This window comes from Struthio camelus, chromosome 18, assembly GCF_040807025.1.
Source record: "Struthio camelus isolate bStrCam1 chromosome 18, bStrCam1.hap1, whole genome shotgun sequence".
Lineage (NCBI taxonomy): Eukaryota > Metazoa > Chordata > Aves > Struthioniformes > Struthionidae > Struthio > Struthio camelus.
This window is the reverse complement of record NC_090959.1, coordinates 17290809-17360690: the sequence shown is the minus strand read 5'-3', so window position 1 is coordinate 17360690 and position 69882 is coordinate 17290809. Positions and strand designations below refer to the sequence as shown.

Genomic DNA, 69882 nt, shown 5'->3' with positions numbered 1-69882 from the left:
CATGAAATCATTTCTCTGGTATTTCATCTTCAAGAATAAAAATATGAAGCAGAACTGTGTCCACTTGCATGAAATGCTTAGGAATGAAAGTTTTTAAACTTCATGTTGTTCCTCCTGGGGTTTACGAGACTAGAAATGGGATTATTCCAACTAAGCAGTATGTTTAAATGCTAATTAGGAATCAGGTGGAGCTCTGATCATTGTTCATTCCTACATTTTAGATTCACCAAGATGAAGACAGCGACCAACATTTACATCTTTAACCTCGCTCTGGCTGATACCTTGTGTCTGATGACCTTACCCTTTCAGGGTACAGACACGTTCTTGGGCTTCTGGCCCTTTGGCAATGTCCTCTGCAAAATTGCCATCTCCATAGACTACTACAACATGTTCACAAGCACCTTCACCCTGACAATGATGAGCGTGGACCGCTACATCGCTATCTGCCACCCCATCAAAGCACTGGATATACGCACTCCCCACAAGGCCAAAGTGGTGAACGTGTGCATCTGGGCGCTGGCTTCTGTCTTTGGCATCCCAGCAATGGTGATGGGATCTGCAGAGAATGAAAACAACGGTCAGTAAAAATGCATCCAAGGGGAGGGAGGTGTTGGTGGCCAGAGCAGCCTCTGGGCTGGGGCAGCTGTTGGAGAGAGGTACCAGTTCCCTTAGTGGGTTAAGCTGCCAGCTCTCAAGCTATCTTAACTCCTTGCGCTCTGCCCTTGCCTCTCTGCATTGCTGCCATTGCTTTTCCAGGGGCAAACGTACCTAAATTACACTGAATGTACAGATGCTTTTGCTCTTGGTATAGGTTTGTTGACCTTTCCTCCTCTTTATTTTTTGTTTGCAGAAATTGATTGTCTGATCAAACTCCCATCACCTGTGGATTACTGGGATCCTGTGTTTGGCATATGTGTCTTTCTCTTCTCCTTTATGATCCCTGTGTTGATCATAACCATTTGCTACAGCCTCATGATCAGGCGACTCAAGAACGTCCGTGTCCTCTCAGGCTCCAAGGAGAAGGACCGAAACCTGAGGCGCATCACCCGAATGGTGCTGGTGGTGGTGGCAGTCTTCATTATTTGCTGGACTCCTATCCAGATTTTTGTGCTGGTCCAGTGCTTGGGTGCCAAGGCAGAAAGCGAGCTCGAGTTGGCCATCTCCTGCTTCTGCACCGCGCTGGGGTATGCCAACAGCAGCCTGAACCCAGTGCTGTATGCCTTCTTGGATGAGAACTTCAAGGCGTGCTTCAAGAAGTTCTGCTTCCCCACGGCCTTCAGGACCGAGCTCCAGATGTCCAACAGGATGTGCAGCATTGCCAAGGATGTGGCTTACGCCTGCAAGAACTCGGAGGGGACTAACAATCCGGCCTGACTAGGCATGGAAATTCCCATGGTGGCTGTTGCCCAGCAGAGTCCAACCACCCCCACGTCAGAGCTAACTCAGATTACGGCTCTTTAGCAGGACCTCAAAACTAAGAGGCAAGAAACCTCAGAGGCAATTTTGGGGGTTGGGAAAACTGGATCCTGCAAGAGCATGCAGAAAAAGTGAGCCGATTTGATGCATTTTTAATTCCAGTGCCCTCTGCACTAAATAACGTGTTTGAAGTCAGCCCTTTGATTTCTAAGAACCCGTGGTGGTTTGCAACGTTATCAAGAATTCAGGAATCAAGGAGTTTAAGCCAGGCATTGCTCCTGGGCCTTATGTTCTTGCTGCTGGGAGACAGACAAAATGTAAACTATGCTTTTTCCTCCTTGAGCTGTTTAAGATGCTCTTGGCTCACCAGGCACTTGCGTGTGGATCTTACTCCTGCGGCATTGCTCTGAAATTAGACTTCGCTGAAGCCAACGTGGGGAACAGCCGTCAGACAAAACCCTAGATCATCTCCAGGATGAGTCATCATGCAGGGAAGGGAGTAGGGAAGGAGCAGAGAACAGACTGGCAGAAAGGGAAATCCAAACTGTCCGGAGCCGGGTGAGGTGCCTGACTGCAAGTCTTGGCTCAAAGCCTGGGGACAAGAACAACGCCAGATCCTGCAGCCAGAGCCCTGCAATAAGCCCTCCACCTCAAGGGGAGACGAGGGTGGTGAGAAGGGACTGTCAAAACTGATGAATGTAGCCCGGAAGAGGTGAAGGAAAGACAGACAAAATGAACACAAATCCTTGTTTACATGCTGCTATTGCTTTTTTAACCCTGTATTTTCAGTAAAATAATGGACAATGCGTATCTATATAGACACATACACTTCTCTATATTACTGTAGGTACAGATATATCATAGGATTTCATCTTGCCAAGCATGCCTTGGAGAGCTTTCCTCGTGAGAGGAGAAGGGAAGGAAGTGACCTAAATGAACATGTATTTATGTATAGGGGAAAGTCATTTCAAAAGAGCTGGGATGGCAGCTCCTCCAAAAAGACAACATTTCTGATAGGAGGGATGCAGCCTAGGACGTTCCCACCGGCTCCACGTGAGAAATGGTGTACAAAACATACCAAAAAGGTGGGGGTTGTCTTTCTTTTAAATGAAATGATACATATGAAGTGGAAAGAGCAAGCCCCTTTCCCCTCGAGAGCTTGGGAGATGCTGCTGAGGAGCCACCCCTCCTGCCAGCTGTAGATCCTGCCCTGGTAGGACAGAAATGTATGTAAAATGAAATGCCCTGTTATTTCATTTGAAATGGGAGCATTTCTGGAGAGTTTGGCCTCGGAGTGCCCTCTGCGTGGGCAGGGAGGGCTGGCTTGTATTTCCCCGTCCCGCAGCAGCCCTGCGAACTGTCAGGAGTAGTGGTGAGCGGAGCTGACTGGGAAATAAAGCGATAATCTCCATTTGGAAATGGGTGATCAACTCCAGTGTGAGAGATGGCAGCAGCATCTGAACTGTACAGTTTTCATGTGAATATATTTCTTGTGCTCTGGTCTGAGATTCTGTATTTTTAATGTATTGATTTGCCAATGTTTTAATGCTGTCATGTTCTTTACAAATGCTATATAAAAGAATTCAATGTTATATTTCTAGCTAGAGAGTTTCCCTTATGGTTGGGCTTAAAATATAGATGCAATTCCAGTGTCCCACATAGAGGACCCACATTCCTTGTAAACTGCACAAGCTGGAAGAATTTTCTTGCTGATTAGCATTTGATTGGGAAGCTGGAGGAATACCAGAGACAACTTTACAAATAGCACTTTGCCTGAATAAAGGGGGAGGGAGGGAGAGGAAATCTGGGCACTTTAAGCACTTTGCAGTGGACGTTTACCCCAAGCACTAACTGGGAAATTTCATACAACTACCTAGGCCAAAACCCCAAGCATGCTAAAAAGTATTGCCTGAGAACCTCACTGCGGGCAAGCTGCATCCATGCCCCTGGAAAATTAGTTTAGTGGGCTCTTATGCTCACGGATTCAATAAAAGCGTTGGCCAGTGAACAGCCTCAGTTCTTCTGACCCCATCAGCTGTCATGCAGTTGACAGAGCCGCGAGCGCGTTTGTACATAAAGCTGTGGAATGGCCGTGGGGCTTTTCTTGCAGTGCCCTCAGGGAGCAAGAAAGAGTTTGGTAGTGGCTGGCTAAGGAGCAGCTGCCCTCCCTTTGTCGTTCTCAGTTGGGTTTTTAAATAGATTTATGTCCTCTGAAAATATATCAGTATTTGGCAATTTTTATAATTTTGTTATAATGACAATGCTGCAATGATCTTGCATAATCAAGTACTTGATAAATGTGTTTACTAAGCTTTTGGGTAATTCTGTGGCCCTTGCAGTGAATGTGTTTAGACATTCTGTTCAATGCTCAGTGGAGTTTGTTATAAGAGCAAGAAACCTGAAAGCAAAAGCTTTATTGTACTGTGCCTATGGAATTAAAGGCTCGTGATCAGCTGGCTGGTTGAAATGCAGGCTCTTTAATTCTCTTCTGAAATGGTTGTGTTCATATGATTTTACAGTTACTGCAGTGTACGTGACAATTTCCTAGGTGGCTACTTGTGTGCTTTAATAAAGGAAAAAATAAAACTCCTGTGCTTTGAACACTGTGGAATTTGAAAGGCTTAACAGTGTGGATCAGTGGGTTGTCTTAACAGCAGAGCTGCCAGGATGTTCGCGCACGGGCTTATTCTTCCTGCTGAAACCACGGCTGAATGCATGTAGTAACACTGAAGCAGCCTTTCGTTGAGGTCAGTAGGAACTTTTGTTATGCTGGCTTTGTCTGGAGGCAACCTAGGAACTGAAGATGTGAAAATGATAGAAAACTGGCAGTGGAAGATGACCATGAGTTCCTGGAACCCTGCCAGCTGCCAAAGCTGCTCCGAGTGTCGCAACAGGCAGATCTTGTGCTTGGTTTTGCGAGTGGTGCCCGGCTGCTACTTGCTCTCAGAGGTAGTGTCAGATGCAGGACTGAAATAAGCTCTTCTCAAATATTCCCCTATTCTTCCTAGGCATTGCAGGGTTAGGCATGACCATGCATGGCAATGAATTACAGAAGTGCTCTGAAAATAAAACCAAAACAATACTCTGCAGCCAGGAAAGATGGATAAGCCAGCGAGCTGTGCAATAAGGAAAAGTGTCTGCTCTCTGCACTGAGATCAATATTCTTACTCAGGTAATACCAGGAGGGATTTTTTTATTGGCAGTGGCAATTTTTTTGCAGAAAAGAAAAAGTTGATGAGGAAAAACTCAACATCTTTATTTCTGTTTAGTTCAGCTGATTATAAACACCCAGAGATGAGTTCTTATGGCAAAGCCATAAAACAAAATGCCTTATTCGGCATTATGGAATTTATTCGTGTCCTAAGCGTTCTCCCTCCTAATCCCCAGGAAGAGCTCAAAGCCCTTTGCGCACTCCAAATTCCTGCATTCCCCGCTGAATCTTGACTCCAGTGTTGAAGTCAATTTACCATCTGGAAGGAAGCCTGCCTGTAGGAAGGTAATAGTCGTAGTTTGCCCCACATGGACGCCCATTGGTGCACAATGTTGGGCTTTGCCTTAACAGAGACATCATCTGATGCTGAGAAGATGCTATGCCTGGTTTTCTAAGGCATTTTAGTGAGGAGCTAGACCGTAAATGCCTGGGGTTTTCAGACATTTTTGTTTTCAAAGAGAAGGTTTGTTGACTCCTTAAAGAGCTGTAATTGTGCTCCAGTGTCTCTCTGGTGCTTTGGGATGTCGCTGCTGGTGGGATCAGGTGTGCCCAGAGAGGGATATGGGCCACCCCGAGCTGCTTTATAGGTGTGCAGGCAAGGTGGGCACTCTCAGCAGTGATGGACTCGATGTTTAAGCAAAAAGGACTCTCCAGAAGCTGCTCATGCCAGCACAGCATTTACTACCTGCTCAAAGGAGGGACTCTTACATAGGAAGCAAAGCAGGCTCGGCTAGAAAAACCACTGTTTGCTTTCCCACTTGTTTCCCTCTGCTTTCCTTCAGCTATTTTGGTGGCTATTTATGTATAGGCAAAATTCTCCTTCCCTCAGCCAGGCGACCCTCCTTCTGACAGCTCCCGAGTTGGAGCTGGGACTGCTTATGCATGACTTTCCACCGGTTTTCCGTGCGAACGCGTGGGGCCACAGAGCTTCGCTGCCGTGACTTCGCAGGACCCAGCAGCGCGCCGGCGCGCACCAGGCTGCAGCGCGCGTTCGTCCGTCGGCAGCGACACGTGGCTGCGACCGGCATCTTCCAAACGCGGCTCAGGGCTGCCTGAAGGGCCGGTTCTTGCTCCCTGGCCCTCTCCACAAATGCTGCGCTGAGGAGAGTCGTGCAGCCAAGCAGGGAGGGACGATTCCCGGAAGCAGCTGCTGCATAAGGGAAAAGAGCTCATCTTCCTGGGGAGAAAAGGCTTGTGAGCTGGGGAGGCTGGAAGGTGGGTGGCCGAATAAGGGAGAGAAATGGAAGGAGCGCTTGAGACCTCGGCGTTAGCCAATAACCCAAAAATCTCAAGGTGAGGAAGAGAGGTGCACTATGAGAAAGCAGAGCAAGGTGTGTGATCCTAACTGGCGCTTGGCTTGGGTTTTTGTGGGGGTGGTGAGGTTACAGGAACGGCAGCCCCTCCTCGCCACGGCCGAGCTGATGCACATCGGCGTGAAGCGACCCCGCGCAGGTGCCTGCCCCTGCCCTCTTGCCCTCCGAGACGGGGACAACGTGCCACTTCTGCACAAAACACGTGCTCCGTGCTAAGGCCAGGCTTGGGGCCAGTAACTCATTTTTGGCTTGGCCACCCTGCTGACCCGTTTCAGGAATTTGCCGAGCCACAGGGAGCCCTGAGAAGGGACTGCTGTGGGGGCAGGCGTAATTTAGGCCAAAGAGCCCCACGGCTCATCAGCTCCCTTTGTTCCTCCTTTCAGTGCCCTGCAGCCTAGATAAATTGCATGATAGAATGAAATAATCAATACGCAGAGCAACGTGGTCATGTATCTTGGCAACGATGATGTTAATCAAGCATGTAAACCCACTTTGCTCTCTCCCTGCCTTAATGCACTGAAACGCCAGCTGTCTGGGCGGCGAAGGAGCGGCGCTGGCTCTCGGCAGCGGGGAAGGACGCAGACAGCCCTTTCGCCGCGCCGCGGGGAGAGCGGCTGCTTCCTCGCACAGTGCAACACTTAAGGTTTCTGCTTCAGCACCACAAAAGCTTGTTAAATGCTCCCTAGGACAGAAAGGGCACGATAATGTGCAGAACGAGCCAAGATCACCTTGCCCCCGAGACTGTCTCTTATGTCTTGCTGCCAGGGTGTTTGCTTCTGCTGCGGTGAAGCAGCTCTGAGGGCCTCTGGGAGCAAACCCCATCACTCCACGTTGGCCCACGGTAGCACTGCGGCTCTTCTCCGTCATGTGCAGGTTGGATCATTTACCGCTCCTTGCACCATGGTGTTATGCATGTTCTTGCCTCTTATTCCTGCTTTACTCATATCCCCTTCCCTCCCCAGTCCTTCAATGCCCTCCTATGCTATACTGGGGCCGGATGAGAGATCCCACCTGCAGAGACCAGGCTTGTGGCTCTTACTAGGAAGACCTTAGACCTTAACCTGTGCAAATCATCCCCTCATGCAGCAAAAGGCATTGCTCCAGCAGCACAGGTATTGCTGTGCATGGGAGGTACCTCCCACATGTTCCTGCGGGGTGCAAGGGAAGGCTGTTGGGAATCCTCCCACCTGTCCACAGGGTGGGAAGGGGCTGGGAAGGGAGATCACCCACTGCCCTCCCTCCCTCCCCTCTGAGCCTGCTGCCCAGAGCCCTGGGATGGGCTGGAGCCAAGAGCCCTGCCAAACAGCACGTTTTTACAGCAGCTAAGTGAAGGATGAATTTGCAAGAAACCAAGCGGGAAACTTGATTTTTCCACAGAAACCGCTGGCAGAATCAGTGTGTTCCCACAGTTTGGTTTTTGATTACATCAGGTCACCTTTCCCTCAGCAACAGGGAGAAGAGAAAAAGTTTGAACCCGCTCTATCCATTTCATAAGCACTGATTTTTGTGTGTTTTTAGGCTGCCAGTGCAGCGAGTGCTGTCAAAAGATCATGCCATGCTGATTTACTCAGTGATGGGGAATAAAAACACGAGCTATGTAGACAATATAAAATCAAGATTAATGGCTTTTCAGCTTGCTTTCCTCAGTGTAAAATGAATCCTATGTTGTGATTTGGCTATTTAATGTTTGTTCAATGTTAGGCATTAATAGTAACTTCTCCATGTGCTCAGGTCATTTGTTCACACATTTTAGACTTTCCCTAATCTCAGCACACCACTGTTTTTGCTTTGCTTAACCATGGAGAAAATTCCTGGAGATAATCACTTGCCTCCAGGGATTAAGCATAAAAGAGCAGAAAATGAGCCTGACCTCGGGTGATACTGTTTATCCTCACTCCCTGCATTCTTGTAAGGAGCACGAAAGTGGGTGTTGGAATCCTCTTGGTGACACTCTCCCCACAGTTTGCTTGGGCATCTGCACAAGGGTTTAGCTTGAAAGTGCCCAACCGGAAAACTGCCTTTTGTCTTCTGATTAGTATTTATTAGCAAGGTTATCACGCCCTTCTGCCATGCAGCTATCAGCCAGGTTGGTGCATGGTGATGCCTGGATCCTTATTTGGCTCTGAACTGAGCCCTCATTACCTACAAGAAACAGAAACGTGGGTAACATATGGCCAGCGCAATTTCTTCTTGTGCCGTGACGCTACGCAGTTGGTGACCCAAGTCGGTGGGGACGTTGTCTGTGCAATGACTCCACTTGAAAGTTGTGTGTAGATCCTCCAGGCTCTGCCCTGTCCTCTCCAGCCCCTCCATGACAGAACAGCGGCTACTGATCTTGTCTCGCCTGCTCCCGTTCAGGTGGGAAGGAGCGAGGCAGGAGCTCTGCCGGCAGTGCGGTCCAAGAGCAGCTCACGGCACTGCTGCTGAGAGGAGAAATGTGATTACACCCATATCATTTGCATCAATACAAAGCAGAAGTGGGCTGAGTCTCATGGGATGTTTTTCATTGCATTGAAATCTGCCTTTATTCATTATCAGCCACTGATCTCATTTGAGGGTTAAGTCAGAGAAACCAAATCCTTATTTCTTTGCTTTCCATATTCATCTGCCTTACTGAGTGTTCTCCAGTGGATGTTTTGGGTCTTAGAAACTCCTGAGGTGTCTTGTCCTTCAGATATTAGCTGCGCACAGAAAGAGGCAGAGTAAGGGGAGATGATAGAGCCGTGTGGAAGACCTGGAAAGAAAGGGCCTAGTTGTCAAAGGTCTTACTACCACATATTAGTTTATTTTCCCCTTTCTCTCTCGCCTATCTTCATGCTCTGTTGCTTGCAAGAAGCATCTGTCTGCCCCAGTGGAGCAGAGGTGGGAGAGGGGACCCTGGCCAAGCAACGGATCCTTCTCCCTTACTGAGGGAAGGGGAAAGAAACAGCACTTGGGGCCAAGGGGGCCAGCAGCAGCCCTGGTGAGAGTCAGAAACACGTGCAAAATAAATGAATAAAAAGAACACGTGTCTCCATCCGGGGAGGCCAAAAAACCCAGCTTGCCTTTGTCAAGGGCTGCAGCTTGTTCCTCTGCTACTCCTAAGATTCCTGGATGGGATGTCCCAGTCTTGGTTTGGGAATCCCCATTGTCTGTGTCTGCTGGGGGTGCAATTAGAAGTTAGAGGTTGAAACAAAGCAATGCTCGCCTCTCAGCTAAGATAAAGCCTTCCACCAGAGTGGTCAGGCACCAGCACATAAGGCCCCAGCAAGAAGGCATTGCCAGGGAGTGATTTAGCAGAGCCACAATCAGCTGCAGGTGAGACCAAGGCTGCTTATCTCCTTCCTGAGAGAGCTTTGCAGCCTCTCTCTGTTTATGTAGTGAGCACAGGATTTGGCTTTAGGCACTTAAAGGAGTGTCTATTTTTTATCTAGCCATCAAATTTTTTTTTTAAAGGGAAAATAGCCACTAAACAGCCCTTGAAGCTTCAGGCTAGTGTCTAATTCCACTTGAAAAGCTTTGTTAGATAATTGTAATACTTTTCTGGGAGAAAATAGAGCAACTGAGGCCGGTAATTAAAAGCTATTCAGACAGCTTTGATCTTTGCCTCTGCATCTTTATTTACCAAAAGCAAATGCCAATGAGAAATTCTTGCCAGTATTTGCTGTCCTTATACTTGTCGTTTGGCTTTAAATTAACTCCTCTTCCTGCCTTCCAGAAAAGAAGAGATGGGGGAAGAGAACTGGGGCAGTATGACATTTGGCTTTCCACGCGGGTTTTCTCTGGAAAGCCTTTTTCTGAAGGATTTCTGTGTCACCTCACTTTGTGGTAAAGGCGTGTGTGGAGCTCTTCCAGCTGCCTTGACTTCATGGGATTATTACCCCAAACTCCTGCCCTGCTCCAGGCAGAGCCAGGGCTGCAGTGTTGTTGTGCATGAAGCAAGACTTGACTCTGGCTGTGCAGGTCTTGGGATAGGGAGCTGCCAGTGCTATCTCCTCGTGGATCAAAGAGGGTCCTGAAACGGCCTCCTGACTTGCTGGATGAAAGAGATCCTAGGCTGGCAATTCCCCTTCTCTTCAAAGGCTGGTGGAAAGGTTAAACCCTGCGGTGCTGAGGCCCCCTGAAGGCATCAAACCCTGCTCATATCACCCAGAACTGACAGTAGTAAATGGAGGAGGATCACCAAGGTGTGTTTCCTTGGGTTGGCTGGGCAGTGTTGGGGCTGGTGGCACGTTAGCATCATCCCTCTCCAGTCAAGATGGCACCCTGGGGCTCCCAGCATCTCAGAGGTGACAAGGCATGCCCTGTGGAAAAGAGGGGCAAAGATACGCCTTTTAGATTGTTTTTTAACAATATCTTCTGGAGACCCTTCTGCTTCATAGCTGCAATAGTTCAAGTTTTCACTCATCCAAATCTCTATTTTCAGGGGTTTTTTTGCATCTGAAGACACTTCTGAAAACTGGACCTTTGTGCCTCGGTGCTGTATTATTTCTTTTCTCTCCCAAAATTGTGATCGACACTAGGAGACAGCGTGAGACAGCGTAAGTAACAGAGGATTACGACTTTGCGTGGGAACAAGTCGCAGACTAACTCAGATGAAGACAATTGATTGATACAGTCATTATTCCTTGCTGCAATATAAAGCCTTAAAAAAGCAATAGTAATTTCCGATCCCTGCTTCTTATCTCAGAGGCCTGCATTTAGTGCTGGTGGTGGCAATACGAGCCCTATATGAGCCCTAATTCAAGTTTCTGAGGCAGAAAACAGCTTTTTTTCTCTCCCCTAAGGATGATGAAGCAGCGTCTTTCAGGACTGTATGTCCTCGTGGCTCCGGTCTGAGGGGAAAAAAGGGAGAGGAAAAAAAAAAGACAGAGGGGAAAAAAAAACTCTTGTAAAGGAAGGGCAGGCAAAAGCCTGCTGCCTTCCTCAGCACTGCTTCAGCGAGAAGAAGGTCCTACAGCCTTTAGCTGTTGCAGTAACCAGCAGGGAGTGACAGGGTTACCCAGCACCTTTGCACTTGTTAAGATGTCCCTGGACCATCCAGGAGTGAAGTTCACTCAGTTCTGTTTTGGGGCTGATCTGGCTTCCTGGGTCAGCGCATGATCAGCTTTGAAGGGAGGTTAGGACAGGAGCTGCGCAGGTCACTGATCCAGCCTCCAGAAATTCTGGACAGGATTGTTGGTTTAGAAGAGCAATTGCAGGGAATTTGTTAGGTGAATTGTTAAGGGGATTTATTGCCCCTCTTCCTCCGTGCTGAGGATGCAGCTAATGTGGGCCTGGTGTGATCTGCAGCAAACCAGCTGCAACAGCCTGATGAAATTCAAATGAAAGAACAGATGCACAGGTTTTCCTTAGAGTGAACTTGCGCAAAGCGTGGGCAAATATCTCATCAAAAGTTATTTTTGCTCTCCTGGAAACAACAGCAGTAGTCTGTTCAGGCACTGTGATCAGAGGCTCCTGTGTGAGTGCGTACAGCAGGGAGTTTGCAGGTTTGCTGGCAGAAATGCCGTTTCATCTCGCCCGCGAGGCTCAGCGGCACCGCCGGGAGACGCGGGCAAGGCCGCCTGCGACCGGCAAGGAGAGAGTGCCGCTTAGCGCAGCAGCGCTGAAGCACAGGGCAATGCGAGCGGCGGCCACTGCCGTGGTAATTTGGGCAGGCTCCGTGCACGGGTGGGAACCCGACCCTGAGAGTGCTCAGGCAAACATGGAGCCAGACAGGATCCCGTCGTACGAGGAGAGGCTGAGAGGGCTGGGCTTGTTTTGCCTGGAGAAGAGAAGGCTCAGGGAATATCTTATCAATGTGTATAAAAAAACAGCTAGGAGGGAATAAAGAAGATGGAGCCAGACTCTTCTTAGTGGTGGCCAGTGACAGGACAAGAGGCATTGGGCACAGACTGAATTAAATTCCATTTAAACACATGAAAAAGCTTTTTTCACTGTAAGGGTGATTGAACAGTCGAACAGATTGCCCAGAGAGGCTGGAGTCTCCATCCTTGGAGATAACTGAAATCCGACCGAGGCGGGTCCTGGGCAAGCTGCTGCAGCTGACCCTGCTTGAGCAGAGGTGTTGGACTAGATGATCTCTAGAGGTGCCTTCCAACCTCGGTGACTCTGTGAGTCTGTGAGATGATGGCCATGGGTTCCTGCAGTGTTCTGTGCATCGCCACCCACATGCAGCACATTAATGCATTAGTTATAGTGAAACAGCAAACACAATCCGAAATAATCATCACACTTGATTCAAAGGGGAAGATTGTCAGTGGCACCATCACGTCTGAAAGAGGGTGGCTTACACTTGAAAGGTACTTTGGTTTTCAGCCTAATAAAATACTTCACCTTTCCTACAGACCTAACACCAAAGAATAGTGGCATCCCAGCTGGTTAGACAATTTGTGTATTAGGTGGCATAATTTGCAGCCAGCTTTCAGCAATCAAAGAGCTTTTTTTCATCTGGGAGCTGAGGAGCCCTTTGCCACCAGGTGGCAACCGTGGTAAAGATGTGGGTACCCACGATGTCCCTGCCCAGTGCAGGCTGGCACACTTGCTCCAGCTTTGCTTGGGCCTGAGGTTATGTGGCCACACAAGAGTTCTGCAATCCCTTATCTGCTGCTGGCACTTCCCTCCCTCCGTGTGAAGGTCAGTGAGGGTCAAAGTGCCCTGCCTTCCAGAATGGGCCACCTGTGTCTTCCCAATGCTGATTTGTAAAGAATGAACAACATTACACCTCTCTGTAATGTTATGTGAAGCACCAAAAAAATCACTGGCTAGTTCTCCATCTGCCAGGTCTTCCCCTTCTCCAAATTCTTTGAATTACTTGGTATCACCTGAGAGCCATTGGCACCCTGTGAGCAGAGCTGATCTCTTCTTTAGTTATCTTCCTGCTCCTCCTCTTGTGACTGCAGCTTGTAGTCCTACACACTTGCAGACCAACACACATGCACGTTCAGGACTGGGTTTGAAACATCCTTGTTTTTCTTGGTAAAGAAGACAGCAGCCAGTGGCTATGTGTCCCAGCTGGTTGCGTAGTTGCAAGGTGCAGCTCATGAGAAATGTGAAATGAGAAATAGCTGAACCATGACATTTGGATCTGGAAATCTTATGGGCAATGAAGACTGGGGGTTTAAGATTCAGGAATTAAGGAGCTGTTTCTGTGCTATGTTCCTCATGAGGCTGGCTGAGACTGGGGATTCAACTCTTGATATTTTTGGCAGGTTAATACTAGAGTTAGCATAAAAAAAAAAAAAGTTCTTGGAGAAATTTCACCTTGAAGAATGCCTTGTCTTTTACTATTCTTCCAAAAATTAACATGTTTAATAGTGAGAAGGCAACAAAAGTGATCTTGTATTCACAAATCTCTTTCAGTTTTCTAAAAAGGAAAAATGAAACAGAAAGTGCCATTTTGATGTATTGAGTGTTGCTAATTTTGATGTTAGGATGCTGAGGGCCCTAATGGACCTTAATTGCCCTGACTGGACTCACCTGTGGCCTCCAACCGCACCCTCTGCCCATTGCTCTAGGAGCCCATTTAAGCCCAGCTATGGGCCCTCCCTCCTTCTCTGAGCTCTGCTACAGGTGTAGACACATGTCTGTCTCTAGTTTTGTCTTGAAGCTTGCCTTCTAGATGAACTCTGGACTGATGTTGCAGCCTTGTCTCCAGCCCTACTTCTGGAAGGACACCAGACCTGTCCTGTGGGTAGCTTGTCTCCTAGATGGACTCAGGTGTGTGCATAGTAGCTTGTGTCTGGTCTGGTCTCTGGCCCTATCTTCTTCTGTTCCTGAGTGGACTCCCCAGGTGGTCTTGGGACCTGGTTAATGACTTGTGTCTGGTGCTGCTGATGGGCCTGGTTACCAGCCCTGTTTCTGCTTGCTGTGCTTGGACCCTGTGGGTCTGTGCGTTGTCAGTGTGGGTGCTACTTGTGCTGGGGTCACCCTTGGCTCCTGGCTTGCTTGTTGTTGTTGTACTCTGCTGGGCCTGATCCTTTAGGACGAGGGCTGGTGCTGGTTAATTTTTCAGAGAGGTAGTGTGTCTGTGTGTGTGGAGCGCCTTTGGCACTATCTGGAAAAATGATTATCTGTGTTTAATTAGATGGTTTGGTGGCTAATGTTGAGCCAAAATAATAGAGCTGTGGCATGTGTGATATTTCTGGCTGCGGTAGATCAGCATTAATAGGTTGGTATTAACCTTGAGAATCCCAAGACCTCAGGGTGTTGCAGTAACCTTCCATTCTTGGCTAAGCGCTGTGGCACTGCTCTGCGGGTGAGACCAGGCTGATTTTTGCAGGGTGGCTGTGGGCCCAGCAGTTAGATGCGGCTCACTCCAGAGGCAGAATGGGCTTAGCCAACAAAGGGATGGATGTGGGCCTTGTCCGTTTATGTTAAACCGGTTCAAGCATACTAGGTTCCGTGATACTACCAGTTCAGATCTTCTTGTATCATTGTGCTACTGCTGGTCTCCTTGCTGATTCCAGGGACCAAGGGAGATGATGTAGCTATGTGTGAGTATTAGGAATTGGTCTTACACGTTCAGAAGGTCTGTGCACAAACCAGGGAGTTGGTCTGAGAACCTTACTGGTTAGGGGCATTCTGGGGTAAGTGTAAAATGTTGTGTGGATAGATACGTACCTGGGATAAGGCACACCTTACTTAGAGCAAGAAGAGAAAGACCTTTAAGGAGTGCAGTCATCACCCTTTCCTCCCTGTGAGGATTGCCCTTCTAGGAATGTATCTCTAGGACTGAATGTGGCAATGGGACCTGTTTGTCTCTGTAGGTGTTTGGTGGTGATGAGGTTTTGTCCCAGTTGTGAAAGCTGGGAAGAGGTCTCATTCCCATCTCATTGTTTATTAATGAGGAAGAGATGTTCTCATTACAGCCTGGGCACAGGCTGGGTGAAGTTGACCCAGATTGCGGCTGATGTTCAGAAAAGCCCCTCACCTAACCCTGTCTTGTTGGAGGATGGTCCCACTGCTGATAAGCTGTGATCTCAACTTCAGCTCTCTGGGCATTGCTCACGGGTGGAACCTTTGTAGGGTGGGATTTCAACAGGTTGATAGTAATTTCTGTGGTTTTCAATATGCTGTTTCTGGTTTCCAGATTCTCTTCCTCTCAGGCCCCAGTTATGTTCGAGTACTTAACTTTGCTTTTAAACAAGGACCTTTATCTGTAAGGCTTTTCAGGGCTTTTCTTGTGGCTTACGAAGCCTTAATTGTATTATAAATTGGCAATATCCTATTTTGCAAGAGGTGAAATGTAACATAGAAGGCAATGATGCAATGACATGGGATAACTAGCATAATAGTTTCCTTCAGTAAAAGGAAGAGCAGACTCTTTTTTCCATAAGCTTTATTTCATCAAACATGTTCAAATATTTTTTGACACTTAACAGAAATGATGCTGTTAAAAATTGCTACTAATGCAAAAAAAAAACAACATAGTTGCTGTAGTATCTGCATGGTGTTTGAGATACAAGTTTTGCTTTTGGTTTAAATTTGAGTTTGTATTAACAGTTCAGGAAAGTGGGACATCCCTCATAATCAAAAATACAACCAAAACACATGTGCATATATGAGGACACGAAAATATTTAGTTTTTTTTCTTCCAAATACTCATTTATCTTCCATTTGGTATGTCTGTTTTCTTAATGCACTATGATGAGCAGTAGTTAACCCTACGCCAAGAAACAATCCTCCCAATAAATCTATTAAGAACTGAAGACTGCATCAACCTCCAAATGCTGATCTTTTTCAATAGCAGTATATGGGAAGAAACCCAGCTTTTCTGTACTGTACAGCAGATGGCAATAAAGGACTGTTATGCAGCAGAAGTACACCTTTGAAAAGGTAGTTTTCTGCCTTTAGTGTGCTTCAGGGTGTGACAAAAATGAGTACAAAAATGCAGCTTTGAGAAGCTGGGAGATGCAGAGGAGGAAAATGCAAAACTTGCAAGTAAGCAGTACAAACCATGTGAATGATAACAATAAAATAAAACAAGCACATACATTACATCTTAAATCAAAGAGAAAGAGCACTTGTGCATTCGTTAGCTATCCCCTCAAGAGTTTACGGAGTTGCCCCTATAAAGGTATGGGGGAGGGGAGGGATCTGTGAGCCCCAATCTGCTGTTCTAAGAAGTTCTGCATTCCAGCATCTTTCGGAAACTTTTTCGAAAGCTGTCATCAAGGAAAGCATACAAGAAAGGATTCAGGCATGAATTGGCATAGCTTAGACTTGTAATGAAGTAGGATATACCAATGACCATGGAGGTCTGGGGCAAGTCAGTGGTCAAAGCCACGATGGTGGCCAAGTGGAAGGGGGTCCAACAGAAGAGGCAGACAGCCAGCACTATGAAGACCATGATAGTGACTTTCTTCTTGGCTTTGTCCAGGGCTTTAGCATTAGAGTTCAAGTGCATGTTCCTTAGCTTGTAGAGCATCATGGTATAGAGGATGCAGATGGTGGATACTGGAATGGCAAAGCCAAGGATGAGGGTATAGATCCTGCTGGCTTTGAACCAGAACCTTTCAGGCTTGGGGAAATTTAGGCCACAACTCTTGATCTCCAGGTCATCTACGTAGACGTTGGCAAAGACGATGAAAGGGAGAACTATGATGGTGACTAGGACCCAGATGCACAAACTGACAATCCTGGCCGCTCGATACGTGCGATGTGGCATCCTCTTGGACCTAACTGTAGCGAGCACTACCAGGTACCTGTCTATGCTCATCACTGTTAGGAAATAAATGCTGGAGAAGATATTGTAGTGGTCTATGGACAAGATGACCTTGCAGAGGACTTCTCCAAAGGGCCAGTAGTGAAGGAGGTGTTCAGCAATATTAATGGGCAAGACAAGTGTGAACAGGTCATCGGCTATGGCGAGGTTCAGGATGAACATGTTTGTCACAGTCTTCATCTTGGGGGCCTTGAGGATCACATAGATGACAGCAGTATTGCCTGTGAGCCCAACTGCGCAGATCACAGAGTAAATCACAGGGAGGACAACATAGAAATCAGGTGCCTGTTCTTGGAAGGTGAGGTTGAACTTTGTGATGCTGTCCAGGTAGCAGCTGTTGCCTGCATTGAAACAGGTGCTGTTCCCATCATCCCACAGAGAGCTGTTTCCCATGCCTGCTTGAGCTGATCACAGGCTACCTTCAGGTGTCACTAAGAGCCTCCTTAGCCTGGCAGGGAGCCTTTCGTCTGTGCTGGCAAGGAGCTGTGCTCTCATTTAGAAGTGAGTTATTTTCAGAGAGTGGGTCCTGAGGCAGCATGGACCGTCTAACTTACCTGTCCTGTTTCCCCACCTTTGCACAAGTTACATTTTTTTAAATGAGCAGGAAAAAGAAGATGACACTATAAGGCTCCAAGCACAAAGCAAATTGGATTATATCTCCCTATATGAGCAGAGGCACTCTTCTCTCTCGGAGCATCCCTTGAGCTGTAGCTGTAGCTGTTCTCTGCTAGGGAAGTCAAGTGGCTCCTGTTCAACCAGCTGCAGCAAGAATCTTTGGTGGGGCTGGCAGGAACGGAGAGGGAAGCTTTCTGCCTGGCAGACTATTTACAGCCCTCAGAGGACTTTAGGGAAGTCTGCTGTTTCACTTGCACAGCACTTGCTTTTCCAAATCAGAGCAGAAGCATTGCAGTATTTAATTAGTGCATTTCTTTGGGTCAGGGGACTTCAGACACTTTTCATGGACCAAGATTTCCCAGACAATGCAGTGGAAGTTTCTGACACGGCTACTCCCTGCTCCCTAGCAAAAGAGGAAGGAAAGAAAAAGCAATGAAGTTCAAGGAGTATTTAAAAATATAAATAAGAATTAAAAAGGCTTAACCCACAATTAAAGTAACTTTTTAACCAAAAGTAGGTTGTGATCTGGTCATTAAGCAGACCATTCCCATGGCAGATTGTAGCAGTGCACAAAACTTGGAGGTAGAAACCTATGGTCTCAAGAGTTCAGGGTTATCCAGCAAAGGAGAAAGTGCCCTGAAAGCAAGTCCACCTTAGAATCACAGCAAGAATTATCCCATCTCCTTATATCTTTCTAGCAGTTGCCACATCTGTCGCTGTTGCCTGTCCCACACTTGCAGGAATTCCTCTGCAGGGAAGCAAGCAAACAGCCAACCAAAACCCCCCGTGAAGATGAAAGTCAGCAAGTGGTCCCCAGACTCTGCAAGGAAGTTTCCCTTCTTGCATTTTGTTGTCACACAGCAATAATAAAGGCAAGAAGTCTGGAGTCAGGGGCTGAAGCTGCTCTTACCTGGGAGAGCGACGGCTCGGCTGCGTCCACCGGCACCTGCGGCTGTGTGCTGCTGAGCCTCTGCTCCAGTCGGAGCTGGAGGAGGGTCTCGGATGCTGACGTTGCCAGTCCTTGCAGTCGTATCACCATGGTGGCTCTGTGTGCGCTTTGCGCATCGGAGCAATTAATGTTTGTTCACACCAGAGAGGGAAAGAGTTGTCTACGCTGGGCTAGTGAAGTAGTGGATAAGCCGGATGCTGGTGAGCAGCTGAGGCACCGGGGCTGCTCTCCCCCGGAGCGAGGGAGATGCTGAACGGCACAGGCAGTGCTCAGGGCTGTCAGGCTGAGGCTGCCTGAATGAGGGATGTGTGAGATGGTGGGAAGGGGAGGTTAAAATGTTTCACTAGGGAATATGGGTGGTTTTTAAACAGGGGAAGATGCCCACATATGTGTGGGGAGGGAATGAGAGGCAGGCACATGTTATAGATCTGGAAAGGAGCAAATAAATAGATGTACCTTGCCAGATCTGCACTGGCTTCAGCTGCTCTGGGGGAGCTGATTTTTCCCAAGCTGGGTCTCCGGTCCAGGCTTGGAAATGCAGCTAAAACCTTCAGGTGCTGCCTCGCCAGAAATGGGAGTCTAGGGAGTGGAGCCCAGCAGAAACACACCCCAGATCAAACAAAACCAGTAATGATATAAGAGCACTTTACCTTCATGTGCCTGTAAAAGGGGGGAGGGAGGGGGAAGAAAAAGCAAATCCAAGGTCCTTTGAATCTCCTTTAGTCTCTTAAATGTAGCATGCAGCTGCAGGTCCCCTGACTTTTGTTTTAAAACCCAGAGAGGGGGAGGAAAAAAAATATGCAAGTATCCACCTGAACTATGCCTTGGTTGTGTGAGGCAGCACGTCTGTGGTAGTGTCATTTCTTAACGAAGCAGGTCAGCTCACTTATGTGAGCCATGTAGCTACGAGCTGTGCTTGACTTTGCCGCTCTTCTGAGGATGTTTACCCTTTTCTGGCAAGATTAGTGTGCTCCAGCAACGGAGTGGGAATAAAACACTCCATTGCACCCAGGGAGGTAACTCCTTCAGGCCATTGGTATAATTGACTTTTCAGCAGACAGGCTTTTTTGTGCTCAGTATACAATTATTGCAGGTATTTTCTGTATCTCAACAGAAAACTGAGCAGCCATTCGGCCTAAGCAAAATGAAACAGAAATTGGAGGGGGTCCAAGAAGATCCGTGGGAATGATAATGAATTGGATGATGTTTTCAGACTAAAGACCCCAAGAGTGCTCTTTCCGCTTCTTTTAGGAAAGCTGACACAGTTTGTGAATAGTTGTACAGGATAATGGGTTTTGATGATAAACTCCTTAGTAGGAAGGCACTTTTCCAGGAATTGGTGTTGTCTTGGACAAAGAGAAAGAAATACTGGAAGATGGAAGATTTCAGGAGAATGCAACATTAAGTTTACTATTCTCAGATGTCGTCTGGGGAAAATATGCAGAAGGGTATGAGGCTTTTGGACTTGCCCGGATCATAATTCAATGCATGCAAGTTGGTGAGGGTAAGGCATCCTGCACTACTGTGGGGGTGAGGGGCGGGTGGAAATGCCACCCATCTGGCTGAATGTACCTGTGCTGTGGGGTTGCTTGGGAGAATCCTAGGGGCAAATTTGGTTGGAGACCCCCACTGGAAGAGCAGATCTCCTACTTTTTTTCTGGCAGTGCGTGGGAGGGTGGCTGTGAGAGCCCCAGTTGCTCAACCAGTGTCTTGTGCAGCCAGTGTATCCTGGAGAGTATGCACTTTGCAACAGGCACCTCAAATTTAATGAGCCTAGGAGTTTTGGAGAGCAAGGAGAGTCTCCAGGTGATGGTGATGTGGGGTGGTGATATGCTTCTTTCCAAATGAATTCCCCAAAAGAGGCTGGCAGTATGAACAGACCTTTCCAAGTTAAATTCATGCTGAGGGTCTTCTGTGTGGGTTACAGTTCCTTGACTTTAAAGCAGTCACTTTTAGTGTGGGTGCTCAGGGTGTCCCTTGCATGTCCAACCAGGGAGGGGAAAGTCTTGATTCTTTTATTGTGCAAGCTGTGCTCTAAAGTGATATGGAGAGGTGTGTGGACAGAGGCATTGCCCATTGCTACTGAAAGGCTGAGATGTCGTTACCAGTACCTATTCCCTGGGGCAAAAGGGTCTAAAAGTGTTTGCACTGCAAACCCTTCTGTCTTAGCCTGCCATTTTTCAACATAAAGTACATCTATCAGGTCTGTAAGAGAGCTTAAAAGCTAGCCTTTTGCTTTCCCAAGCGGTATTATCTTGGAAATGGCTTTGATGCCACCTTGGACAGTAGCTGTATGTCCCAGCATGTTTTTCTCTGGTGCTGCTTGTTTCGGGATGTGTTCATAAGCGGATGTAAAGTTTGGAGGTGGGTGGCTGTGCTGCTGTGGGTCCTGCTGGTGATGTGCCTGCCCTGGGTGGACCAGGCTGCATCCCTGGACCTACCTGCTTCCTCCCTGTGTGCTGTGTTAGTTCTCTCCTTCAGTGAGCGCTGTCTCTTGTATGCCTTAGTTCAAATGCATTTGATTGCAACAACCTTGCCAGGAGCGAGGTCATGACTAGCAGTTTCCTCTTACTGTCTAGTGTGGGTAGAGGGACTTTTGTTTCCTTTAAACCCCCAAGAAATATGCACTGGCCCTGCTTTCTCTGAACTCTGTTCCCTGCATATAGCTTCGATAATGCAAATCCACTCAGTTTTGGGAGAGCAATTGCAAATGGATCTAAAGTCAGCCACGGCGTTGCAAGGTGGTAGGAGCAGCTCCATCCCCAGAGAAGGACTTTGACTTGTTCCGGCTCTGGCCAGAGCTGGTGGCTGAGCGCAGCACAGTCAGGCCTTGTCCCCTGTGTGCGTTGGTGTAACAGGAAACAGGAGAGCGTTTGCATCCTGCTTCTGTCTGGGCGTCCCTTCCACTTGATTATAAACGTTACAGTGCCATGAAGTACCTGAAGACCAAGTATAACAGTCTCAAGCTGCTGTCGTGAAGTGTGCGAGCTGCATTTTCCCTCTGAGCCATTCAGACCTACTCTTTCACAGGTGGTACTGTGCACCATCAGCACAGTACAAGGGGACAAAGTTTTATCGCTGGCAAATCCATGTGATGGAGGCAGGATTTGCCTCTCAAAACCCACACTCACGCTGTCCAGCTCGAGTGTGCTGTGTGAGCAGAGAGGAAAGACAGGATCTTAGGGGAGGGGTAATCCCCTGTGATGCTGAATCGATGGTGCTTTATTACCTCCATAAAGCTGATGTGTTGCTGACTCCAGATGAAGGCTATCCATCGTTTTGGAGTGGGCAGGCATGGAGAGCTGTGCTCCCTTGAGTCCTTGGAGGGACTTTGGGGCTGAGCTCCAGCGGAAAGAGACCCCACAAAGGGAGAGGCGGGGGAAAGACCAGGGCAGGACAGAAGCTCTCTTCACCCTTTTTGCTTTTGGAGAGCACTGGGAAATGTCTATTTTTAATTAGGTTCTTGGGTGATAGGATTATTTCCACATCAGCAGTGTGGGCAATGCAATGTGAGCGTTCTGCAATGCTTCAGCCCTGCAGCAAGGGGCCTGGGCAGGGTATGCAGAGGGTGGGGCTCGCTGCTGGTGGTGCTTTTGGCTGCATGATCAAAACCAAGCTTTCTGGGTCAGACACCTGGAAACCAGGCTGAAGAAGACCTGGGACCCATTTGGTCTGGCAAGACTGCTGCCAAAGAGTCAAGCTCCTATCAAGGACGCAAATGTGCAATCAATACTCCCTGCTTGCTGAAACAAAATGTTCTCTGATAACTGTCTTGCAAGTGCTGGTGTAAGGGTGATTTATGTGCATGAGGTGTTCAATGCTTTTCAAAAAGTGTTATAGCACCCACAGGCTAATATTTAGAGCTGGTTACGTCAAACAGTTTACTCCCTAGAAGCCAACGTTTGCAAAAACAGTATGCCTGGCCAGGCTGTTTGTTGTGGAATAACATGTTATCATGTAACCTCTGTCTTGGAACTGAGCCATCCCTAATCTGCTTTGGTCTCTGCCTGGGTATGTGCAAGGGCTGGCCACTGCTGGCCCCTGAAAGCACCTGCACAGCCCTTTGCATGGTGCTGGCTTGGCAAGTGGGGTGGCTGGGCAGGAGCCTGCATGGGTTTTGGGCTTCTTCCCCAGTCACCCAGGCTCGGTTGTCCCCTCCGTGCTGGCTGGTTCTTCCCGTGTCCAAAAGCCAGGACATCATCTGTTCAATAGCTTCCCAACCCTCTTCAGCCAAAATGAGCTGGGCTGGAACAAGTGGGTGATGGTGCATGCCTTGTGGGGCACCTCCTGGGAGCCAGGCAGGGCGTTCAGACAGGGGTGGGGATTTTCCTGAGTGATGGGGATGGAGCAGGCTTATCCTTCACTGGATGAGGTGGTACTGGAGGCACTTTAAAGAAAACTAGAGTAATGAGTTTTATTCGCTTAGAAGCATCCTCATTTATGTCAGGCAAGGAATATATCAATAACTGCCCCTTTGCTGCCTCCACTGAGAAGCAGTGAAGGTAAATGCTGTGTGAGCAACTGCCTCAGCCCAGTGGTGATGGGGATACAAGGTGCATCACAGGGAAGTGGTAGGTGGCTGGAGCTGTCAGCAGCAGCTGTAATGAGTTGGAGCTTGCTCCCTGTAGCTCTGGCCAAGCACTGGCTCCTCTGCAGGGCATCCCTGAGGCACTGGGGCAGCTCTCCTGCTCTCTGGCCTGGGGATGTTTTTGGAGATGTGCTGTGGCTGGCCTGGAGCAAGCTCCTCGTGGGGCTGCAGGAGCTGCCCAGCTCCTTGTGTGGAACTGTGTTGTTGAAGAGGTTCTAGCTCAGGCTGAAAGTGGGGTTGTTAGTGCAGTTCTGGAAGCAGCTAAGGCCTTATTTAAAAAAAAAAAAAAAAAGAAAACCACCCAACAACAGCATGGTGCCAATCTTGCTGCAATGCAAAAATTTGCATGAGGATGTAATGAGTACAGGCAGGATATACACAGGTAGTCTTTAAATACCTTACTTTTTTTCCTTAGTCTGGCTTCAAATAACCTTGTTCTAGAGAAATTTAAACAGGTTTCCATCCTAGGATGTTTTTACTCTTGCATGTTTTTCCTGTTTTTCCCCAGGACTCTCAGGGAACACAAATGGGCCAGAAGAGAGCCAGTACTTCATTTCTTTTTTTTCTGGTCCTGAGGTAGCTGAGTCTATGTAGATCAAAGCCCTTGGGAAGTAAGGGCTTCCAGAAGGGGCCTGTTGCCCCTTCTAGTGCTGGCACACTTGAGCTTTGAGCTGCCAGTGTTGGTTTGCTCATGTTTCTTCCATCAGTCCACATGAGTCAGGGCTTTTGGGTAACCTGGTGACAGGAGCTGTGCCTGAAAGGAAAAAAAAAACACCAGGTATGACCCTACCTTGTGTTGCCTGTGCGGTAGTACTCCAGGCTGCAGTTAACAGCTTGCTTTTTCAACTGATTTGAGATGCTGTTAACCCTTGAACCTATCAATGACCACCAATACATTAACAGGATTATATTTTCCTGCTGGTCCTCTTTAGTAAATGTGTATGGCAAAGGGGGATTCTCCAGTGCAGTTTGGTAGAGGCAATAAGCAGGACATAAGGAGCAATCCAAAATAATAATAATAAAAAATGATTGGAGGAAAGGGGCAAATAAAAGGATGTTGATTGCCCTAATTGTTCCACCCCCACCCTGTCAGAAATGGGAATGTGTCAAAGGGGAAAAGGTAGGTACAGATCTGCTGCCCTTCTCCTAGCTCATTGCTTTTTTTTGGGGGGGGGGGGGGGGGAAGAGGCTGCTGACCCCTAGGGTGCTGTTGTATGGGTCTCTTACAGCAATGTGCTGGGATCCCACACCTGAGCTACCTGTTCTTTAGTTGCTATTAAGCCAGTTGTTATGCAGCTGCTAATAACCCTTGGTGTCCTTGTGCTGCTTTTGAATGATAGGAGTCACTTTTGTGACTTTAACACTGAAAATGTCAGTTCTTAAGTTGCCCCTTCTGTCGCCACCAGCCTCGCTTTGAAAGCCGCATAGCGCGGCTTTGCAATCACCGCTGGAATAAAGCGAATGTATCCACTGATAAACAGCACACAACTCTTCAGGGATGCTTGCCAGAGAGCAGGCTCTGTGCAGTGTATTCAAATATCTCTAAGCAACAGCTCAATGTGTCACCTAGTCTGCCTAAGTGGCACAGCTCGTCTGGCCTGAAAGCCTAATCATGAGAGGGTTGTGGAGAGCAAATTGCTGAAAGAATTTGCTGCTTTGCTCACTCCAATTCCCCCTCCCTCTCTGTGTTATGACAGTGAAATGACTCATCTTCACCTTAATATCATGTTTTAGAAAAATGTTTTAATATTTTGTACAATGTTCATTGCTTTAAAAAAAAAGCATGAAATCTGTCTTCCAGCACAATGTATTCTAGGGCAATTACATAGAGCCTTCTCCATGTGTTCTTCGTGCCAACCGAGACAGCTGATTACAAGGATCTGATTACTTAGTGTTGATTATTGTAAGGAGGAAGGAGAAAAGGAGGAGGCTGGATTTGAGATTAGCCAAGCTCAATCGTACAGCTTTTGACTAGAATCATTAATTACAGCTCAATTTTGCAATTCACGCCTGCCTGACCTATTTAAATAGGTCATCATAATTCATGTGGCCAAAGATCTGCTAATGAAAATTCATTTTGAAGAGCATGATCCTTGTTGAAAGTGTTGATGTGATGGAGCAAGCAAATGCTCAATAATATGGAGGTGAACTTCAGTTGGAAGTGGTATGCTGTGAAATACAGAAATATAGAGCAAAAAAAAAGGAGAAGAGGAGGTATTGCTGCAAACTAAGGTTTTAAACTGGTGGTATCTGCTTACCTCCATCGTGTGGTCATGGGTGTAGCAGGAACATTTGGCTCTGAGCAAGTAGAAAGGATGGATCCAGTATGTGCACCAGAAATAACTGAAAGAGCAGTGAACGTGATTCTTTAGGACCTAATTCTGCTCCCTTGAAAATCTGCTCCCAACCCTAAACCTCAGGTTTGTCCCAGAGGGAACCCTGAAGAACCAAATTCCCAGGGGAAAGGCTCTTGAAGCCTCCAAGTCTCTGCCTAGTGGTTTCAGTGCACAGAGGAAAATTGGGTCCCAGTCAGAAATCCTATAGATGCAGCTCTAATTGCAGGCAGCCTGACCATAGAGGAGGAATTGCAGATGCTTGCAGAGGCAAAGCAGAAAAAAATGATGGCGGGGGGAAAAGGAGGAGGAGGGGAACCCTCTACATTTTCTACTGGGAATTTCCGAAGCATAAAACTTGCTGGACCATGAAAGGCCTCCTATCAGGTGAGTGGTTTCAGGTGAGAGCTGACAAAGCAGGAGAAGGTATTTTGTGTTGGAGGGCTGAGTTATAGCTAAATGACTCTTTCCTGTTCTAATGCTAGTGATTCTAAGTGATATCAGGGTGTTGTTTTATCAATAAGCAGCACATCTGGACTCCATGAGACTGCTTCATTTCTACCGGGTTTTCAGTTTCACTTGAAGGTGGACGAAAATGATTTTCTTGTAAATGGCCCATTTCTGCAGAGTTCTGCAAGCTAACGGTGGCTCCTCGCCGGGAAGTTGATTCTTTTGTAATAAGAATTGCTTTCTTTTGGTAAATGCTAAGTGATATGTTTCTCTGCCTCAGATGTCAGGAGTCGCAGGAGTACATGCTGTACAGAAACACTCCCCAGCTGCAGCAATAACCTTCTTGTGTTGCTTAGTGAGCAGCAGATAACTGTGAAGTAGTTTCATGTCTCTGCAGGTTACTTAGCAATCAGTTACACATCTGTCCTCCGCTACATCCCAATTTAAAAGAAGGCTGTGATGAAGTCCTTGCCCTGCGGTCAGGTTTTGGCAATGCAAGCTCTGTAAGCCCTTTGCCCCGTCTATGGGCTCAGGCGAACAGCAAAGGGTTAGGCAGCTGGGACATGCCAGCTCTACGTAAATAGAGCTAGCTGCAGCCTCTGTTTTTCTGAGACTTTGGATTTTGCTAACATCTGGCCAGGGTGAAGGTGAGGAGATCTTTTGGTCTGTGGTAGCTAATTAGTCTCCCTCATTTTCCCTGTGGGACTTTGCAGCATTCATGCTTGACTTGCTCCACGTTGCATGGAGCAGACTTCTTCCTCCCTGGAGCGTCCAACAGTGGGCTTTCCTGCTTGGAAAGGAAAATGTGCAGGAGGGAGGCAGAATATTGTAAGCTTTTGCAGCTGTGCAGTGGGGTAGACAGCCAAAAGCGGAAAGGCATACCCCAGCTTATCTTGCAGGTGTGTGGCCAGGCTGCGGTGAGCCAGGTGTATCAGCTGTGGCAAGGGAGCTGGGTGTGTGTGTCCCTCCCTTCAGGCGCAAGGGAAGACACAGCCGAAAGGCTCACACTAAGGTCTTTCACCCCACGTTTGCTTGGAGCATGCACTAGACGGCTCTCCCAGCTCGGGCGGCGCAAGGGAGCTCGCTGAGCTGCAGCCCCTGGACTGCGCCTGGCAGACCGCAGCCCCCTGCGGAGCAACTGGGAGAAAAGCCGTGCTGGAAAAAACTCCTCCAAGCAGACTTCTTTCCGCTTTCTTCTCCTCACTTTGTAGCAGGAGCAGTTTTCCAGCACCTGATCTTTGCAGCAGTCTGGCACCCCTCTGGCAGCGCTGCAGCAAGTCAGAGGATGAAAAAGAAATTGAGGGTCGTGTAATGCACTTGAAGGCTGATTTCAAGTAGTGGTAGCATACAGGCTGCTCCACGCAAAGTGTCTGGGGACAGTCACCTAGGCTTTCCTCTGGGTGATTATTCTTCATCTCTTGTATTCAGTGGAAAAATAAAAGCCCTGGCTTCTATCATCATGTGTCTCACAGAGACCTGCTGCCAGCGGCTGGTGCTCCTGTCTCTGCTCTCAATCTTCTTTCCCTGCCCTGGGGCATTTGAATACTGGAGATTTAGTTGTTTGGCTGTATTGAAATCTGTAGAGGAGTTTATGGGCTTGTTTCCCAAAGTGACAACAAGCTCAATTTTGCCCATTATACAGGGGAAAAATGATGGGTGGGAGAAAGGAGGTGGAAGAAAGATAGGTGTTCAGATCTTCATATGGCTGTGGAGAGCAAAAATACATTTGCAGTATTTGAGATCTAAAATTAATGCAAAAGCAACAAAAGTGACGCAAAAGGTGAGCAAACATCAGTGGAGCTCGTGTGGTTGTTGGTAATGGAGTTTCTGCAGTTTATGCCGGCAGGGATCTGCCACTGTTCCCGCTCCTTCCTTTGGCAAGGCACTTTGGGCGCAGCTGACTGCGTCTGCGCTTGCCAGGCTGCCGTTCGCGTTTCGGTCGCGCAGCCAGTTCTTGGAAAACAGGTCTGCTTTCCTAACTCTCTTGAGCGTTGGAGTGAGTCCGGGAGACGTCGTAATGGGTTGATAAGTGGCTCTGTGTTGTCTCGGCTGTTAGATATCGTGCTGGAGTTGCTGCTTCCCGCGGTAGTGCTCTGCGACGGAGCTGTTTACCCTGCTCTGCAGCTTTCCTGGGCACGCTGCTCTTGGAGAAGGTAGAAGGGTTGCAGAGCAGGATGGGCAGGGAAGTTAACCGTTCTGGGGAAATGCAGCTATTCCTGCTAATTGCACTTCTTCCAGGGCCTGCTTTAATGCCTGTTTGAGGGGGAATCCGTCCTCAAGGGTCGCTTCTTGCACAAGTGTGATGCTCTCTGTGCACGTACTGTGTGGACAGGCGTTCCTGAAATGGCTCCCTGGAAGTGGGAAATTTGACATCTCAGCTATGCTACTTGGAGGGGGGAGAAAAAGGAAAAGCAGGGGCAAATTTTCCTTTTCCTCTTCCTTTCTCATCAGGAAACACAGGACATCATCTCATTGCGTTTCACAAGTGGGAAATCAATTGCCGAGGGACTCCCACTGGGAGATTTGAAGTTCCTGCAGGGGGGCAGAGAGGCGGGCTGGGGAGCTGGAGATGATAGCTCCGTGCTCCTTGACTCTGCTGCTTTAATTGTTTGTAATGACTTAATGAGCAGCAATAAACAGAGAAGCTGTTCCTTCCCCACAGCAAGCCCAGGCATGCAGCGTTTTATTAGCTCTTCGAGGGCCTCTGTTTGGACTTTCTTTGCTGTGTTTTCTTCTTTATGTGCTTGATCCAAAGCCTACTGAAATCAGTAGGAAAACTCCCTTTGAGTAGCGAAAAGGCTTTGAGGATCAAGCCAGAAGCAAACCGCTGAATGATCTGGAAAGAAAATAGTATGGAGAAGTGAGACAATTTAAAGTGATGAGAGGCTAGTTGCCTTGGCACTCTATACAAGTGCCATACTAGGGAGAGCGGGATAAGTCCAAACCCAATATTTGCTGAAAAATGAATGGAACTAAATTAGCCGTTTAGGTTAGAAACGCAAAGAAACTTCACGCCTGCGAGAACGGTGCAGATGGAGAATAGCTGTCTAATGAGGCAAGTCGGAGGAGAGAAGCAAAAATCGCAGTGTCGGTGGTTTTCAGGAGGAGTCAGCCGGATGCGAGGGGCTGCGGAGACGGCGCGGCTGCGTGCGGCGTGGCCCCGGCACGCTGGGGCTGGCCCTTTCCAAGAGATGCGGTTTGCTCCACAACAGAAGTTGGAGAAATGCTCTAGACTCTCCTATCGCTTATAGCGGAAAGGTGTTTGGGTTAAATTGTTTCTCTTTGGAAGTTTAGTCTTGCACTTGTTTTTGCTTGAATCGGAGGATATTTCTTCAATCTGGCTGAAGAAATCCCCATAGCAGACTCCCTCTGTCCTCCCATTGGCTTTGCCACTTTTTTGAACCTTAGAGTTTTTTCCCTTAAACTACAATAACTGAAAACTAGGTGTTTCTTGCTGCTAGGGCTTGTTTTGCCTTCCAGAACTGTGCAGCTTGCAGGGAAGAAACTGCCTGTTTCTGTCTTTACTTATTTGCAGCGAAGAATTTTGCTCTCTGAAAGAGGGGGAAGAAATACTTCCTTTACAGCTAACTGAGCCAAATTGAATTCTCTTATCGTTTGGAGCAGAGTAACAAAGTTATTTATATTAAAAATAAGTCCAAATTTTGAAGAGGAGATCTCAGAAAATATTTCTCTTTGCCTGATGTGGGTAGTAGGAAGAAACTTTTTGCCTAGAACCACTCAAAGCTGTAATTTTTTTCCAAAGAGTGGATGTAATTACAGTTTCAGGATAAAAAAAGATGTAGCAGACCAAATAAACTCCCAGCCTATCTTCATTTGTTGTCAATGGTTGAATTACAGTGCACTGTTACTGCTGGTTCCGTTGGACAAAAAACGTTGCCCTTAGGTTATTAGGTGTCCTGATGGAAATCTTTCTAGCATAAATAGTTTATATACCCTTCTATCTATTGGCTTCAGCTGTTCCTGCAGTTCTTCATATCTTTCTATTATAAAGCAGCTCATTTAATTACGCTGTCCTTTAATTCAGACACGTGCAACTTTTTCTACTTCTGGACCTGATTTTCAGTTAGACACGCTCACTTTCCTATTTGTGAGCGTGTTCAGTGACTGTTCCACAGTTAATGACTGAGGTTGCGAATGACTACGCAACTTTCTACGGTGGTCAGAAAAATATAGCCTTTGATTTCCACGTCTTGGAAAATGTCTGTCTTTATTGCCCGTTCTACCTGTTCGGTATGTCTTTGCGCTGGGATCTGTGTGGTGGGTCAGAATATAGGGCTTGGAAGTGCGTCTGTATGGCCCTCAAATGCTTTCATGCAGAAGAATCTTGTAAAAAGAAGTTAAACTTCAGATATTTTGGAGTCAGTTTTAAAATTTTCAGTGTTTTGAGCTTGCCCAGTTCTAACTGGGCAAGCTTTTGGTTCATACTTCATGGCCTTCTTGCCATTCCATTTTTAGAGAGAGGAAAGAAAAAGGCAGATGTGGTGAAGCTGGAAAAGGGGACGAGGGAGAGCCTGAGCCAGGCCCAGCAGACACAGACCTGGGTTGCGATGTCAGACGCAGACCTGTCACCCTTACGAGGTGGTAAACCTTTGCCCTCTAATTTGTTCTTGGGAGCAGACTCGCAGGGCCTGGGAACAAATGGATGCGTTTCTCCTACGTTTATTGCTCGCAAGTTATGCCGTGATGATGATATGCAAGAAAAATATTTAAAACAACTCATTATTTCTCATATTATAGGACCGAAAAGCCAAGCTGTGTTGGCTGTGTCTGATCTCCAAATGTCTTCTATAGCCCAGTAGGCCTGTATGCAAAGCGTAAAGGGAGGTGCAGGGGAATATTAAAGAAGGGAATCCATGTGGGAATAATATTTAAGGGAAGATAATCTGCATCTTGAATGTCCTGCTATGTGAGCTGCTGGAGCAGATGGAAACTAGGTAAACGACTTCTTACTACTTTAAGTTTTCAAACCCTATTGTATGCCATCTCCTTTGGAGAGCTGAGGAAGCTGCCAGATATCTGCATGTCCTGGAGGTGAAACCTGTATGCAGCTGTCTGATGTGCTAAAAGGAAGCTTCCCATGTGTGAAAGCCATCTTGAAAAGAAATAACTTGGCAGCAGAGGAGCAAGATGAAAAATTGCAGAAGCAGTCCCTGCCTGGCTGAAACGACACTCGCTTTCAGTGGCGCTTTGGAGAGCAGCAGGGCTGGCTTTTCTTGCGGAGGCGCTGGGCGGATGTTGGTCCTTCGCCGCCCTAGGAAACGGCTGCTGGTGCCGTGACCCCTTTGCCTGGGAACGGAAATTAGGGTGGTTGGAGAGCTGGGCTGGTTTGCCCCAAGGGCTGAGCTGTGGTAACTGCCTGGGTTTGAGCTGCTAGCTTTGGGGTGACCCCAGCTGAATCACGTCACTTCACTGCAGACCGAATCAGGCTGCTGTGTTTTGCTAAGTGCAGGTGGCTGCCGGAAGCCGGTTGCTGAGCAGTGCTGAAGCCTGAGCAACGGGATAACCCGCTGCAACAGCATCCCCAAAGGGAACACTGGGATCGAAATATGAAGAAATAATTTTTCCAGTCATCTCCTGGCTCCAACATGGGCTAGATGTTGTTGAAGGGATTGCTTTTTAGTGTATTTTGAGGGTATCTGTTTTGCCAGTGAAGTGCAGCTGAGGCAGTAAACACCTCTTGGGCCCTGCAAGAGCCTCTGTCATGTTTTTCCTGGATAAGCTTTCAAAGCTGTGAACCCGTTTCTAAAACACAAAGTAGCACAATAAATGATTAGGAAAGTCTTGTGATACTGATTAACTGAAGGGGAGGGAAGACAATTTTTCTGGCTACTATGATGAAAACACATTAGATGAAAATTGAAATCCCGTGTCTTTAACCGTGCCAAGCATTTCTTCAAATCTTTCTAATAAAATTTTATTAGCATATCCTTTTCCTGAAAACTAGCTGGATTAGAAGCCCAATTTATTTCCTGGTAGTAAGTTTAATTTGAATAATATATAAATTGGTTAGAAAAGAACCACAGAAGGGCTGTAGCACTGAAGGTTTTTGCATTTGCACAGCAATGAAGAGTGTTTTTTAAATGTTCTGCATGAATTTAGGATTGGCAAGGTAGTTCTGCATGATTTTATGGAAGAGGTGATGGGGAAAAGAGTGGCAAAATACTTGATTTCTTGGCATTTTGGAGATGCATGTTGGACGGCTCTGCTGCACACCCGGTCCCGGGCTGCTGCTTTCTGCACTGCCTGGCTTTTCAAAGCTGCCTTCTGCACTTTTATTTGCAAAACAGCTCTCCTACCAGCCCGCACTTTGCTTTAAAAATTCAGCATCACGTTGGCAGCTGAATAAGCCCCAAAACCGGGGAGAAAAATTTGTGATGTGATTTGTACCATAGAATTGTTGAAGCTCAGTAAACACAGTGTTTCCTCCTGCTCCCAGGGCTGTTAATCTCGTTTCACCACTGTGAAAACTTTAACACCTTCTCTTGTTATACCTAAATTTGATTATTGCTTTGACTTGTGAATTTTTTCAACAAAGGAGGTGTGTGGGGGGGAAGCCTATGTGAAAGGGCAGCACTGAGGAGAGGTTTTTCTGATAAAGCTGCTGCTAACTGTCGTAGCATCATAGCATTGCTCACAGTGCTCAGAAATATAGGTGATGGTTAATCCAAAAGCCTCAATACAAGGGGGTGGGAGGGGAAATGCTTCTCTTACGGAAATCTTAAATACAGGAAGAGATGGGATCCAGTTAGTGGGTCTATTCTACCTGCTCTGTGGTGTAAATAAAACAGCTTTCTAGATGAAATAGCTCCCCGCGTGCTCCTGGTGTATTAAGGTCTCCAAGGCTGGGACCAACATTGCGCTCTGCAGCTGGTGCTGTGTGGGACACGTCTGGAGCGATTTCCTCTGCTATGCTTGCAAGTCTTTCCTTGGCCCGGTACCTGCATGGGGAGAATCGGCCTCTTAAACGCAGGGAGAGGTAATACGAGGCCCCTGCCTTTCGTAACTCTCTTTCCTTCTGTATTGCTATCGGTTTGCTCCAGCTGGAGGTTGCTGCAGTCTGTGCTGCTGTGGGAATTCGGAACCAATTAGTGGTTTCGTCTGTAAATTGGCGATTCCTTCTGCAGCTACCTCCATTGCCACTTGCATAGGCATTTCAGGAGGGAGTTAAGGTATTATCAGAGGCAGCTAACTGAATGCAGCAAAGGGCATGGGCAGGGTGCCTGGCAGCCAGGGCCTTGCAGTGAGCTGGGGTCCTGCACCGGGGCCTAAGGGATTCCTTGCTCATGCACATTTGCAGCCAAAAAAGCCCTGCAGAGGGTGGGCTTTCTTATGCTGAACGGTTTCCCCTCTTGTCAGGAGGGGCACAGAGTAATTTCAAGTCAAAGGGCTGTGTGTTTTTTTTTTTGCATGCTTAAAAACAAAACCCCCAAAACACATTTTGCAGTGAGGTCTTGTTCTGTTGGTATCTGATAAAGTCAAAATGTGCCGCTTCGGAGTGTTACCTGAGCTCACTGGGGCACTTCAAGCCTGATTCCTGGTTAACTGCGTATCATTATAACCCTGCCACCGGCTGATATTTAAAACCTGTTGCCTTTGGAGGCAGTGCTGGCTGATGAGACCTCTCTTCAGGGGGGCTGGGCTCCTGGCACAGACTTCCCCATCCCCTGACAGCACACCCCGAGGAGCCACTGAAACCCTGTGCTGCTGCAATGACGTTGCCTAAATGACGCTGAAAAGGTGCATCAAAATCCTCAGAGATGACAATGGGTGAAAGTTGCTGTTAGGGAGTGCGGAGCCAGTTTTGTGTAAGCGAACATGCCTGGCGCAGTAAAACTCCACTTAAGGTAGAGTGGATCCTCAAAGCGTGGTGATTTGACCCATTTCCCTGCAGAGGTTTGGGTCCAGCTCGTGTGGATGGTGCAAGCACGCGTGCTGGGCCGGGTGCTGCGGGGCCTTGCTGCGGACTTATGTCTCTGCTTGGGCAAATAACTCGTGCTGCAAAACAGCTGCAGCTTTGGTCTTTTTTTTTTTACTGGTCCTCAAAGTCCTCACCCATGAACTGGTTTCTGTGCTGCCGCTCGGTGCTATCCGCTGCTGATCGCAGAAATGTGCCTTGTCCAGGGAGCAGCTCCAGGATCGCAGGTGGGAGGAGAGGTGGCAGGAGAGCGAGGAAAACCCTCCTGTCCAAGCAGAGACCCAAGCCAGAGCTCGGCTCCTAAGGGAGGCTCGCTGAGCCACGCGGAGGTGTTTGGAGAAGTAGAAATGGCCTTGGAGTGTAATTCGGTAGTCTGGTACTAATGTTGATTCTGGTTGATTTGTCAAGTCTGATTGTATGAAACAAGCTCTGTTCATGAAGTGAATTGCTTCAGATCTCAGCAGATTCCTCTGCCTCACAAAGCCAGATGAGAAAACCAGATGAACTGGTAATTTGAAACAATCTTTGCCTCTCTGAGGGCAGGGTGGGGACCCAAAAAGCTATTGCTCACATGTTTTTGGATGAGGTTTTTTGTTTGCTGGTGTAAGGGTCTGGTTATTTGGAAACCTCTCCTTTGCCTTGTGGTGCCAGCGCAGCTCGTGGGCAGGGACCCCTCCTGCAGGAACCTGCCTGGTGGTCCTGGCTCATCACTCATCGGCAGTGATGGAAAAACCTAGTGTTTCTGGGTTTTTGATTGTGCTCCAGTTTGTTAGACGAAGCTCTTCTGTTTTCTGCATACTCACCTGCTGGCATAGGCTGCTGGATGTGACGGGGAATATTTGCCAACAGACTGAAAGCATGACTGTTGGACTGTATTAGGGCAAAGAAATTAGGCTAAGCATGCCGCAACCCTCATCCTAGAGGCAACAGCAGTGAAAAAAACAAAACCACATGAAAATACTTGAGAAAACTGCTGAATGAGATGCATCCTGCCAAACTCGAGCAGAGCCTTGCTGTTGTTTGTGGTAGTACCAGTGTTTCCCCTAGGAGAGCCCTAGGTCCTCCACCAGCACTGAACGGTGGGTATGCGAGTTGGTGTAAATAGTTTTTTTCCCCCTGTTCTTGACATGAGGTTATGACATGCAGCTCGGTGTCAGAGTGACGTTTTAATGCCGCTGTTGTCTGCTTGTCAGGCAGTGCCCACCCACGGCGCCTGAAGGCTGCTCGGGAGGGAGAGGCGAAGGGGAAGGAGGGTGAAACTCCATGTCTCACCTAATGCTTGACAGGTAAATGAAGTGACTTGTGAGGAGGGTCGGAAGACAGCTCTGAGAAGCATGTGGCAGGTCAGTAATATATTAATAATCACCTTTATATCAGGGTAAAAAAAGCATCGTTTTGTATGGCCTGAATAACTGGATCTGACACTTCGTGTTTTGTGTTACAAAAGCACGAAAAGCCTTGGTTGCTCTCATCTTGGTCTGAAATATTCTCTGCAGTTTGACTGGGAACAATATTAAAGCCCTGAAAATGCTAATAAAATTGAACATAATCCAGGAGCAAACCCTTGCAACGCATATTTATGGCAGATGAGACCTAAAGCCTCCTTCAGGTTTATCATCCTTGGAGAATGAATTCAGCAGCCTCCTGCATTAGAAAACTCCCTCCTTGCTTTTAGCTGTGTCCCAGACTCCAGATGATTGATTCAAAGTATTTTTTTCCCCCTCCATGCTGTTGCTGGTGGCATATTCCCTGCCCGTAACTATCTGTAAGTCAGCACTAATTAAAGCCATGCCCTAGGATCCATCTGCTTCACTGCCTGAACAGGGACTGCAGAGCTGGGATTTACACCTGGCAGTTTTGGGAGTGCTGATATTTGCTGTGTTTTAAACCCCAAGGAGCAAATTCAGCCCAATTGACTTTTTGCCTTTAACTGGGAGGATTTTTTTGCCTTTAACTGGGAGGATCTTCAGTATCTGCTTGCTTTAGGCTTGCTCCAGGCTGAGCGCGGCAGCTCCCAAAGGAAGTTCAGCCCCTGTGAGCCCTCGCGATGCTCCCTGCTGTCTCGTCTCTGCGGTGGATGCCTATGCGGCCACCGCAGTGGAGGATGCCCAGTGAGGCAGACCCATGTGTCTGGCACGGGGCCATGGCTGGCGTAAAGGCAAGCAATCGCATTTTATGGAACCAGAAAGCAAGCATCTCTGTGCCTGGCAAAGAAAATAAATTTGATCCTCCTCAGGTAGGAAAGCAATGAGTAGGACCAGCAGGAAGCTGAGCTGGAGGACGACAAATGGAATCAGCCGCAAAGCGGAAATTCAACAGAGAAATGGTAGCATTAGCATTGTCTCTGCCCAGACAGCTAAAATTAATAAAAACAGAGTGGTAGCTGTTATGAAGATCTGCCTCTCCTCGTGGAGGAGCTGATTAATATTGTCTCATTTTTCTTCCTGCTTTTTCCTGTCATGTTGACTCCAGTTTTGCCGTTTGAAAAGAAGTGTGCAGTGGCTCCTTCCCTTGCCTTCGCGCAGCACCGTGCACAACGGGAACCTTGATGGTCTGGCACTGCAGAACAAAAATACGTGTAGATTGGAGAGGAGAATGGAGAGGAGAAACGTAAAAAGTGATAAAGAGGGCTCCCACCTCCTACATCTTCTGCTCTCTTCTTTGTGGAAGATTCCCATGACTGTGGGACCTCTCAGCATGCTACAGATCACTCCCACAAAACTTAGGTGAGCTGCTATTATTTCTGGGGGGGGGGGGGATGGTTCAGGCCCAATCCTACCAGCTGCTAAGCACTGTATGAAGACCTGAGCATCTCCACCCCACCTCTCACCCCCAAACCCGTGAAATACCTTCTTCTCTCTGATTCATGTCTTTACTGGAGGTCTCTAGTCTGTGCCAGATTTTTTTTCTCCCTTCAACAACCATGGTTTTATTCATGAACAGTGGAGTGTTTGTATTCCTTCACTTTATTCATGTATGCTGGTATGTAATTATTCATGCATATGGATGATACTGTGCATAGAAAAATGGCAGTCTAGGAATACGTTTTTAATTTGCTGTCACTCAAATGAACATGATTCTCATTTAACCAAGCAAGAGATTTGTAGGGACTTTTGGCTCAACGAGGAGCAGAAGACGCATTTTCTAGACCCAGCTCCCAGCTGATGCGGTTTCTCTGGCACTACAGTGATTCCTGTTGCAGCTCCCTCAGAAAGCTGAGGAAACTGGCTGATTTATGCCGGTGGGTTATTTGGCCTGATGACATCAAAGCTCCCAGTTAGTGAACAATAACCAGATGTTTACAAATGGGAAACAAGCAAGAGAGCAGAGCAGAGGGAGACTTTTTCTTTCATCCCAGAATGTTAATTATTTAACAATGGTTTCCTTGTAAAAGCTTGTGCCTTCTGCAAATGCATACCACAGTGGCAAAGTGCCTTTAGTTTGCTTGTGGCTGCTCGTCTCAACCTCAGCCCTCACTGCTGTGCCCTGATGGCCAGGAATGAGTGAACCAGGCTGGATGCATTCATGTCTTGCCCACGTTTGCCCTAAACTTTAACAGAGCTTTTTTCTGTACCTGCATTAATGCATCCCTAGAAGAGCAGATGCAAGAGCGCAGTACAGAGCTTTGCTTTTGGTCTTGGACAGGGGAAAAAGAACATCTCCATTGGTAAGCAAGAGTTGTCTACAGGTGCTCTTGTTGGAGGTGGTGGGAACACCTGGCATCTCTGGGAGGGCAAGATGTGAGGAAAAGCCATGGCCAGACTTCTTGGTCGTGGTCTGAAAGCTGCCAAAAACCCTGCAGTGCTGTGCTGCTGGGATGCCTCCAGCACTTGTGCCTGCATCGAGTCTCACGCAACCTCTTTAGAAACTGCCCATCTGCAGGTTGCTTCAAAGCTGACCAGCACCTGCTTTCTTCAGTGCCCTTCAAAGTCTGCAATGACAGTTGCTGGAGATGACCTTCTAGCACCACAGCTTTGAAGCTGTCTCTCAGAGCCTGGTTTCCAGAGCAGGCAGGATGAGCACCAAGGTAAAAGCCATGTAGACAGGCTGGAAAATGCAGAATGTGAAATCAGTTTATCTTCCTGGGAGGAATCTGAGGACGCATTCACACATCACAGATTTGGGGCCATGTTTTCAGCTATCTTCTAATTCCATATATCTCGTTTCACACATCCAATTTCAAGGGCCATTAAAACAGGCTTATATTTGCTATGCGGAAGTGCTGTAGTTATTCATGTGAGACCAGTAAGCGACTGTAGCTTGGGATTCTCATACCAGCCTCTTAGACCATCTCACAGACCAAGTAGCTGGGCCTTTCTGGGAACAAATATGACCTGAGCTCACTGTGCATGTCACCCATGGAAATCACAGTGGTTGCATTGCTGCTGCTGAACGACTGAGTTCTGCGAGGTGAGGATTTGGCCTGGTTGTCTTACTGCTTTTTTTTTTTTTTTTTTTTTTTTTGCATGCTCAGGAGAGATAATGCTGGGTTTAGGCAGGAGCTCTAAAAATCTTGCTCTTTGTTTCTGAAGTAGCTTATTTTCAAGCAAACTTTTCTGTGAGCAGCTCAACTTGCTCTTTGGATGCATGCATGGCAACACAGGTAAATCATTATAAATTGCCACCATTGTTTGCTGTGGCTGTTCCCTAGTGACAGGTAGCAGCCCATGATAGCAGCATCTGCTCCAAACCTAGCTTTCAGGCATGCTTACTGCCCTGGAGGTCACAGTTCCCTTTAGGGTGCTAAAGCTCAGCACTGGCTCTTGGATGTGTGTCCAGACCAAAGCATGATGCTGTTACCTTTCCTGCTTTGCAAAATCTGCTGCAGTGGCCACTACTTGCCCTCCCCTTCTGCCATCTCAGATGAATTCCAGTCCCACAAGCTGCAAAGGTCAGGAGGACTTTATGTACAGCTGCACCACAGGGCTGTGCACTTTGCAGTTGATGTTTCCTGGGGTACCTGGCTGTGTGGTGTCCAGCTACTCCAAACAGCTGCACAACAGCAGCCTGTCACACACGACACAGCTTGGTAGCTTCCAACACTGCTCTCCCATCTGCTCCAGTCATTGCTTTTATTGCCCAGCATCAATACAGCAAAAACGCTGTAGAAATAAATTGTCTGGGGTGAGGGGGGAGCAGTGCTCTGGACTAGGTGTTGATAGACTGCTGCTGGGCTTCCCTGCCTGGGCTGCTTTGAAGTCTGCTTGTGGGCTGGGGACTATGACTTTCACATCTAGTTAGAATTAATTGAATTCTTCTCCATCCACTTATGGCAAAACCCAGCCTTTTTAAAGCCGGTAAATGTCTTGCTCTCAACCTCAGAATCCAGATGAGGGCCAAAAAAAAAAGATCCTGGCTAGCACATCAGAAACATCAATGCATTTTCTCATTGTCAGCAGCAAAACCAGCAATTAAATAATTCAGCACTGTTTGTGAATTGTTTTTCTGCTTTATACCCATCAACTAGCATTTTTCCCTGCAGCTATGTGAACAGGAAAGGACAAACATGCTCTTGCAATGCTCTGAGCAAAATGACCTGCAAGGTAGGAGCACCCAAAGTGTGTGTGGCGGGTCCTCCCTGGTGATGGAGTAGAAGTCTACGGCACAGACTGACAAATATTTCAGCAGAGGTTTGAAGGCTGATTTTGACTTTAGATGAGGCTCTGGGAGGCTTTTTGGTTTGAAACTTGGCTGTCATGGTGGAAGTGGGAGTGCAGCTGCTACTGCTGTGGTGGGTGCATTTAGGTGATGGTCCTGCTGTGATTGCTGGGACTCCTCAAGCCAGCAAAGCTGGTGCATTTTGGGGCTGGAGCCTATGGGTGTAACAGCCCATAATGCAGCTGAGTGGTTGGTTGTTGTTATTAGAGGTTTGAAAACACTGTTCCCAAAACATTCTCCCTATGCTGTCTTTCTCCTTAAACTGTGGAACAGGAAAAAAATAGCAGAGGTTTAATTAAATTGGCTTTTTTTCAGTTCTAGAATAGTATCAGCTTGAAAGTTTTCTATTTTAGAAATTGGATTAGTAACATCTATTTCTTCCCACCAGAGGGGTGGGATTTGAGGCCTCCAACAACAGAAACATGGGATGTGTGAGAGCGGAGTTTTCCGTCTATGCCATCCTGGTATCTAGTTGTGCTATTTTAAGCAGCCTCAGCCAGGTATATAAATAAACTATTTCAGACAACAGCACAAAAAACTTTCCACCAGATGCAGATAAATAAGGCAAGGTGTTGGCAGTGCTGTCTGAGCTTGCGTTGATTTTGAAGAGCTGGATGCAAACAAAAAAAGGAGGTTGCTATATTCCTTTCCTTGAAAAATGTGGATGTTTAATAGAAAGATCTCCTTGAGGCTGTTGATAAGTTTGGTATGATTTTTAGGTCTGGGAATAACAAGGAAAAGAGTATCTTTTTTTCTTCATGTGCATACCTTCATAAGGGGAATTACAATTATCCCTTGTAGTTTTGTAATACTGTCATAAATATTGCCCTGCTACACACTGCCCTGAATGGTAAGTGATTTCAATAACTCACATATTATGGGATATTTTCACAAGCTGGTAGAAGAGCAGTCTGTGTGCACTTGATAGGCTTGATTCACACAAGGAAAAAAACTCTACTGATTGCTTGTAACCCAAGGCACTCTGGGGCTCTTGAACTATGTGGCTGTGGAAGTTAATCAGCGTAATTAGTGGAGAATGAATCTGTTCCATTCCCTTTAGCACTGCTGCAATGAGGATTATGTAGCCCTGGGAGTGCTTGCCAAGGGGGAAAGAAAGCTGGCTTGGAGTAACGAAGGTGACTTGGCTTCCCCAGGATGAGGGAAGGAAGTGATTTGCACGTGAGTGTTGTTTGAGATCATTTGCATAATTAGCCCCAGCTTTTGTAAATGAGATTGTACGGTGTGTTCCGGTAGTCCGGGATTGTCCAGACCCCAGTGCTTCAGCCCGCTCGCCCTTTCCCTGCCTTCGGAGCTGGGTCCCTGGATGGGCTGAGCGTGGGGCTTGCAGAGCTGCTCTGTGTTTTCTGAGGTTCTTTTTCCTTGTTTCTTGGCATCTCTGAGATAGTCTGTCTCCCAGGTGTGACCCACCCTGCGGTTGTGTGGTGGCATCCAATCCGCTCTGCAGGAGTATTCCTAATAAGCCACACACCTCCATGCTCTACTCTCATGCTTTCAAATTGCTATCTAATGATGCAAGAAACTACGGATTATAAAAACACAGCAGGCAGGGAATGGATTAAATATTTAGGAAGAATAGTAGAGAGATTTTTTCCCCCTTTCTCCAGTATCTCTCTTCTTTTTATTCCCCTTTAATGTGAGCTCACTTTGGTTCTGCACGGAGTATAGAGCGAGTGTTTAGCTCTTATCTATCTCCGTGGGCTTGTTTCTGCTCCGGCTGTCATGCTCACTATTTGCTACTTGTTTTTTTTCCCCCCAAATTACCTATGTGTTTCTTTAAACTGTTTACCAGCATTTTCCTGCCTGATGGAATGATGGATTTTTCTAACCTTTTATTCCTCACTGTTTTTTCTTTCTAGTAGTCGTTTCTTTCTCTGAATTCAGCTTTTCCCCTGCACATGGCTATTATGTACCAGCTATGTGGGTATTAATTCTCTCACTGCCATTTGTTGAAGCTAGCACCTCTGCTGGGTCAAACTCAAATTGCTTAAATCCATTCTTTGATACTGCCCATGTCCTTGGACAGCTTTAGCAGTATAAAGTCTTGGTGTGGAGATTATAAATGTGAAATGACTCTGCTTGTGAGGGCAGGGCTGTTATTATCCAGCTCTTCAGGAATAAACTGACCAGCTCGTTTTGGGGAGGATGAGTTAGGGGAATGTACTGCAGGGACAGCATGGATATCCTAACTGCCAAATTGAAAGTCTTCAGGGCTTGGGCAGTGGGAACATGATGTGCGCTTGCTCTGCCGTTCCCTGAGACATAAAAAAAAAAAAAAAAGTCACTTGGAGCGAGGCAGCCTCTGATACAGCTGCACCGCCCCGGCGTCAGAGTTGGCATAAACGTTGACAGCACTGTATGCATAGGCACCCCTCTGTGAGATGCATCCTAGCAGGTGTACAGAAACGTGTGCGAAAGAGTCCAAAAAAGGCAGACCTGCTTGGCTTGGACTGCTAAGACTGGCAGAGGAAAAATCATTTTTATTGATATTTCTGAGAATTTGAGACTCCTCTTCGTGTTCTTTGCCTGCACAATTTCCCCTCTTGGTAAGAAGCTGAAAATCCAGAGCTTAAGCGATGAAAATCTGTGGTTCTTCCGGAGGGCAGACGCAACATTTTCATCGCAGCAGGAATCAGGCTAAGAGGATATTTGTAACCCGTGTATCTGTCTGTATGACAGTAATGATGACATGGTGAAGTCAGTTTAGAGGAGTGTCATTGCTCTGTCCTTAATTTTCCTTGCACAACTGATGGTGATTTAATAAATGAGGCACAGCCAAGACCTTTCACTCCTTTTACGCTAATCAAGCAATCATAACCACTTCATGCTTTGGTTTCAAATACCTCATTTGCATGTGGCTGACCTTGACTTTTCTCCATGCACTGGAAGATGAGGAAATGGAAAACGCAGAGGCTATGGGTGAGAGGCTATGGGTCATGCTTTGTGGATGAAGCATGAAACAGTGGCTGGTGAAGGCCTGTGCACAGGAGGTGCTGTGAGCATCTTTGAGCACCATGTGCCGTACCATGAAAGACAATGATAAATGGATCAAGCAGGAGATAAAAGGTGGGGGGAAACTGGTTTAGCTACTGTTGAATATGTGAAGAAAAAATTTTTAGAAATGTCAGGCTGTCATTAACAGCACTACAAGTCCCCAGCTCTTTCAATAATGAGCTACGTAGCGAACGTTAGTGATGATATAAAAAGGCCTTAAGTGAGTGGGGGCTTTTAGTGAATGGTTGGGTGAAACAAAGGAATACTAATTCCTTGCAGAACTTTTATTCTAATTTAAGCAACATCCTTTTTTGAGGCGATAGCTCCATTGCATATACTGAAATATCTTCTCCATTAGCTCCTGCAGAAACTGGATAATGCTCTCATTGAAGTTAACTTTAATCCAGTATGTATCTGCATAGTCATAAGTGAAATGGGAGCCATCAAACTGTTGTAGGAGTAAGGATGGTGCTTAGGGCCTGTATAAATAGTTCTAGTAAGAAAAATAATTTGGGAACGGATGGGCTGTGAGTTTCAGCAGAGCAATGACAGTTTATGTCAGCTTAGGGGAACGTTTAGCTAGACTAAGCTAACGATCTGTCTTTGTTGCAAGCTGAGCTTTAAAACAGACACCTGCTAAACAGGACTTAGTAGACCTGCGTCCAAACAGACATGTAGATCCACGTTTTACTTCAGGTTTGAGAGAACTCAGGGCTCAATCAGGAATTTTATGGCCTTGGGCTTGGGTCTTGGGCTGCTGTAAAATGAATGCAGAGTTTATAATTTCCAGAGGTTTCCTAAGGGCTCCAACTAAGAGAAGACTGACTGAATTTTGGGGGCAGAAGCTCAGTGCAGAACACTTTAAAGTACTGTTGGACTGTCTACTAGCTAAACCTGAGAAAGCCCCAGTGCCTGCATTAAAACACCTTTTGCAGAGGAGTTCATTTCAAATACCAGTCTGTCAACCTGACATGTTCTTGGAGAAGGAATAAACTTTACAAGGCACATTTCAAAGGGTTTTACTGGCTGGCTCCACAGCTGTGAGAACATTAATAAACTGAAATGGCTATTCACTGTGCAGTAGCCACCAAGCAATTATGTTTTGTCTGTAGGCAGCCTAATGAAACCAGCAGTTAATGACCTAATGAGAAGAATTTAAAGCAGCCCGCTGCTCCTCTGAGACATCAGGTTTCTGTCGCTGCTTATCCTGCAATGTGTGTTTTTCAGAGAAGTTTAGTGCTGGCTGATGTACAGATAAAAACTGCCTTATTTTGTGCGTGTGATGATGCACATTTTCTGCTGTTGACGTTCACGCCTGGCAGTGCGACACAGCCGGGATTCAGTCTCAGTCTGTCCCAAAACAGTTGTGACCTGAAAATTCCCTTTTTTCAGGGAGTCTCACAGGGCAGACTACCCTGTCCAGGAAGGTGGAGCCCCTGTGCTTGTACAACCCACCCTCCTGTAACACCTCTCCATAAATCCCTTATTGCAGGCTGCATGTTGGATGGGCTATCAGAGAGGTCCTTTAATGAGAGCACTATTTGGGAGTGGGAACAAAAGTCCTTTATGCAACCTCCTCTGTGAAAAGAGAGTAGGCTTAAATTGCTTCTCGGAAGCAACATGTTGGTGATGGAGACACTTTTTTTCTAATTGATCTATGATAGACTATCCTTTCCTCCTCAGCTCCAGAGGGAAATGCAAAGACGAATGTCTTTCACCTCAGTGCCCAACTCAAGGGAAGAAGATCTTACTGCCTGACCACCTGGCAGCCTGCTGTGCCCTGGCTGTTCCCCAAAGGGCTCTTTGCAAAGTGCCCACCTCCTTTTTTGTGCTGTGGAGGAACCAGAGCCTCTTTTGTTTTGTAAAAGGCAGCCTGAAGGGTCACTCTGCTAACAAGTAACCTTGTACAATCCTTCTCCGGCTCATCAGCGAGGACAGGATAAAGTCATTAGCCATCTGCACAGCAGTAATTAAGCAGCGCATCCTGGCAGCTTGCCATCGTGCAGGCAGCCGAGCGAAAGGGCCAGGGTGGCCCCGCTGCAGGCTGGTTCTCCCCTGCCTGCAGCTTGTGCCTGGGAAGGGCACTGGGGGCCAATGCTGATTTTCTTCCCTGCCATGGCTTGATGGAGCGCTGGAAAAGGGGGTCTGAGCATGAAAAGCTAACAGGCATCCCCTCAGGTGCTGGCATTACCCTCATTTCTCCGAGCCGCTCCAATACAGAAACTCCCAGCTGAGCTGAGAGAGCAGCAAGCACACACAGAGAAGATGCTGGGGGTAAGGGGAGATGGGAACGTGTGTATGTATACCCATGCATACGTTTGTCTGCAAGTATCTACCAGTGCTGGGAGTACTGTGGTTCTTGCTTTTCACAGTAAGAGAGTCTATGGGCCAAAATCCGAATGAGGGGATGCTAATTTCAGCTATATCCAACCTGTGCAGCACTTCAGCCCCAGACCCTGGTCGCTCTGAGAGGGCATGGCCAGCCCACTGCTTTGCTCTGACCCAGCTCCTGCAAGTCACGGCTGCATGCACGATACCGCCTCTGATCCTAACAGGTAAACAAATCGGTGTTTAAGAATAGATGCAACCAGCAATTTTGCCATCCCTTTTGAGCCAGGCATAATCAGAAGTTGAGGAAACATGGCCATGCTGCAACAAACTGGGCATGTAGGCTGCAGCTCCTGCAGGAGTGCTTGCCCTGTCTTATCCTCCTTGCAAAGGAGTCCAAGCTGAACTGGGCATGTGAGACCATGGGGATATCTCAGATTTTCTGTTGTCTCTATCTTACTCAGTTGCTGGTTCCTACAGCCCTGAAGCTGTGGCCTGGCATCCTTTTCTGTCCCAGGTCAATGGGGATATCATACCACCTGTATGAATGTCTAAGCTGTATTGAAAAACTTGGGATCAAAGATGCTCTGAAAGTTACTGCTTCAGTTATAATTGTAGGTTGCTTTCGGTACTGTTTTCTGCTAAGAGTCAATATATTGCCTTTCAGTGTCTTTGAATGATCTGTTATTCTTTTGATAAATAATGAACAGCAGCATCTATTTTGCCTTCATTATACAAATTATTATATGGTGTCTAGCCTTTTTAGCTTCATTCTTCTCCAAGTCTTACCTGCCACAGTCTCTTCCACATGCTTTTAATTATTTCCATTGATTATCACTGCACTTTTCAGTTGTGCCACCCACGTCCTTGAGCCAGGTGTCTGTGACTCACTGCACCATGTGCTAGTCATCAAGTGAGCCTAGCAAATAGCATTAGGATGTATTCAGCCACATTTTCTCTTGCTCCCTCTGTGTACTTGCTAACGTTTTATTATGAACACTCTTGCTTCCTGAGCCCTCCCTCATGGCTTGATCCTTTTTCCTGAATAATCCTAGTTAAGTTAGGACTTAATCCCCTTGCAGCTCTGAGATCTGGGGAAGAGAGTGCTTTGGAAAAACCCCGATTGCATTCTACTCATCTCATTCTGTCCTTGATCAAAATATTAGGCCTTCATAGATCATTTTGCATGCTCAGGCATGCTGGCATAATGTCCTAAGGAAGGTTTCAAAAGATTTTCTGGTGCAAGAATGCTTGATGGTGGTGAGAGTTGCCTGAGTTGTGAAACCTGCTGAAAAAAGCTTCTTCCCTTCCAGGTGACAATTTCACCAGCAGTTTATTAGCTTTTAGAACTTGTTTACTTCTGTATATTTTTCAAAGGGAATTTCAATGAATCCCTATTTTGTGTTTCAGAAGGGAATGGTGGTTTTTCACCATCATCTACATGCAATTCAATTAGCTAACAGCCTTTGGTAATTAACCATAACATATTTCACAAGAATAGAATAACAGAAGGAAAAATTAAGTAGTGACAATTCTCTGGGTGAGAGTCTTGAGTTAGTTTGCACCCGTCCTTTCCTAGGCGCAGGCTCCAACGCAGCCCCACGGCTCACCGCCATGTCCTTTAAACTCTCTGGCACCCAGCATCTCGAAATGCTGGAAAAAAAGAACATCCTGTCCCTGTGCTTCAGGTTCACATGCATAAAAGCCTGTCCTTTGGTGTCATGTGCAGCAACTGATTTTTAGAGGGTGGATTTACCCCTCAGGTGTTGGGCTTACAACATCCTTAAAATCTAGAGTTGATCTCATGTTACCTATCAGGGACTGATCATCTAACCTTTCTTTGAGCTAGGTGAACATGCTATTGCGCGGCTAAATTGTGCACGTTAGTACTAACTTCGTGGGGCTTCACCCCCACGATTACAAACACGAGTGGATGTTTGCATATACCGTTGGTCTCTATCACTGGAAGAGATGTGCTCAAAGCATTGGGTGCCCCGATAGGTATCTATTTGTGTGTTTTCCTCAAAAATCCGGGCTCCGTTGTTGGATGAGGTATGTGAGACTCATTTCTTTGGAAGGATGGGAGAAACAGCTGATGCTCCCTCTGACGGGCCTCCCTACCTAGCAGTCTGGCACAAACAGGCTTCTAAAGAGCTTTATAATTTGCCCTTATTATGTTCTGCGTGCTCTTTAACGAAAGAATTTTTAATGAAAGACCCTTTCTGTGCTGTAATTGAGCTCTTAATCTTATCTGAAAAGCAGAGCACAATGCCTTCAGAAATGGTGGTCTAAGAGTGTATTTGCATTTCCTGCGCCATGATGTCATTCACAGGAGCAGTGCTCTCTTTATTTAAGAGCAGACAATAAACAGATTTCTTTGAGTCACAGATGTATCAGCAATGCATGTGGAGTGGGTTTGAGAAGCAAAGCATCACTTCCAAATTGAGCAAGCAAGACCTCCCCTGGTCCTGAAAAGCAAGGCGTGAGCTCTCTGTTAGCGAGTGCGTCAGTCCTCCTTCGGCTTGGGGCTCAACAAATGGCACATGAAAACGACAGCTGTCAGCAAAATGAGTTAATCTGGGCAGGTAAAAGATAGCAGGAGACAGAAATGGGGACTCTGAAACAACAGGTTGCTGAAATAATTGCGAGAAAGGCACCATGTTCAGTGAAAATCTCTCCTCCATCCTGAATCTTCAAAAAACATCTTACAAAAAATGCACAAGAACATCCTGCTTTTGAACAATTTAACTACCTAAAAAAACTTTTGCAGTCAGAATTATGAGTTAAGAAAGTTTAAAGAAGAAGGTTTAGCATGGGATTTTTCGTAGTCATTCTAGAAGATTTTTTTAACTGGCCATTTGGCTGGTGGGAGGCCGAGAGTCCTCACCCCAGGTTGATGAAGTCCCATTGATTTGAACAATGATGGACACTACCAGAACCTAGTGACTGACTGGCTGAAAACTCCCTCCCAAAATGTGGCTGTGGCTACGTGAAGCACTTAGCACCACAAAATACTTGAAGCGTGGTGGTGATCCACAGATGTCACTCTGAAATCAATGGGCCTTGGATGGGCAGTGCAAATACTGAACAGCTTTACTGCCTGCTTGGTGCAGATGGTCATGAGTGGCAGACGCGTGGGATGAATTGTTTGTTTGTTTGGGTGCAAAAAATCCTGCATTGCTGCTGCTCTGGTCTGCAGAGTGCAGTGCATTTCCCTAGGCAGATGTCTGGTGAGCAAGAGGCAAGCCTTCCCCTGCCACTGGCCATGGGTACTACTGTGCTTGCTGCAAACGCATGAGTTGCATCTTGCCTTGTGGCTGATGAAGTTAACACAGTAAATTTCAGGCTAAGCTCAGACAGGCTATGTCACCTCCCAGACAAGCAAGGGCTAGGCTCTCTGCACTGCACTTTCAAAGCTGGAGTTGAGTGAGTTGAATTGCATCCACTGGCAGGTTGAGAAGTGTGTCATGTTTTGTCTTGCCCTATGAAGCAGATATCCTAATCAAAACCGGTGCTGTCTTCTCAGTCTTTGCTTCTTCAGCTGCCTCCTTGCACTGGTGTGCATCTCTCTAGTGAAAAGATCTGTTTTAGTCTTGTCAGTTGTTTCTCCCACCCATGCTTCCCCTTTTTAGTAAACCACTCATCTCTGAGAAGACCTCCATTACTGGAGTAACAGGCACTATTGAATCAGCCTTTGATGTGATGAGCAGTGATTTTTGCAGTCAATGTGTCAATTTAAACTGTGGCTTTCATGCTAAAAATAAAAGATCAGTTCCTCTTTCCTGGAGAAAAATTAAGAACAAACTTTTTCATGTTATGAAGCGCGTGTACAAGGCTAGAGAGGGGGAATGTGGAGATGAGCTTGTTTCCTGAGAGGAGTAAATTTGTCAGTGAAGCAAACTAGATGGAATACATTTGCACCTTTTAAGTAGTTAGGTACGAAAGTAAGGTCACTGAGTAGACAGGACTGGACTGGGCTGGGAACTGTTCACCCCAGCATGCGGAGCCGTTGATTTGACAGATCTATTCACGCAAGAGCCATTTGCTAGCACTGGCTATACAAAACGGGGCCCAGAGAGAAAGCTGCTCAAGCAGTTTTATTTAACTGATTTTACGGCATGTTGCTACAAGACTGTTTGCCAGTGTTTTGCATTCCCTTTGCATCCCTGTTGCCGGGGTCTTTGGCGGGCGGGAGGAACCGCTCCGTCTACCATGCGCCCGCCCCTGCACAGCAACACTGTCGAGGGCTTGCATGATGCACCCATGAAAACTGCCGAGTGTCAGAAGAGGCTTGCTGTTGTTTCAGTCAAAGCTATGAAAGGTTACAGGGAATTTGATTAATTATTCAGTGTTATGAAGGGCCCTGTGAGAAATAAGTAGCAGATGTGGTGATGAGAGGAGAAAGCGGAGGAGGTGTTTCAGCAGAGGTGCAAGTGCTGCCTGCAGAAGTGGCTGTGGCTCTGCAGAAGCTCACGTGCAGGGTGCAGAGCCCAGGGTCGCAGAGGTGACAGGAGACAGATCCTCTGTGTCTGAACGCACACCAGCGCTGCACCGTGTGCCATTGCACCACCCAAGAGAGGTGGTCTGTCCCAGTGGCATCACCTGATGCGGGTCCCCCTCCAAAATCAGTGTTGCATTAACCCAGATCTGATAACCCCCCATGCAAAGAGCTGTTCTTTGGAGCCCACTTTGGGCTTTCTACCAGAAACAGGAGGAGATGGGGGAAAAACCACAACCGAGTGTTTAACAGCTTGACCACCAGCCTCTTTGCTCCATGTTTCTGAGGGGCAGCTGTGACGCTGGAGCAGGGAGCAGGAGGCAGGATCCCTCCAGGGCTCTGCTCGAGGCTCCCGTGCTCCACCGGCCCATGCAGCCCGGCGAGTCACCTCCACAGGCACTGACGCGTGCCTCATTATACCCTATTAATTAGTGACCGATGGAGATGCTGGAATCAGAATTCCTCTGGCGGTCCAGGCGGAGGGATGTAAGACCGCGTGTTCGCTCGGTGCCTGAGCTCTGTGGTGCTTCTAACGATACCTGCCGCTGTACTCGTCGAGGTGGTAGGGAGGAGATGGCTCGGAAGATGTACGGGGAGCACTTAGCGAAGCGCCGTTTTTATGGAGCCTGAGCACGGCTGGGTTTGGTGCTCCCAGTGCGCAGACTGCCCTGCCTCTCCCAGGGGCGATGCGGGGTCCCTGCAGCCCATCTCCCTGCGGCCGTGGCAGTGTGGGGAAGGGTGCCAGGCCAGGGCAGCGTGGCATCCCGAGGCGGTGACATGAAATGAATGCCTAAGGGGGTGATTTTGCCACATCAGTGCTTTTTTGCAGTGTTATTTCTTCCCCTGCAAGACATTTTGCTGTGATGACTTTCTCCTTTCTGATCCTTCACCACCGCGCTCTGGAAATCTGAACTGAAGCTGCATTCTTGGGCTTATTCTTCTCCTATCTACAGTGACCTGTAAATCAGGATCATCCCTACAGCTTTCAGTAGAGTTTGTTGACACATGAAACTTTGACGCTTTTTCTGCTTTTAATCCTCGATTGTGTGACCAGGCAAGCAAGAGCTTGACCTAAAAAAAATGTGGGAAGTCCTGTCACTGTCTCAGGAACTGCTCAGGTGCCTGCAGTTAGGCAGGTTTGCGTTGCCCAGGGACCTACAACTTTAATTCCAATGTTAAATAATTTCTTCCTCTTCAGTTTCACAAGACTAATCTATTCTTTGGTCTCTGCCGCATCCTTTGTTTGGTTAATTCCTGCTAGTCCCTGTAATGTCCCGGTGAATACTAAAAGGGGCTAAAACTAAATGCCTGAAAGCATCAGAAAAAGGTTTAGGAGGGTATTTAAAATCTGTCAATTTTTTCTGCAGGTTTTTTTTTTTTTGGCTCTCTGCACTTACGCTATCTCTCTGACAAGCTCATAAAAGAAACCCAAGAAACCAGCCAGCCAAGCAGATAAGGAGACAGATGTTGTAGAGCACAAAGGTCAAATAAATACAGACAGTTCAGGAGGCAGGCGTTGCAAAACGGTGGGAAATGGAATAGGTGAAAAGGGAAAGCTTTTTTGAATGGGATTATAAAGGGGAAACTTTTTCTCTGCACGGAAGAAAAAACCCTCCATTTAGTGCCCCTGCCAGATCCCAATGAATTCAAGGCAATAAAAGAGAAGAAATAACAACATGCGTTTTGGTAACTGCCTGCGTTAGCAGCGGATGGGGAAGGCGAGCACCTGCCTGGGATTCCCATGGGTGCAGGCCACAGGTTGCAAAGATCAACACAGCTCGTTTGGCATCTCCTCGTGCCACGGCAGGTGTCCGCTCACACGACCAGCAAAACCGTGCTGTGGCCCGTGCGTTTGCTGCAAGACAGCACGCCTCCTCCGTAACCAGCGTGGGAAAGCCGGTGCCCCATTGCACGTGTATTTTTCCTACGGATGCAACGCTTTGCGTGCCGTATTATGATGTGTGAGTGGATGCTTAAAGAAATAATAAGAAATTGCTGGCTGATGCCACCTATGGTGGTAGATTGATCTGATGGGGGCTGGAAAATGTGAATGGCCGATAGTTTCTGGATCAGAGCCCAAGGGTCACTGGGCAAACTGGTGTACCCTGCAGAAGCCTTGTCCTTCCAGATCCTACCCAGAGCCTTAGACTGTGAGTTAAATGAAGTTGCTGGAAACTTTGTTCTGGCCTTTACCACGAAGCTGGCTGGATGTCTTGTACATCTGGCCTCTGACTTTCTCATTGCTTTATGGGTGCTGCTGCCCAATGCGGAATGGGTCTAGAAAAGCATTTAACAAACTGCAGTCAGCAGGACTTACATGTACAAGTCTGGGCGATGGCTGACCTGGGATTGTTACTTTACTCCCCATTTCCAAGTAATTTAACGTATTTCTAACCTGTTACGGAAAAGAGAAGTCCTTAATTGAAATGCAGTTAATTCCAGCCTCGTTAGCTTGGATCATGTTTTGCTCTTCCTCCTACGGTAAGCAGAGATGGGAATTGTACTTGTTTTCATTAAAAATGCAAAATGCCACCAGGTGGTCGCTCCCTGGTACAAGCAGTGACTTATGCCACAGAGTTTGTCGCACGGACAGCCGCAAAACACTGACCCAGATCCATTCTAATGACTTTGTCAACTGTATCTGCCGTCCCAAATGGGACCTGTGACAATGAGGCATCGCTAACTGCCCAAGTCCCTGTGCTCTTCTTGCAACTTGGCCACGTGTTGAGATGTTGAGGCCTCAGTGGAGACAGCTTTACCTTCCTGAGCCGACCCCAGGCCATTCGGTGCACGCACTCGGTGGCCGCCAGCGCAAGACCCCAGGGAGCCCAGCTCGCTGCTGCCTGGCCTCCGTGTCCCGCAAGGGTGGGCCGGGAGGCAGAGCTGCTCTTGGTCCGCTCCCGCCAAACCAGAGCACTTTAAAGCTAATTTCATAGTGGTAATAAAAATTGATGAGTGATATAGCTCTGGTTTCTCAATGATGGCATTCTGAAACGGCTGCTTTTACCGTGGAGAGGACGTCCAGGCTGCTAAACCTGCACTAAGGGAACAGCAACGTTGCAGGGAGAAAATGCAAAGGGAGACTAAAATCACCTGCATTTTCCATTTAAATTCCTTCAAAGAACAATTATGATTGTCCCAATAAATACAGGGCCAGCATTCAAACAGCCCCTTGTCTTGGTTTTGTAAAATGCTGAGCATGATTTCTTTCAGCGCATCTCTAGGTAAGGTTAAGAAGAAGCTATTGTGCTTCCTTAATCATGGCTGAAATATAAATCTCACCAAGTACAGCCTGAAGGGTGAAAGAGTACTGACCCTGGGGGGTCATGGTATGAGATATGTTTTCAAAGAATCAGGAAAAGCAGGAACTGAGGTTCCTGAGCACTGTTATGCTGTCCTGATACAGCTGGCAATGAGTTATATTGCAAGGCAATTTATGCTCAGAAAAACGAGGGAAGTCTAATGAGGACCTGCTAATTTTCATGAAGTCAGACACTTGGGATCCACATCAGATCTGTATTTTCCTGGAATAATTTGATGCAAAACGGTATATTTATAAAAAGACACTTGGGTTTTGTGTTGTTTGGTGAGACTACACCTTGTCTTTCTCCTGCGGTCATTGTACTCTTTTCTCTCCAGTGGTTTGCTGTTGTGCACATACTCACTCCTGTCCCAGGAATACTCACCCCATGTGTTTTGCATATTGTCGATTTTTCAAAAGAAAGCAAACAATACTTGCTTAAGCAGCACTACTTTTCAAGCAAATTTTATTTGGAGTGGGTCCTGTATAAAACCATAATTCAATCTCATATCTATTGTCATGCATCTCAATTATTTTTTTCTCTCATCATTGCTTTTGTATTTCTTCTTCAGACACAGTTCTTCAGCAGCGTCATTCAAAACCTCATGGAGTTAGGTACTGCTCCTTTTGTACTCATGTCTGCCGGGGTGCCTTTCCTTATCTCAGACAGATCTCTATTTAAAGTCTGTCTTTGCCTGAGTTGACAGATATAGTCTTTGAGCTGTAAATATTGCAAATCTTGGATGCAGACGCTTTCTTAACTTGTGAATCTAATAGAGTTCCTTTTTTACTACCTCATAGAATTTCTAAAGACTCTCTTTCTCCCTACAATCTCAAAAGCTTCTTTCTGCTAAGATAAAATAGAAATCGCTATTTGGATTCTCTCCCTTGCTGTATTCCCATGTCACACCGTGGTGACATCCTTTTGGCAAAGCAGCTCTCATGGCCAGGCCCACCTACGGCCCTAACCCTGGGTTGGGAAGCGTTGCAGGGGTGCAAAGACGGACCGCGCCGGCAGGGGCTCCCGCCGGCCACAGGAGCATCATCCCTCGCGGGCGAGCTGCACTAGCGTCCGCATCCTGCGACTTGTCTCCCAGGTGGGACTCAGTGGCATGGCTGGGTGAGTCCATCATCAAGCTTTTGTGGCTCATTCCTGACCAATGCATGGGGTTGTTTGCCACAGAGCACTGCTGATTTTGGGGAGAAGGAGGAAGCACTCCCCACTATGTTGCTCTGAAGTGCAAGGCTCTCGGTGTCCTAGGAGAGCCAATATGCAGGTAGATATGGCCCCACGGCAGAGGCTCTGGAACAAAATCTTGTTTGTTCACGTGAAATCCCACAAAATTAATTTGAATTGCTGCTGAGGAGCCTTTACTGGAACTCGCTTTTTTTTTATCCAAACATCTATATGACGTTTGAAAACATGCAGGGTAGTAGGACATAAATCGTAGGGGGTCAGCTACCAGGGGAGGTTGACATCCTGAAAAAGGGCTGTGAAATCCAGCCCGTTTTGGCACCGTTGGCACTGGCTGAACCAGCGCTGCTCTCCAACCTGAGAGGGACCCTGAGCCCACCCTGCAGGAGACCTGGGGATAGCAGAGGGGAGCACCCAGGCAGTGTCCAGGTCCCTGGGTGCCCACACCTGCCTGGGGATCACCCTCGATCCGGGAGAACAGAACAGCCACCACCAGGTGCGGGCACCCTGCTTGCACCCCGCTTGCGTTGGCCGCCTTTGTGCATGCACCAGCTGTAGGAAGCTCTGCATAAGCAACCCCGGGAGGTGCAGCAGTGCCCTTTTCGGGACGTGCGTGCAGTGAAAGCTGGGCTGTGCGTGGCCAGCCCAATGAGTTGGCTGGCGCGAGTACCAGGATAAGGCAGTTACCTGCTGGGCCAATTGCCCCCGCCAGTGCTTGCACGGGCTGCGAAAGTTAATGAAGGTGCTTTGCATGTTTGCGCTCACACCGGCAGGGCCAGGCGGGCACAGGGCACCAGAAGCCCCTCTGACTCCTCAGGCGGAGGCCTGCGTGTGTCGGTCTTGTCATTGCGTAGCAAACAAAATATAAAGTGGCCGAGATATATCTTAACCAGGGACAAATTTGGAGGCCGAGGGAGAAGGAAACACACAGCCAGGTCCAAAGATGCTTTGATAGGAAGTGAAACTGGCTGCCAGGCTTCCTTGGGAGAGTGGGTTCACTCTTTCTTTCTCTCTCTTTTTCACTCTTTCCTTCTGTTCTGCGTTATTCCATAGTGGCCAGAAGGCTGCAGGCATTTCAATCCTGTTCAAGCCCGTGTTTCAAAAGGGGCCTGAAGAACGTTTTCTTCTAAGACGCAGCAAATCCAAAGTGCACAAAGCAGGCATCTCTCAGCCTTTCTTCCCCTGTCTCGGAGAGAGGAATCCACCAAGCCCTAGAGCCTGACTCACTCGCTGTGTGAGCATGAATTAACCAGGAATGTTCGAGAATTATTCCTGAATAATTCATGAACCTGAATTAATCATGCATTTTCATGAATTATTCATGAATAACTCATGGAAATGCAAGGTTTATTCATGCTCCAAAAAACCCAAGGCTTTTTCTTTTCTCTTCTGCTCTCTCTTCCTGTAAGAAACAGCCCTGAAACGAGCTAAGGAAAAAAGAATACATACATGTATATGGAAAAAAAGCAGGAATCATAATGCTGAAACAAAACAATCAGGAAAAAAGAAAGCCAAGGGGCTTATTTTTTTTGCAGTGGGGACAGCAGGTGGGAGCTTTCCAAGCCAGACAAAGGAAACCTGAGCAGGAATTGTGGTGAAGGGACAAACCCAAGGCAAGAGGACCGTGCGGTCACCTCCTCCTCTGGAGCAGGCAGCTGGGACCGGGATAGACAGACATTTTGCAAGACTCAACACCTGGAGCAGTGCTAACCAGGCAAGGACTGAGCTCGGTCGCTGTCAGGGTTTTGCTCGCTTTCTCTCTCTCTTTCTTTCTCTCTTTCTCTGACGGTGCGGTTGTGTAGTTTGGGTGCATTCTTTAAAATAAATGAGCAAGCAGTAAGCGGGGCAGGAGGGAGCAGGAGCAGCTATGAAGATTAGTGATTTTTCTTTAAATGTTAAAGAAGGGCAAACACCTCTGAAGTGCTTTCGGGAGGCTTGAACTGCTTGCTGTTTGGAATATGGAGCTCTTTAAAACAGAGCTGGAAACCTCTTTTGTGTTTTGGGGAGGGAGAAGTCTCAGCTACGCGTTTACGCTAGTTTGCCTGGTCTCTCTGCGACGTCCGGGGCTCAGGACGGGGCTGCGGGCAGTCCTGTGCTGCTGGGCACCCAGCCTCTGCAGCGAGGAGGGGGAGTGGGCAGCAAGCTGATTAACGCACAGTTAATTCGTATGCAGCATTGCCTGTTCAAAATGAACCTCGTAGCACGTCTCAGCCAAGAGAAAAGACCTGGAGTGAGTTAGGTGCGAATCTGAGCCGGCCGGGCAGCTGGCAGGTTTGGGGGCCGTTATGGCTTCTGCGGGCAGCTTTTTTTTGGGTGATGCTTGGGGAGCCGGGGTGGGAGGAGGAAAAAGGTCTCCAGGGAGAACTGAACCTCCCAGGGAGAGGAATCGAAATCAGGCTCGGCTTTAATGGGGACCTGGGGCCAAACCCGTGATTGCAATAAACTGGGCTGTTCCTCACTTTTCCGGGCTGTAGCTGCCTTTCCTGCCACCCCTCTCCCCTCCCTGCCGTGAGCTCTCTCCCGTTGGCTTTGGGAAGCACTGCGGTTCCCCAAAGGGTGCCCAGAACAGGGGCTGAGCCCCAGCCCTGTCCCCGAAGCCCTCCTGCCAGTACAGTGGCACAGGGGCGGTCTAGGGTGACGCTCTGCCCTGCGTCTTTCACCACTCTGTGCCTCAGTTTCCCCATGTGTGAAAAGGAGGCCACTTGCTGCCCTCCTTAGCAAAGCACTTTTGACGCTGTAAAGATAAAGGAGTTATCATTTCCTGGAGCACCCCTGGGTCCTTTAGAGCCTCTTTTTTCTGCCACCTTGATACCGTACAGAAGCAATCTTGTACTGAATTGCCATAGTCACAGTGAAGTCAGCAGAGCTGTGCTGATCCACTGGGCAGAGGAACCACCCTGTTTCTGCACAGGGTCTTATCTAGTGTCTGCTAAACACATCCCACGAGAGCTGGTCCTGCCTGCCCCCAGGGGACACGTGTCACGGCTGGAGCTGAGTTCCTTGTTGGATAGAGCTGAGGAGCACTAAAAGCACGTGGGTCTGCGCCCAAAATCAGTGCTAGGACAACCCCCAGGGAAGGCGTTTCATGTAAGTCAGGTGCAGAAGGGCAAGGACAGGAAAGGCGAAACGACTGGTAGAAAAGGTGGAAGAGAACTCGCTGCAGGGACTTGATATCTATGGGCTACGTTGCCTGTAACTGTAATTAACTGTTTGTTAATCCTCCCAACCATGACAGACAGTACTTGAAAGTGTTTTTTTTAACCAAATAGAAATAGCAGAGTTAAAACAACCCAGCACCAGGAGGTGGAGAGAGGTTACACGGGTCGTATTTGTCAATATAGTTGTTTATAGACCTGTCCATAGCTTCTGCTGCTGCAGCTGAAAAAGTCCTTGTTAGCCTCATTATTTCTAGCTGTTTGCATCCTGAGTGCTCGATGCCAGGTGTCCAAAGCCATGCTCCGAGGTGCACAGTCAGGTCCTGCAGTGCGAGGCCTGAGCAGCCATCGTCACGAAGAGCATGGTATGCCGGCGGTGACATTTCGTTCTGCTCTTCCCTGCTCCAGGTGGGGCAGCTCCGATGTCTGCCAAGCTCTACGTCCTCATCAGCTGGCCCGATGGCAGCCGTGTGATCAACATCGAGAACATTAAGGAGCCTCGGAAGCCGTTCCACCTCTATGTGGTGGGCGAGCAGGTGTTGGCCCGCTGCCCTGGCTTTAGTGGGCTGTACTGGGGGATTGTGGAGGGCATAAGTGGTGAGTGATCCTTGCCTGTCCTGGGCTTTGCACCTTGAGGCTGTTCAGGAGCAACCTCCAGGAAACAAGTTCTATGCTGAAAAGTCCTCTTTTCCTACAGAGCATAAAGACATTTTAGAGAAAAGGCTGCTGGAAGATAGACAGCTTCTGGAGAAGTTAAGTGAGTAGCATCTTTGCTTTGGAGCTTTTTATATGGCAGGGAATTGTTTCTGGCAAGAAAGTAATTGAAGGCTGTGCCTTTCTGCCTGTATTGGGCTTTCTAAGTGGGAGGACACTGGATGCTTGGTAGTTCTGTCATGGATTTCACAGCCCTTATCCCTACAATCAGGGTGAAGAGCACCGTGTGGGAGGTGGGGGGTACACAGCACTGATATCCTATTCCACAGCTTGAGTGTTCACCTTGCTTTCAGAAGAAGAACCAGCCATCCATAGCATGATGCCACCCCAGTCAAAAAAATCAAGGAAAACCTTTCCAAAATGGACCCCAGGGAATGCATCCAGGAAATACCATGGTGACAGGACCTGTCCTGCCAAGCCGCTGCTGCGGGCTGCCGAGGCAGGCCTGCCTCGTGACGCTGGCAGCTCCTCTGTCATCAAGGAGAGATGTGCCCTGGGCAGTGCAACGGGAAGTCCCTGCTCGCTGGCGGTGCCCCATCACGCTGCCAGTGCCTTCAACGCACCACCCACCTTTGTGGCCCTGGCTGTGCCGGGGACTTCCCAGAGCGAAGAGGACAGGCCTGGCACAGCCACCAGAGGTACTCATGGCTGGGAGGAGTTAGGCTGAACATTAGAGCATAAGCTTTTAGCTCTCTCCTGCATTGTTCTGACCTACAGAGATTGGGATGGGTACTGACACGGCTGCCATGAAGACTGCTTTGCTCTAGGGCTGTGTGTGCCTTCTCACAGGGCTACAAGGGTCCTTCCCACATGGAAGGTCTTCTCCAGGGAGGCTATTTAAAAGGAGGTGTCTGTGTGGTAGGATACTATATCTGTTTATACCAGGCACCAACTTTTTCCCCTATGCTAGTAGTTCTTTCTCTATAAGTCAAAAAAACCCAATCCAGTCTGCCTGAATAACACTAAAACACCCCAAAGCCTTCTGCCTCAACTAGCCAAACCTTCTAAGATTTGCCTCTTTACTTGCCTGCTTTTCCATCTGCTAGGGCACACACTAAACACAATTATAAAAACATGCTGTTGTATTATCTCCCTGCTAACTAACATACCAGTGTCCAGGGACAAGTTCATTCTTCCTGCCTTACCTACTATGTCTTTTATGATAGAAACAAAAGTAGCTCTTGAGATACCATGTTTTTCTAATAAAATCCCTATTGTTCAATCCTGGAAAGCATGTCTGGATCACTCTGCTTATGTAAAGGCAATAATGTGTTGCCATGTTATCTAGCAGCATTGCTGAGATAAACGTATTCTGGAGATAAAGGGATTCAGGTGATCACCTTTTCAACAGCTGGCTTGCCTAGCTTATCTCCCTATCCTTGTCCCTAGACTACTTGGCCCTGGCAGTGAAGAGGAAATCAGATGGCATCTTGTCTCAGTGCCAGCAGCACATCTGTCTGAACAGGTAATACCTTCAAGCACAGTGAGGACCTGGAATGTTTCATATATTGTCATTTCATACTGCTGAGTCCTGCAGCTAGTTCAGTGCCCTGATGGTGCTTACGTTGAACAGATGTTGCGGTAGAAATAAACCTAAAGCATGGAAGATAACGGGGGTTACTGTGGGTACAACTGTGCTGTGGAGCAGACGGATTCCCTAGTGCTCTGAAGCCCTGGTCCCCTGGTCAGGCGAATGAGAGAGTTATGGAGGGCACTGAGGTCCTCCCCATACCTCTGTGCTGGGGCTTCCTCCCCATAGAAATGGGGTGCATAGGAGATTGCCCACATGCAGAACCACTGACATCTCCTCTCAGTCTGGTTCTTTCTCGCTGTAAGTGAAACCAGAGTTGACTTTGCTATCAGCCTTTGAGTTCCAGATAAATCACAGCAGGAATGAATGTGAATATGAAACTATTTGTTGCGGTGTTTTTTTAGCTTGTTTGTTTGTTCCAGTCGTGAAGAACGAAAGCTGGAAACTTTGCAAGAGGCAGATGACTCTGAGAGAGTTCAGAAAAATTTTGTTCCTGGTGAAACGGAAAGGTAAACAGCAAAAGAAGGCACTTGTTCTTAACAGTATTATCCTCCTTACTACAGAAAAAAAGGGCTGAGACTACAGCTGGGTGACAAAATGCCGTAACTTTAAAACAAGAGCTGCTGAATCTCTACATAATCAGAGACAGCTGTTTCTTTCCAATTGTAGGGCTTGGAGCCTGCAAGCAGGCTCTAAAATAATGCAGAAATCACAAAGCTCATGCCTATAACCATCAAAATGACATCTATAATGTTTGAACATGGATCTGTGCGTCTTCCTTTATTGCTGGTTTCTTAGATAACAAGTACCTAGTAGTGAAGTGGATACTAGGGACAGTTTTATTGCAAAGAAATGGGTGTCAAAAATGATGTTACAGTACTTGCCTTTTGCCACGTGTCCCTTGTTTTGTACCATGAAAATCTGCTTCCCGGTACTTGCAGGGCAGGGTTTATACCTTTCCTTAAAACAGAAGAGAAACCCAGGCATCAAAGTCTCCATAAGTGCATGACAAGGAGGGTTTGAGGGTTGAGCTCTGGCCACTTCTGAGCGTCTAAAAATGTCAGACCGTATCATTCTTCTCCCTTGCCTTGCTCCACACCTGGAAATGGCTGGATGGCCTGGCATTCCAGCAAGGGTTGTCCTGTGCCCACTTGCAGGGGGTGTGAAACGTATTACCTGCATGGATGTGCTACATCCTTTAGTAATGCTTGTTACAAGGCTGTGGTATCCTCTTGTCTCTATGCATGTTGTACCCTGGGTTCAATTTTTCAGGGCAGAGAAGATTGAGCAGCTGGAGAGGATTGTCTTGGACCTCCAACAGGATGTCCTCGCTCTGAAGAAGAAGGTGCAGAGGCTGGAATCCTTGTCCTTCCAGGAGGAACCTCACCGACAGCCATGCGAGGTGGTGGAGCTCTTCAATGGCTACACAAAGGAACAGCTCAAAGAGGCCATCCGCTTTGACCAGAAAATCAGCACAGCCTGCAAGACACTACTCTACAAGCTCTTCACATCCGACTATATCCAGAGCCACTCCATCACGGGGCGGAGGGGCAATACTTTCCGAGAGGCAAAGCCCATGATGGATGAACGATGCATCAAAATCATTCGGGTGCTGTTGAAACAGAAGTTTGGAGATCACCTCAGTGACACAGTGATCACAGAGAAGATACAAAATGTGCAGAAAGCCTTGAGGCAGAAATTTAAGACAGAATGTCTCTGATGCTTGGAGGATTTGGTGTCTCTGCTCCTACCGCCCTCTTCAGTGTACCTGAGCAGCCCTCCAAGAAAAAGGCGAGTCCATACTGCTTCTGTTTTGTAGATTCCTCCCAGGGAACCAGCCCAAGTGAACTGTGCATTAAACATATCACAAACCTTTCACTGCCAACCCTCTGCCTGCAGTAACCCCGCAGGAAGCTTGTCCAGCTTCGCTAGAACTTTGCACATCTTCTGGCACTATACAAGTCATGTCTCCTCTGGTCTGCATGCAGATCTCACTCTGGGATCCGTGTGTTTGGTGAACGCATTCGAACGGCTTGAGAGTTCCTGTTGGATCCGAACATAGGTTGGTAAGCCAGTCTGGTTCCACCTTTCCTTCTGAAACATGATTCTGCAGACATCTTGGCAACCAGAGAGTAAAACTGGGATACAGTCAGGGCTGAGACTCTAGGAAACTTGAGGTCCTCTCTTTTCTTTCCTCTTACGCACTACAGAAAGTCTATATTTCAGCTCCAACTCAAATGGACCCTTTTCACTTATGTGCATTTCCTCCCCTGTCTGACGATCCTGCTTATGAACGAGGAGGGCAGGAGCGGTAAGGGAGAATCACCCCTGAACAAGGAAAAGGTTGTCACCACATTTTTCCCAGGTGGGGAAAAATGAGGACTGAGACACGGATGCTTTGCAGGACTCCCCTTGCAGTAGCTCAGGGAGAAAGATCAGCTTTGGGTGAGCAGTGTGACCTCAAAGAGAGAAGTGACCTCCACCTGCAGATGGACTTTGTGTCACTCAATATAGCTTCTCCCTGCATGGCCAGGGCTGCCAGCTTCTGCCTGTGGGAAAATATTAGCTTCCTTTGCTCCCAGTGAATGCATTTTACAATTTCCTGCAGTAACAGAAAGGCAGACTCAATAAAACAGCTCAATAAAACCTTCAGAGAAGGGAAGGCTGATTATTTCATTTTTTTCCCCTCCTTTGTTTTATATTTAATATTCCTAATGTAGCTGTATAGAAGAGGTGTCTTCACTAAAAGAAAGTCTGCTGAACAAAAGAACAAGAAATCTCCCATGCAAATTACATTATATTAATTTTTCTTTCAAAGCCAGATTGTTTCCATGCAGAAGTCCTAAAATTAATGATGTAAGAGTAAGGAGGAACTTAATTTGGTCCATTACAGATTCACCTCTCATTTGAAGATCAGAAAGATTATGAATGTAGACACTATATTTTAAATATAGGATTTTTATCCCAGCTAAGAAACTCCAAGCACAAATAGGAGTGTTGCCGTGTAAGAGCTGCGCTATGAAGAAGGACTAGAGAGACTTATTTTTTCCTAAATATTTTAAAGCTGGAGTTTGAATGGGTCAGAATTGTTTTTACAAGTCACATTAAAAGAGTAATATGCTGGCACCAATATACCTAACAGAGATACCGCAAAATACTAAATATGCCTTTTTAAAGAGGCTTGTTACATAAGAAATTGTTTTTCTTAAGTTTAACTTTGAAATTATTCAGAAAAGGAAATATCAGCTGTTTTGAGTTAATCAAAACATTTAGTGTAATTTATACGTTTCGTTCTACTTTCAAGTATTTCATTTTTCACAGCTACATGAATATGCAAAATAAATGTGTTGGAAAACAGAGCTGTTTTGAAAGAAAAAAGTGGAAATGTTTCATTTTCAGAATCCCCCTCTTTGTTCCACTTGCAACACAAAATTATTAAAGTAGGATTGATCCTATGAAGCATTTTGACTTTGGTGGGAGATACGCTTGCTGATGTTTTTGGCACTGCTTTGATCAGAAGCTTTTAACAGTTATGCTAAATTGCTGTAGCCAAAAACTAAAGCTATTCCTTCTGTTTCCCCAGTACAAATACCTTTGCCCAAGTCTCTATCCTGCAAACACATCAATATTGTTTTTCTTCATTTGTGTGGACCTTGCCTGGTCCACAGCAGCTGAACCAGGTCTGATCGTATTGCAATCACCCTGTCTGGAGAGGAGAGTGCAGCCAGACCTTGAAAAATATGTGTGCAATGAGCAAAAATGCCCCCAAACCTCCTGAACACAGAAACAGCCCTTAAATTAGGGTTGCCTTTCCAGGGATGTGGTGACTTCCTGCTACAGGTAGACCCTCAGGTTAGCATCGCCACTCAGGGAATTGTCTTTAACGTTAACTTATTGTTAACGTGGTTGTCTAATAGTTTTATCCTGCGTGCACTGGCTTTAGCATCGTCCCTTGGCACTTCTGTAAAGCCGTCCAGGAGATCCTGTCTCAAATGTCACCGGCAAAACAAAGCATCCTGCAGCTACCAGCAACAACAAGGATGGGTACGTTCAACCCACCATGGCAAAGCACCACCATTACCTCCCATGTGGCCTGGGCTGTGCTCCAGACTATTTCCCCAGGCTCTCGTTTAGCCTTAATCCCTCCTCCCGGTGCTTCATCAGATTGCTTGCTGAGCTTCAGCTGTGAAAGCCAGCTCACAAATGGTATTTATTAAAATATGTGCTGTTGCTTTCCTCCCTCACCGAGCTCCCTTTGATAAGCTGCAGATTGTTAGTTAAGAAGGAAGGAGAAAAAAAAGACCAAGGGGATGGATGTGCTGCAGGGAGCAAGAGCTCCCGAAGCAAGTCAGCACTAATAGTGCCTCTAGAAGTCTGTGACCTTTCTGCTTGAAAGGTCCTTTCGTGGCTCCCTTGGAGGTAAACTTCACAGCCTAGTGCACTCACTGATATTCAGCACGTGCTGCTGGAAGCCAGGGCTGGCAGAGCTGGATGGTGGCTGCTCCTTGGCTCTGCACAGAGCCAGCTGAAGCACTAACGAGCAGCTGCTCCAATGGGCCCTGCTCAGCAATGAAAGTTGTCCTTAGTGTGCTTGCTGCTTTGATACAGCAGAGAGGGCTGAAGAAAGGAAACACAGACGGCTTTTCGTTCAACTTCATGTTTTAAGGTATTTATGAACTGGAGTTGGCATTTCCAGGCTAATTGGGAGCACTTGTAGGTGTGGATGATCAAACATCAGCATCAGGGAGCTGGTGCTTCTCACCTCCATGAACTTGGCTTGGGCTAATCAGCTGCGTGATGCCTTGAGAGCGATAATCACACAGTGCTGCGCCAGGATGAGGGGTCAGGGAAGATCGAGGAGGAGGGTTTATGTCAGAACCGCTCTGCTGGGGGATGTTCAAAGTCTTTGTCTCTTTCAAAGTGATGAAGGGCAACTCAACTGAATTGCTTTCACCTCCCATTTTAACAGAATTACTGAGATAAGCTGGACAGGTCTTTCTGTAGAGATGAATAATTTAATCTGCAGAATCTGCACTGTCTTTTTTTTTTTTTTTTTTAAATGCTTCTGTTCAGCTCCTGGGTAATTGGAGTTTAGGGAGGACGTGGGTGGTGATTGTTACGGTCAAAACTCAGGGTGGACATCAAAGAAGTTTTGCAGTTAGTTCAAAAAAAGGCATAAAGAGGACTTGCCAAGCTTTGCAAAAGCACGGCAGGCCTGAAACGGCCTGTCTGCCATCCCTGCAGGAGGAACCAGCTCGGTGACGCTGTCTTCAGCCATAAGCACCATTCAACCCCAGCACGTGGCGACCAGGCAGGGACCTCATGAGCTCTGGAGCGCTCCTGGGAGCAGCCAGGACATGAGGGAGATGCCTGCATTGGGAGTGCTGCCTTCATGCAGGAAAAAATGAAATAGCCAAAACAAGAGGGAAATTCTCTGGTGTTTAACCCTGTTTATTTCAATTTTATCTCCTTGACTCTGCCAGAGGGATTCCGGAGTCCGGCGCAGGCAGATTTTAATTTGCCCATTTCTCGACTCATAAGAAACACGCACGGCTAAATCTTTCAATATCTTCACTGTGGGAATCCCCTAGAAACTATAACACATTAGTTTAATGAAATCATACAAAATGTGAGTATTGGTTAAAGAAATAATGTTAAAATGTGACTAAATCCCTTCTTGATTTTTAATCAAGGCTTACAAAACCTGCCTGCCTTTACATGAGTTCCAGGAAACTGCTGATGGAGCCACCAGATGCTCCAAGTTTGCTCTATGCACTTGGAAAAATCTTCTGGCTCAGAAATAGTGACATGGAGTGGCAGAAGCCGTTCATCCGCTTGGCTTCATCCCGTTCATGTTCCTCTATCCCACGGGAGGAGAAACTGGCACGCAATCTGTAACGAGCTCGGCTGCAGGGCCCATGACATAGTAAAAGGCCAAGTCTTGGTCCTCAAGATCTCAAAGCTCCGTGTGATGTCCTCATGACCTTTGACACACTGATGGCAAAAATATTCAGTGTCATGAGAAGTTCTTGTGTTCTGATGCATCTTAACTTTATTTCTCTTTTAAACACCATGAAAGACAGAGTATACTCAGCTATGTAGACGAAGGCTCTACATGTATATTGTAGTTGCGCTTCCGAAATATTTTTATATGACAGTAATTTATCACTTTTTAAAAATCATTTTTACTTTTTTCCTGAAAGCATAGCTGTATATTTTTCAAGGTGTATCCATATACCTGGTAGGTGCACACATACAGCAGATTTTATGACTTTAAGTGATCTTTCATGTGTCTGCTTCAGTCCTATATTCACTATGCATTTTGTTACCGGTATTTCTCTTTTGTAGCACATGATTACATTATTCAGGCTTATACCTCTCCACCTCCTCCACCCATTCAGAGGCACATGGAAGTGGGGAGAGGGCTATTAAAACACAGAAAGCAGAGAAATAAAATTAACCATAGCACTAGCTCTCTGTGTGCTGAATACACGGAGGAAATAAAAGGACCTTCCTCTTCTAATAAAATCTGGATATGAATTGCCTCATAACAGCTTAAATGAATTATATTCAGGGGCTGAAAAGAAAGAGCTCAGGGACCTTCTACTGCAGTATGATGGCTCTCATTGCCTTGATGTGTAGCGCATTGAAACATGCCATAAAAATTTCTAAATCAGATGTCATATTTTGCTCAGAAAGCGGGCTTCAGGGCTTGCTGAAATGCTTGGCTTGTACATCTGCTGGCAGTCAAAGCCCTTCTCAGTGAAATATTAGCCTCACTGAAATCTTTGGAGCTCTCTGCACCACATCTGGTAGGCTCCACCACTGCTCTGGTTCTCGCCTAAGCCCTGTATTGGTAGAGGAAGGACCCACAGACGAGTGGTGGCTGCTGAGCCTCATGCATGCCCTGCTTCGATTTTTCCCGGGGTCCCACTAAGGATCTGGGGTATGCTATGGCCCAATCAGACTCACAAAAAGACTTTAAATATCCTGCAGCTGCTCGGATCAGGGCTACATTCAAAAATATGTCCACACGAGGACACAAGGTTTCTCAGCTTCCTCCCTTCAGTGCTGAAAGATTTGGGCTGGAGAGGGACGTATGCCTATTTATCCTCCTCCTAAGGTTGCCAGCATCCTTTTGTCAACAGCATGCGCCTGCTGTCTCCATGCGTCCCCCCCTACTCCTGCATCTCCTTCCCGTGTTGGGCAGTTTGGAGAAATGCTTTCTTTTCATTGTGTGTTTTATTGGGTGTTTTTTTTGTTTGGAGCAGGGAGTTAGTGGGAGTGATGGGGACTGCATGCTGAGTTTAATAACAGAGGAATTAGCACCTCACAAAAGCCTACAACTGCATGGTGCTTATCGATTGTTTGTTTTAAATATAAGTGGTGTAGCCAGGAGCCTCAGACGTCTGAGGGAAGAAGGAACTGATGTACCCCGGTAATGAATAATCTAACAATTGTTAGAGTAAACTCTTATGATCCAAAGGAGACAGGAGTTCATTATTGTCACCATTAATTCTAGTAGTACCATGCCCAGAGACACAGAATGTGGAGATAGATGAGTTCATGACCTACGTATTACAGGCTAGATTTTATCCCAGTAATATGAGAAAATCGATCATTAAGTGAAAAGACCAATAAAATCACTAAATTCAGTGAAGCAGCATCACTGCTATTCTACTTTCAATAAGCTCACTGGAGTAGCACTGGGGAATATCTTCCGTATGTCTTGAATTCAGGTGTTTTCCTTCCGCTTGTAGGAGATGCAGTCCAGCGTTCAAGTTGCCCTTTGTGGGCAGGATGTGCGCTTTGTGCTAACCTACCCCCTGAGCAGGCAGGACATCCCCTCCTCCCATGCCGTTGTCCTGGTGAGGTTTTTCATTCCCTGAAGTCAGGCGTGATTGTCAAAATGAAGAAAAGCCATAGAAAGCTCCCTCCAGCCATAGTACTGGTGGGCCAGCAGTCAGAGGTTTAATATCCCCCTCTTCAAAGCGGTTTGGACCATGTGTAAAATACTATCATGAAGCTATAACTCTGCTCTTCTTCACACTCATGAAATTTTTTTTTCCGTGTTCCTTCATAATGCATCATGTTATGGAAACACCAAGAGAGAGCCGAGGTAAGACATAGACATGCTGAAAGCTGAGTGAAGCCAACTCTTAGCTCCTCAGAGAATCCTGCCCCTTGTTATCAGTATTTAATATCTTTTGCTGGTAGGATTTAACTGAATTTGATTCCTGGACCAAGAAAGCAATTCAAAGCTGTATCATTTTGAAAAATAATGAACCAACCCTGCTTACGCCCTCAAACCTGCCTCGTAAATCTGGAGTAATTTTTAATGGCAAATATCCTGAAAAGCAGGAAAGGAAGACTCTCATGCTCTTGTATCAGAAAACGTTACATCTGGATTAGAAAAGACATCAAATGGAGGCACTTCCAACTGCTTGGACATTATCCTGACAGTTCATATTAAAATTAAATGCCTATCAATGACAGTTACTGTGAATTAGCTACAGAACATGTTTCATTGTGTGTCTTGGTCCCTAGGGCCTACATGCCAGAAACTTTTAAAGACAATCAATAAATGGAAGGGAAGGCCTCAAAACAGGCTAATTTTGAATCTATAATCCTTGGCTACCAGGAATATTACATAGCAAAAAATCATATGTAAAACTGATAGGGTACAGATAGCTCTTCATCTCGCTCTGTCTTTATGAATAACAATATGGACAAGTGGGTGGGTTCCCAAAAGGCAGAATAGAATGTAGCTGAGCACAGGAATTGCATTTTTGTTTTCCACGCTGAAAAGTGAGATGACGTTTTCGCAAAGCTGCTGAACTGCCAACTCTTTCCATCTATTTCACGCGATGCCAGTGCAAGGTCTGATTTTCATTGCTGAAGTTAGTGCAAGTTTTGCTCCGTGACCTCAGTCAGAACCAGGAAAAACAAACTTACCAGAAGTCAGCAGGATTCAGTTTTCATTCCCTTGATTTCAATTTGAAAACAACAATCTGTAGGAAAAATACAAATATGATTTCTCCTGCTGACAGAAATCAGAGAGGACGTTGAGAACTCTTCTGGTTTTTGCTCGCTTTAAAGCCTTGTATACAGAAAGCAAACTGGCCAAATTCTGCTCCAAATATCCTGGATGCAGATGAGACGGGACAACTAAACCTTCCCCAGCTTGGACTATGTCCCCCTAGACCTTCATATGTATCCGTTGAAACGCAAGGGAAGTTTTTCTTTCTGGCTCATCTGTGGATTCACCCTAAGTACTTCTCATTTAGTGATACACTTCACCATGGAAAAAAAAAATCAAAGAGGTTTCAGCTCTTTCCCCTGTCCCAGCGTTCCCTGTCTCTGTAATGTTAATGAGTGATAATGCTTCATGATTTTTTTCACAGGCTAGTGCTGCTGAAAATTGCTTTGGTGCATTGAGACTCTTATTCACTGGGTATATCAGCAGCTTTCTGCAAAGGAGAGGAATAAAGACCAAAGAAGAGTTATATCTAGAAATCCTATGACAGTCTAACGCCTTTATCTTGTCTTAGTATCAACTCTGAAGCATGGGTCTGCCTCACCTTGCAAGGTACATGCATGATGAGACAGCACACCTCGCTCCCTTCCTCTCCTGTTCGGGGCACAGTAACTCACGCTTCCAAGAAGTAACACTTTCTATCCAAATAAAGGAGTTTTTGGGACCTGAACGATGGACAGCTTGTGCTTTTCATGATCAAGAAAGCTTACATCTATAAAATAAAAAGCTAAGGAGTATATGTAGTACCTAAGGTGAAATTAGTTATGAAGAGAGGCTGTGGCAGCTCAATGACTCCAGCTCTACGACCTCAGTGCTGCCGCTGCGAGTGTGTTGGGCTGCTGAGCAGAGGAAAGCTCTGTGGGGCTTGGGTAACCAATATCTCTCTTGAAAAGCTGGTAGCTGAAGTGTTAATGCAGCCAGGAGAAATGGGAAAGACTTTGTGATGCACTGAACCATTTGCCTGGTATGTCTGGCACAGAGCAAGCCCCAGCCTCTCCTCAAAGCTCTGCTAAAGGGGCCTATTTTTCACGCTATGGAGTTATCCCTGGCATGTGTGTCCAGGCAGCTGTCCAGCAGGATCTGTGTGGGGAGAAGTGAGAAGATAATTTCTGAAATCCTCTTGCCTTTAAATACAAAACCAGCAAGTACCCTGAGCTTCCCCTCTCTGTCCCCTGAGTGCAGGCACATGCATATATGGTTTTTGAACACGGGGATTTCTTTCCCAGAATCATTGTCTTATTTCCCCTGTTTCGATTCCCCAGTTTTCATAGCTCGGGGGTGGGACTCGAAGCAGGAGCAGAGGCACAAGTGGTGCACTGTGGCCGGATTCAGACCCATTGCGGCTCTTTACAATCAGTGTCCAACAAGTACCACCAAAGCAGCGAGAAGCGGGGTCATATCACTGAGTGCAGGCATTTCCCTGCATGGTTTGGCACTGAGAAAATGCACGTGGCCTCTTCTGTCCCTCAGCACTTCCTGATGGGGTTGGATGCAGGTGTTTCAACAGCACTGAAAAAAGAAAACGAGCGCTATCTAACACGTCGACGAGGTGTACTATCCTCACTGCGGGTGTCCATTTGGAATGATACTTTAAGGCAGGGACTTATCCCAAAACCGTGGAAGCACTGGCTGTGCTGGGAGGCAGGGTGTGGGTGGTACCAGGGATTTCTAGGATCACAGTGTACCATTTTTGAAGGGGATTGGTGAAAACAAGATGAAGCCTAGTTTTACATACCTATGCTTCTTACATCCACTGGCTTGAGGCCCTTTAGGAAAGGGGAGGACATAGCAGCTCTGGACATTAAATAGTCTAAGTGAATAAAAACAGCTGCAAAACGGTTGTGTAGACCAAATATGGAGCTCTGGAGCTCTAGCTTTATAGATATATATAAATACCCTTGCAGAGGTTTGAGGATTTTTGAGAAGTCTCAGTCCTG

At 47.0% G+C, this 69882-nt stretch overlaps 3 protein-coding genes across 5 annotated transcripts in view; 2 read left to right on the top strand and 1 right to left on the bottom strand.

Annotated features, from left to right (window-relative positions):
* Positions 1 to 4017, top strand: part of OPRL1 (opioid related nociceptin receptor 1) — a 15841-nt gene extending 11824 nt beyond the window's left edge. The window contains exons 3-4 of the mRNA XM_068912573.1: positions 222 to 577; positions 851 to 4017. Of these exons, the coding sequence (XP_068768674.1) occupies positions 222 to 577; positions 851 to 1374 (880 nt within the window). The 3' untranslated portion in view covers positions 1375 to 4017. The remainder of the gene's footprint in view (positions 1 to 221; positions 578 to 850) is intronic.
* An 11233-nt stretch (positions 4018 to 15250) lies between these two features.
* NPBWR2 (neuropeptides B and W receptor 2) lies at positions 15251 to 18260 on the bottom strand. The gene is made up of 2 exons (XM_009671072.2): positions 18171 to 18260; positions 15251 to 17663 (listed from the first exon to the last, which is right to left on the bottom strand). The coding sequence occupies exon 2, from the start codon at positions 17036 to 17038 to the stop codon at positions 16040 to 16042; it is 999 nt and encodes a 332-aa protein (XP_009669367.2). The 5' UTR covers positions 17039 to 17663; positions 18171 to 18260; the 3' UTR covers positions 15251 to 16039.
* Positions 18261 to 54858: 36598 nt separating this feature from the next.
* Positions 54859 to 62054, top strand: LOC104141659 (uncharacterized). 3 transcript variants are annotated; one of them, XM_068912201.1, is made up of 7 exons: positions 54859 to 55222; positions 57072 to 57260; positions 57361 to 57420; positions 57674 to 58015; positions 58767 to 58842; positions 59331 to 59417; positions 60181 to 62054. In XM_068912201.1, exons 2-7 carry the CDS (start codon positions 57086 to 57088, stop codon positions 60626 to 60628), a joined length of 1188 nt encoding a protein of 395 aa, XP_068768302.1. In that variant the 5' UTR covers positions 54859 to 55222; positions 57072 to 57085; the 3' UTR covers positions 60629 to 62054. The 3 variants fall into 3 exon arrangements, with proteins under 3 accessions (XP_068768302.1, XP_068768301.1, XP_009669349.1); XM_068912200.1 differs by having other exon boundaries at positions 57671 to 58015; XM_009671054.2 differs by lacking the exon at positions 57674 to 58015.
* The last annotated feature ends 7828 nt before the right edge of the window (positions 62055 to 69882 follow it).

Excerpts from the sequence above, each read along its gene's own strand:
- NPBWR2 (XM_009671072.2), bottom strand. The coding sequence starts at position 17,038 with ATGGGAAACAGCTCTCTGTGGGATGATGGGAACAGCACCTGTTTCAAT.
- LOC104141659 (XM_068912200.1), top strand. The coding sequence starts at position 57,086 with ATGTCTGCCAAGCTCTACGTCCTCATCAGCTGGCCCGATGGCAGCCGT. Across the intron at positions 58,016-58,766 it reads GCCTGGCACAGCCACCAGAG|ACTACTTGGCCCTGGCAGTG; the intron begins GTACTCATGGCT and ends CCTTGTCCCTAG. Across the intron at positions 59,418-60,180 it reads GTTCCTGGTGAAACGGAAAG|GGCAGAGAAGATTGAGCAGC; the intron begins GTAAACAGCAAA and ends TCAATTTTTCAG.